This window comes from Borostomias antarcticus (genome assembly GCF_949987555.1).
Source record: "Borostomias antarcticus genome assembly, chromosome: 17".
NCBI classification, from domain to species: domain Eukaryota; kingdom Metazoa; phylum Chordata; class Actinopteri; order Stomiiformes; family Stomiidae; genus Borostomias; species Borostomias antarcticus.
In genome coordinates this window covers 13,511,922-13,584,010 of record NC_140250.1, presented here as the reverse complement: position 1 = coordinate 13,584,010, position 72,089 = coordinate 13,511,922, and the positions used below count along the sequence as shown (strand labels likewise).

Below are 72,089 nucleotides of genomic sequence, written 5' to 3'. Positions count from 1 at the left end.
ACCGCAGGGGCCTCGGAGTGATGGGGCAACCAGTCGCCCCGAGGTAACAGAGCATAGAGGTCGGGAGGGGTTAGGGTTTGACCATGGCCTGGAGTTGTGTGGGAGAACTTGGGGTGGTTGAACACCAGGCGAGCAGCAGCTTTCTGGACAAGTTCCAGGGGTTTAATGGCTGATGCCAGGGCCCCAGCAAGGAGGGAGTTGCAGTAGTCCTGGCAGGAGATGACCAGGGCCTGGATGAGCACCTGCGCCGTTTCGTTATTGAGGAAAGGGTGAATCCTCCTGATGTTGTAGAGCATGAATCTGCAGGAGCGTGTGACGGATGTGATATGTGCGGAGAACAACAGTTGGTCATCCAGGGTCACACCCTGATTCCGCGCAGTCCGAGTCGCCGTTATCACTGTGTCTTCAATGGTAATGGTCAGGTCCTGGTGCGGGCAGCCCTTCCCCGGGAGGAACAGCAGCTCAGTCTTGTCCAGGTTGAACTTGAGGTGGTGTATCGCCATCCACTCCGAGATCAATCAATCAATCAAAGCTTTATTTGTATAGCGCATTTCATACCCAGAGGCAACACAATGCGCTTTACAGAGAACAAGGGAGGTGGGCATACGACCCACTCTCTACATATTCCAGAGGGAAGCAAAAAAACAGTAATCACCCGGGGGCCAGATAAGTGAGCTGTAAAAATTCTTCCCTGACCCCTCTCAACAAGGCGATCGAGCAAGCTCCAGGAGTATGTTTGTCTACCGGCTAAGAACATATATAAAGCAATACATTGCATTAAATTACATTTCAGAGTGAGAGAAGCTAAAAGCATCATAGGAGAGAGAATATTCTACGGACATGCTACATCATCCACAGAAGACACAGGTGTATCTATCGGACTTCGGGAGGTCTGCTGGTGACAGTGGGGCATCCACTGGACCTGGTTAGAAGATAGGAGGGAGAGAGAGAGGCACTAGGGAGAGGGAAGGCAGAGGGAAGGCAGAGAAGGGTTAGTAGCACATAGAGCCATACAGACCACACAGATATTGAAACAGGCAACCTGGGGCAAGCTCCTGGAATATATTTGTCTAATGGCTAAGAACATTTAAAGAACAATAAATAACATTAAATTAAATTTTCGGAGCAAGAAAGGCTAAGAGCATCAGGTCCAGGCCTAAGCCGGATGTGGACTGATGTGTGTCTGTGTGTACGTGTGTGTACTAAATACTACGATATCCACAGCTCCGCAGCTGACACTGGACCTGGTTAGAGGATAGGAGGGAGAGAGAGAGGCACTAGGGGAGACAGAAAACGGTTAGTAGCACACTGAGTCATTGAAGCAACACAACAGTCAGAACAAGCCTGTTTCAGGATAACCAGCTTCTGTACACTACTTGATATACATACATTGCATAGCAGGATAAATACCAATGTATACATAGGATTCACAGGTAGGTTTGAGGCTGCCTTTCTGTGTCTCAAGGTCCTAGCTAGTGATTGTAGGCTAGGTCGAAAAGGTACGTCTTGAGGTCTCGCTTGAAGACCTCCGTTGTTTCGGCCCTTCTTAGGCACTCCGGTAGGGTGTTCCAGAGGTTGGGGGCATAGAAACTAAAAGCTGCCTCTCCATGTTTCTTGGTCCTGGCTTTTGGAACTGTTAAAAGTTCAGGGACTGAGGATCTAAGTGGTCTGTTTGGCATGTACTTAACAAGCATGTCTGAAATATATTATGGTGAGTGACTGTGGAGAGATTAATAGACTAGTAATAGTATTTTAAAGTCTATTCTAGAGTTGACTGGTAACCAGTGTAGTGATTTTAACGCTGGTGTGATGTGTGCCCTTCGTCTAGTCTTAGTGAGGACTCGTGCTGCAGCATTCTGTATTATTTGTAGCTTAGAGATTGCTTTCTTTGGTAGGCCTGATAGTAGAGCATTGCAGTAGTCCAGCCTGCTTGTGATAAAAGCATGCATTAATCTTTCGGTGTCAGCCTGAGAGAGAAAGGGTTGCACCTTGGCAATGTTCCTTAGGTGGTAAAAGGATGTCTTTGTAATATTCTTGATGTGGTTTTCGAAAATAAGATCTGAGTCAAGTATGACACCTAGGTTTTTAGCCAGGCAATTGGTGTCAATTTCCAGAGTTTTTAAGTGTGCAGCTAGTTTCTCTCTTTCAGCTTTTTCTCCAATGATCAGTACTTCTGTTTTGTCCTGGTTTAGTTGGAGGAAATTATGTGACATCCATACATTTATATCTGTAATACACTTGACAAAGCAGTCAACCAAGCTGTAGTTACTGGGTGTTACGGAAATATAGAGTTGAGTATCATCTGCGTAGCTATGGTAGCTAATATTGTGCCTCCTGATGACACTGCCAAGGGGCAGCATGTACAGGCTGAAGAGTAGAGGTCCTAGGATCGATCCTTGGGGCACCCCACAGGTCATAGGGATCTTTCCTGAGCTATATTCACCGAGGGCAACGAAGAAATCACGACCGGTTAGATAGGTCTTAAGCCAATTTAAGACTGGACCAGAGAGGCCAACCCACTTTTCCAGTCTTTCGATGAGGATTGCATGATCTATAGTATCAAAGGCTGCACTCAGGTCCAGGAGGACGAGAACAGAAAGCTCTTTGGAGTCGGCATTAATTCTGAGGTAATTTACAACTTTGACTAATGCCGTCTCTGTGCTATGGTGGGCACGGAAGCCGGACTGGAAAAAGTCAAGGGTACAACTTGTAGCTAGGAAATCATTAATCTGTTTGAAAACAATTTTTTCCAGAATTTTACTCAAAAAGGGAAGGTTGGAGATTGGTCTAAAATTGCTAAAAACTGAAGTGTCTAAGTTGTTTTTCTTCAGTACGGGTCTCACCAGAGCAGTTTTAAGTATTGGTGGGAAGACACCTGTAGATAGGGAGTCATTAACAATGGATAAAATGTCATAGGATACAGAATCAAAAATAGTTTTGAAAAAATCGGTGGGGATGGGATCCAGCAGGCATGTGGAGGTTTTGAGTTTGGATACTACTTTTCTCAACATTTCTGTGTCCATCAGTGTAAACAGGCTCATATGTCCATTACATGGAGGGAGAGGATCTGTGAACGGGATGCATGGACTTTCCTGAGTGATATTCCTCCTAATATTCATAATCTTATCTCTGAAGTAAGCTGCAAATTCCTCACATTTGGAGGTAGAGAGCAGGTTATCAGGTGTTTTTACGGCAGGGTTTATTAGGCTATCAATTGTTGAGAAGAGCACTCTTGAGTTATTTCGGTTGATAGATATCAATTTTGAGAAGTGATCTTTCCTTGCATTTCTTATTGCTTTATTAAAAGCAGAGAGATGTTCTTTGAGAATATCATGGTGGACCTGTAGCTTGGTTTTTCGCCATATACGCTCAGAACTTCTGCAGGTTCTCTTTAGTTGATATGTTTCCTCATTTCGCCATGGGGCTTTATTATTGGTTGTGATCCTTTTCAGTTTAATATGTGCTACAGAATCCAAGGCTGCCCTTACTCTGGTGTTAAAGGTGGTTGCCAGGTCTTCAATAGTTCCTAAGGGCCCCACTTCTGATGTGAGCCAAGCACCCAGCTATGCAGGCCTCCACTTGTGTGTCAAAAGGGGGAAATGACAGGACCAGTTGGGTGTTATCGGCATAGCAGTGATAAGAGAAGCCATGTGAGCGAATTACAGAACCCACAGATGTAGTGTAGAAGGAAAAAAGAAGAGGACCCGACATCCAACATTGACCCTCTCCATGTCACCTGGTAGGAGTGGCCCGTCAGGTACAGTAGGATGCAAACAGGGAACATGCAGAGCCAGTGACACCTTTCTACTCAAGGGTGGAGAGGAGGATCTGGTGGTCTACCGTATCAAATGTGCCGACAGGTCTAGGAGTATCAGGACGGAAGAGAGAGTTTGCTCTCGCGGCATGGAGTGACTAGGTCTCTGTCGAGTGACCAGCCTTGAACCCGGACTGGTGGGGGTCCAGGAGGTTGTTCTGGTGGAGATACGAAGATAGTTGCTTAAAGATAGCCTGCCTTCCTGTCTGTCTATAAGTCGATGTCAATAAAAATAAGGATTCATAATTTTAACTCCATTTCCCTGGTCTCATTATTATGTTGGAGATACTGCTTATATCTGTGGGTTCACTTTTAAACAAACACTTCTGAAGATATAAACCAGATACCAACACCTCTACGTCCTTTTTGATCTGATGATCATCTGTTGTGACCTTAATTGACTCAGCTTCATTCTTTTGGGCTAGGAGTGTCTCATGACATTTTTAGGTATGAGGGAATTGTAGGTATGAGGAACTGCAGTTGTTTTGTTCTCTGCATTATTACTAATCTAATGATCATAACTAACCTTAACTCCCCCCACTGTTGCTTGGACCAGTCGGTCTAGTTTGTTACATTCCTCATAAGGCTTCTGTTTTGGCTACTGTATTTCACATTACTCCTTATTCCAGAGCATTGAACATTGTTATTTGTAAATAAATATACATGGTTTTCCATTAAGTATGTTTTTAACATAGTGATAGTGCCTATTGTACAGTTATTGCAAGTGGGGTACTGCGGTGTGGAGGTACTGAGAAGATGTATTTTGATCCAGCATTGGGGCTCAAAATGTTAACAAAATAAGTTGACCCATATGTAAACTTTATGTAGGAATACAAAAACTGCATTTCCTCATGAAGTAATGAAAAGAATAGCTAGCACACTCCAATGTTGACTTTTATAAGATGACGCTTTGAACCTCTGCTTTTCATCAGGTCATCTTACAAGGGGGCAGGTTTGTTTATAGAGTGATTACTAGAGATATGCAGGGTTATTATACGAAAATATAAACTAGAGACATGTAAAAAGACAAAAATACCAATATTCTTCGGTCACCTTAGGTGGTACCAAAATCTGGATTGGCCCCTGGACAAGAACAGTATTAAGGAAAATCATGTCCATGCCTTCACATGGGGGCACTGGTATATGGTGTCACTTAGTATGGTGTACTTGCATGAGCTGCCTCCGGCTCTATGGCACTGGGAAATCTACAATAGCCCGGACCTTAGTTGCTTCCTCAGGTAGAAGGCTCCTAGCTACAAAGGTCTCAGCTGCAGCGGGCTCACCTTCTATTACTCTGGCAGCCTCAGTGTCCAGCAATGCTCCCCCTGCTGGCTAGAGGCCATCACCCCAGGTTCAACCATAGCCTCAGTGAAACCTAACACCTTCACTGAAACCACAGGACTCACAGAGACCTACCTGTCCATGGGGGGTCTGCTCTTCCTCATCCACTAGGATGGTTTCTGGAGGTATAAAGACACCATCATCCAGGGCCTCACCACTAGACAGGTCCTCTCTCCCTGTGTCACATGATTCTCTAATCCAGCGGTCCCAAACCGGGTTACCGGGCCATGACCCATTCGCTACCACGCCACACGGGAAAAAAAATAAAAAATAAATAAATATATATATATATATGTTTTACTTTAACAAAAGAAAAACATCAAGAAATGAAACAATAGCCTTTGTAGAGTAATTACATTGAACTTGGAGCAGTCTGTTGGTCATTTTCTCACCAAACTAATGTATCTGTCATACCCACAATAGTTTTTAGAGATTTTTAACATGTGTAAGGGGAAGACCGCTGGCCAAAGCCTTGAAGCTGCGAGAGCCGCTGTAGACATTTCTTTCTGGAAAAAAAAGTCACCACTGGCAGCACATTCCAATGACGAAGAATAGGTCGCAAAACCCCGTTTACCTCGGCGACACATTCAGCATGCTCAACAAATTCAATCTGTCACTTCAGGGGAGAATGACAACAGTATTTAAGTTGGCAGATAAAGTAGCTGTGTTCAAAGCTAAACTGGAACTGTGGGGATCATGGGCGTCGGAAGGGAAATGAAAGTGGGTGGGACACCAAAAGGGGGAGTCTGGGGGTCCTCCCCCATAAAATTTTTAAGCGAAGAGATGCCAATTCCTGTATTCTAGAGCATTTTTACAGGTGGTTCGATACTTTTGTCTAGCTATAACAAGATGAGAAATATAATGCTGTATATATATAGATATTTATTTATATTTCCTGCACAAATTTAACATATTAAATAGCATAGTATCCAGAGCCCTAGAGAGAAAGAGAGCTGGCAAGCTTTCATAATGCTGCCAACAAAAGTCTAATTTACCTGTGACTCTGTCTCTCCCTGTCTGTTCCTGAACTGGCGGTGTGTCACTTGTTGTCTGCTCTGCTGCCTTATGACATAATAACATTTCCATATTAGTGTTTCCACATTTTACATAATTTCACATTTATTGTGAACATTAACCAGTTATTCTTTTAGGTAGTATTTTATTCCATAATGTTCTTACTTTGCGTTTTGGTGCAGAAAAAAAAGTTATGTCAATTTTTCTTTTTTCTGCCATGATGGCTGGCTGGCTGGCTACGTGCACACACACACACACACACACACACACACACAGTTTGCAGGTTAGTTATTCTCCAAGTAATGTGAACATTAGAGCCAGGTATTAGCATTTGTCACAGTTTACACAACTATATTCTTATACCAGCAACAGCTAGGCTACAAGCTGTGTACAACCTGCATTTGCTTGACTGCAAACTGTGATCACTGAAACTTTAGGCTATGCTCTGCAGTCATATGAGTCTTTGTACTTTAATTCATAGAAAAACGTCTTATAATGACGAGTCGTCTTAGAGATTTACAAATGCAAACCAACAGATGGCGCCATAGGAGTGAGCCATAATAGGCTATGGGGCATTCATTTGTTGGCACAACGAGTCGGATGACACATGCAGCCGGGACACAGAGACCCACTCGGAAAACGTGCTTCCAACGATCTCACTCAGAAAGACCGGCTGAAAATGTAGCTACATTACAGTGCTGCTCAAAGTAAGGGAAAGATCCAGCGTTAACTCGGACCATGGCAGAGCTAGGCTACTGGTCACGTTATCCCTAGCCTACACAGCATTATCTGGCACTAACGTTAGCTAGCTAACAGTTAGCTATGAAGGTACACTCTAGCAATGCATAATGCTGCAGTAAATGTCAGACGATGTCGAACATCATGTCGAACAGTCTGCGCGCTGTGCGCATGCGTGCTGGAGCAAGTGGGGAAGCTTTATTTGTTTCTAAAGACGTTTCTAAAGATCATATTACAGAGGCATGTCAAAACCACAACAAGCCCTCGCTCTATGGAAGCACAACTAGCAATTCATAAAAATAGATTGCTGAAAACAACCGTTTCCCGGCAGAAAATACTTTTTTTTTTTCACTGAAAGAAGGCGCAAAAATCTAGCTTGCAGCCAACAAATTAGTACTGAACAAAACAAAATCACATTACATTATTTGGAACACGCCAAAACCTTACCACAAAAGTCAGTAACATATCATACAATGTGAAATGTCTAGATGGTACATCGCTGCCTAAAGCTGAACACACAAAATACCTGGGAGTATGGCTGGACCCTGAACTCACCTTCAAATATCACATCAGCCAGATTATCAAGAAAGTCAACTTTAGTTTAGGGACCCTGTATAGATCTAGGCATTGCTTTTCCTTCCCTGTCAGAAAAAAAATGGTTCTACAACTCATACTCCCAATACTTGATTATGCTGATGTTGTACGTATATCAGGCTGCTTCTTCTACTACTCTTTCACCTCTCAACGCAGTCTATAACAGAATATGTTGATTTGCTCTTTCATGTCCTTTCACTACCCATCCTTGCATAATGTATGAAACTCTCAATTGGCCCTCTCTAACGTTAAGAAGATAGTTACACTGGCTGCACTTTATTTTTAAATGTATTCACTTTCATTTTCCTCCATATTTAAAACAATGAATGATCCCATTTTCTTCCAGTCACCAACTCAGACACACTACACAGCTCTTTTTTCTGTTCCAAATGTTAAGAAATCAATAGCAAAGAAAGGCTTCATGTTTAAAGCTCCATCAGATTGGAATAACCTACCTGTTGATATCAGATCCATATAATTTCACCTGTTCAAAACTGCATTGTCATCATCTTGAGATTAACTGCACATGCATACATCCTTAATGAATTGATCTTACTTTCTGTTCTTACTGTCACCAACACTACCATTGTTCCTTTCTAATTGTTGTCCTCTTAGTTCTGAAGTAATCTCTTGTTTTGTGTGCGTTATTATGTACCTCTTGTGTGTATGCCTTAGTTTGTTGTTCTTGTCTGTTAGTTATTGTCTTATGTACTACTGTGGTCGTTGAGTGTTAAATGTTACATATTGTCACTGTTGTATTGTATGGACCGCCTCGAAAATGAGATGATACATCTCAAGGGGTTATTCCAAATAAAATTTCACACAATGCAAAGCGTCGGATGCAGTGGTGTAAAGCACGCCACCACTGGATTCTAGAACAGTGGAGATGTGTTTTCTGGAGTGACGAATCACGCTTCTCCATCTGGCAATCTGATGGACGAGTCTGGGTTTGGCAGTTGCCAGGAGAACGGTACTTGTCTGACTGCATTGTGCCAAATGTGAAGTTTGGTGGAGGGGGGATTATGGTGTGGGGTTGTTTTTCAGGAGCTGGGCTCCCCTTAGTTCCAGTGAAAGCAACCCTGAATGCTTCAGCATACCAAGTGATTCTGGACAATTCCATGCTCCCAACTTTGTGGGAACAGTTTGGGGATGGCCCCTTCCTGTTCCAACATTCCAACTGTTCCACCAGTGCACAAAGCAAGGTCCATAAAGACATGGATGAGTGAGTTTGGTGTGGAAGAACTTGACTGGCCTGATCTCAACCCGATAGAACACCTTTGGGATGAATTAGAGCGAGCCAGGCCTTCTCGTCGAACATCAGTGTCTGACCTCACAAATGCGCTTCTAGAAGAATGGTCAAAAATTCCCATAAGCACACTCCTAAACCTTCCCAGAAGAGTTGAAGCTGTTATAGCTGCAAAGGGTGGGCCGACGTCATATTAAACCCTATGGATTAAGAATGGGATGTCACTTAAGTTCATATGCATATAAAGGCAGATGAGCAAATACTTTTGGCAATATAGTGTATGTACCACAGGATCCAGGCTAAGAAAATGTAAAGAATTGTTTTCGTAATAGTGAATGAGAATCGGATATTATTTTGTTAGAAACATGCATAGAAAGATGTTAGTTTAAATGGCAAATAAGTACTGTAAAGTTGATATCTATCTACTGTAAATTTCATTTGACTCATTATATTGAAGAAAAATAGGTCTACAAATGACTACTGCCACTTGGCAAAAGCTGGGGAACAATAGTCTGTTAAGCGTGGGGGGGGGGGGGGGGTGGAGGGGGAGGAAAAAGGGTATTTTTAGGCCTCATCCCTACTAACACAATCAGGTTGCAGCAATGTTGCAGCAACGTGCAATTTAGACTTTTGTATGGTCCACTCAACGTCAAGTTAAACGTGCATGCAACACAAACGCGGTATCTGCACAAAAGTTGCTGCAACGTGCCCAACAGGTCCAACGTGCCCACAACGTGCCTGCAATGTGCACACAATGTTGTGATTTCCGTGATGATTTTGATGTATATTTCGCACGTTTTGTCGCCATTGTGGCAACGTGGACAGGAAGTAACGTTGTAGTCGTACCTGGCTGCAATATTACTTTGCTACGTTACTGCAACGTGGTCTACACTTCCATTGGCTACATTTATAATTTGCATTACAAAACAAATCAGCTCTTTGCACAAGCTCCACTACTTCCTGAAACTCTACAGGCATATTTCTTTACCGTCCTATACTATTGGTTAGCAATTGCGATGAATCCGGTGTGCAGCACACCTGATCAATCACTTCTATCCACTAGTATAGGACAGGAAAGAAATATGCCTGTAGAGTGTCAGGAAGTAGTGGAGCTTGTGCAAAGAGCCTATTAATGCCATAGTCAATGCAGCAAGCAAAATTATGGTACAAAAGTTATGACAACACCATTAACAGTTAAGAACAGGGGGGGGGGGGGGGCTGTGCTCAGATGGGCTGCGGGTGGCCGTCAGATGGGCTGGGGGGCAGCTAGGAAGGGAAGTCTTCCTCATCAGAATGCTGGGCTGTGCTTGGATGGGCTGTGCTCAGACGGACTTCTGCAGATACCTAAAGACACAATGAAATGGCTGTAAATACACAACGCACATACATGCACAAAAAAGTGGTACACAATCATTGGAACCATGCCGTGTCACTGGGTAGGAGAAACCAAAAAAAAAAGACATCACTTACCCTTCTGCATTTAGCAGGGGCATGTTTTAATGTCTCCTGCAGCTGGGCGGCCACCTCCGCCATCGCAGCCTTTGGCATCGAGACGATAACTGCACCTTTAAGTTATCAAGAAAGGTAATGGTTTCAATTCACATCGGTCATGGAACAAAGACGATGTATTAAAAAATATTACAAATATGAACCATTTCTTACGTGTTAGAACATTGAAGAGTGTCATACTCTTCAGTGGCTTCTTCCCCTTCTTCCCGTGCACACTGTAGGCGCTCCACACCGCATGTATGGCAACAGCTGACAGCACCCGCCGGACTAAAAGCAAAACTTTTTTTTTGTTGAAAAAGACAGGAGCAGTTTGGCAAAGAATCCTGCCTACTTCAACTGTGAACCATGCAAGCAGTGACGTCACGGGATAGCCCGATTGACTGTAATACAACATACAATTCACTGTCACGTTATTTAATGACGTTGCAGGCACCCCTGTTGCCAATGTTTCTGCAACGTTGCAGTAAAGTCTAATTAGGCTTAGGAGGGTAAAGTTATTTTCGACCATAGATGGACGTTGTCACAACATCGCCTGATGGTAACGTTGCAACTTACCAAGGTACAACCTATGTGCAACGTTGTTGCAACACACTGTGTTAGTAGGGATCCTCCATCACCAACTGTTGATTGTAGAAGATTTTTAACTGATCTAAAGTCAAAAAGGATTTGCCAAGATTCGCTCAAAGAGGTTAAGTCTGGTTTATTGAGAAAACGTACGAGCACAAGGACTTCAGAGGAGACGCACGTAAGTGGCATCCAGCAGAAGTGCTGCAGTCTGGTCTTGCGCGGCCTTATATTCAAAGCAATACACAGGTATGACGCTTCCAGGGATGTGATTGGCTAACCCATTGTACACGTCATATTAAATGGCAGGCATCATCAACAGTGGTCGAGAATACAGACATGTGACATGAGAAAAGGCGGTAATTCTTGCAGGGACAACGGGACAAAGGATGGTTATTCTAGGGCAGACGTGTCTAGGTGTATCAACCTCCTGGAGAGGTGATCCTGTCATAAATTTGATTAGCACAGCTATGTGAAAGGTTGAGGGAGGTGGTGAGGTGGTGAAACTACAATTTCTATGACATGATGTATATCATAAATTGTTTTTAAAATCTTATACTTCTATTTCTATAGATACAGTATTTATGTGACAGGTAGGGTGCTTATGCCCTACTTGTCACATTTATATGAAAGTCAAGTTGAAGTCCCAGTTCGAGTCCCATCATTGACAGAAATTTGTTTACACATTACCGATTATATTTTAATATACTGTATTAGTGATATATTAATAATCCTACAGTGAATATATACATTTGGACACTTTTCTCCATAAAACACAAAAAAACAAAAGGAGAAAAGCATACATTTTTGATGTGACCAAACTTGTATTTTCAATCAGCCATTATTAATTAAAACAGTATTAATATTAAAGGTATAATATGTAATATGTGGATAATTTTCCCCATCTAGTGTCTAAAGATAAGAACTGCAACAACACAACTTATTGGTTGCCAAAATGCCAGAGAATGCACTTTCAGTCATACTGTGATAAGATCTTCACTCCGAGAGGAACATACCATTACACTAATCAGTAATCACAATCAACTATTTCAGAGTGCCATGTAATAAGTTACGTTAGATGCTGTAGTGTGGAGATAACGTTAGGTCTGGCTATGCAGATTCCAAGAAAGATAACGATAGCTAGTTAGCTAGCTTACCGGTCTAGTAGAAAAGTAGCCATGTCACCATGCGACTTTATCCCCTGAAACTCCATAAACTCCTTCCAACGAGCAAAGGCTGGCCCGATATTTATCCGACTTTTGCTCCTTCTTCGGTCACTGAGCTTTTGACATTTGTATCGCACGGTTCGCCGGGGCTCAGGCGGAGAAGCAGGACGACGAAACTCGGCCATTTTACCAAACGTTTAGCTGAAAAGAGTGAGCAGAAGTGGACGGAAAAGCTGCCGTTTCATAGTCGCACACACACTTGATGCTAACCAACATCTATAATGCTGCTAATTCATGGAAGTTTAACGTTAGCTGGCTACTGCTAATCTCACAGTGGTGAAGCTAGAATAGTAGGCTACCTGGCAACCCAGCGCGCAGTACCAATGCTGTAATACTATTGGCTGGTATGATATCAACAGTGTCATTGTCTGGCCGTCAACATTTCATAATGTAATAATTTCAGACAAAATATCATTTTTTATGGAAAAGCAATACTTTTACTCTGCAGCCTTCGCAAAGCCCTATGGATGTATTATTTAAATGTTTATTTTAATCCACATATTACATATTATACCTTCAATATTAGTATTAATATTGAACATTGAACATCACAAACAGATGAAACAACTCTAGCGAGTGCCACTTGAAAGACATTTTCGGAGAGTAAAATACTTGTGGAGTACACTTCAGTATTGTACAGTATTGCACACAGAATCTTTTTTTTACATGGATATTTACTGTATACAGTAGTACTGTAGGTCTGTTTTGAAGTACACAATGAGTTTTGCAAATGGATGCTGTTGCAGTCGCGCATGAATGTATCTTCAAAATGAGGCTGGGTTTACAGTAACCTGACAAAAGCAAGAAGAGGGAGAAACATCATGGGCCACTAAGCTATTTTGAATGGCCCGGGCCAACGTGGTGGTAACATCACAATGTGTGCTGCAATCTCACAGAATGGGGTCCTCCACTGCCATGCCACTTACTGTAGGTATGTCCTTACAACACGGCTCTGAATGACTTGAGCTTGACCCTCACTTAAATCTGAACATACCTGTGTCATTTTTTTCAATCAGCCATTATAGACAGTAACACAAAACATAAGTTACACCAATATACAGAAATAAAGTCCAGTGTTCCTTCCTCTGGGGGGTAAAAGGGGAAGGCTGGAGATGGCTGGCTTATAGGTAACTCAATATGGAAAATATTTGAGTCTATAAGGTTACAAAGTGCACTATGTGCTATTTTTGTATTCATTCATTTTAAGTTAATTAGAACCCTAACCTATTTTCACACACCGGAGATTTTGGTTATTTTCAGTGTGTTGTGTGTGGTTCTATAACGTTACCGCCGAGCCAAGGTCTCATGCTAGAGGGAATAATTGTATTATTTTTACGTTTGCGCTGCAGTAGGCTTAACTATTATTTTGTTTTGCCAAACTTTTTGTTCATCAGTTAGGCAGGCCTCTTTAACTGTTATAGGCTGTCAAATAGGCCTATATGCTATGCTTTTTTCCCCAGGTGTGGGTCGGGATAGATTAATGGGTGTGTTTGAGCCGAGGGAGGGGGGAATCCAGTCTCATCATAGGCCAATGTTCTGCTGATAAGTGTTTCGTTTTAGAAAGTTTAAGAAGAAATGCTTTGTAAGAAATCCTTAACTTCGTTCGTGAATTCCATTGTTTTGCTGATGACAGATCTATCTGCCGATAAAAGGGAAAAGTAAGGATTCTATGTAGCCTTTGTTAAACTGCTTAGACTCTATAGAGATTCTCAAACGAGACAAAGTTTGACTGCTCAACTCTTCTGGCTCACACATCCATTTTTCTTATGGTCACTTCTTTTTTATTCTGGACACTGAACATGGTCACTGATTTTCCTTGGAGACTGAGATTGAGTCAATTTAAGTGGTTGAAAATATCAGCTAGGTTTCCCAATTTAGCCAACCACTTAAAGTCACTGACACGATTTTGACTGACAAGTTCAAACTTGGTGTCGAGGAAAAACACCCTCACCTCATCGCACAATTCAAAAAGTTGTGTCAGTGCCTTCCCCCTCAAGAGCCACCGGACTTCGGTGTGTAGCAGAAGTTGGTTATGATCCCTGCCCATTTTGTCACATAAAACGGAAAATAAATGTTATTGCAGTGGGTGGCTTTTGATGAAGTTGACTGCTCTGACTGCCCAGCCTATTCTCGCAAATATGAATATATATAACACACTTTCACACCGTGCATATAATACGCCATATCACAATTCTGCCTGGAATACATGCTGAAATCCGAGTTTGTGGTTCGTTGTTCAACTTGGAAGATGTGACAAAAGAGGGGTATAAATTTGTGAGCGCTTTTGGGGGCTGGTTAGGTGGGTCAAACAATTGTGGTGAGACAACACCGACAGCAAAACTGGCAAACAACACAATTCCACTAGCAAACAACACTACTAGCTAGCAAAGCTAGCGGACTAGCTCACAATCTTGCTGTTAGCTACCGTTAGCTACTGTTCTTATAGCTACTGTTTGCATTAGCTTGCTAGTGTCCTAGCATTAACTAGCATTATAAGACGAGCTAGCTAGGAAGTGCAAACAGAGCTAGCTAGCTATTCACAGTGTACACAAGCACCATCCACATCAACACAGGGGTTAGACGTGGACACAGGGATCAGGCTAATTTACGAAACTGGACCCAGGAGTGAAGCTACTCGAAGTGGGCATGCACGCATATCGCAATACCCCTGCCCCGGCGCATAGGTCAAATGCTCAATGTTCGCTGCCCGAGTGCCTCCACATGGTTTTGGCGTATGTATTACACACAGAATTGCAATTTGCTGTATGATATGCACAGTGTTAAAGCGTGTTATTTATACGCAGATGGGTGAGATCGGGTTGGAATGCCTCATCTAGAACAGTCCTGCGATCCGCAGGCATTTTCAAGGTAGCCAGCGCTTGGACAGATGCTACGAGTGGAGCCACAGCTTTCACACGGGTGTGTTGGCCCAGAATCACATGGGCCCCATCAGTGCTCAATCCCACACATTTGGACCAATCAATCCCGTTTGAAACTATAAACGCGTTCAGAATTTCAAAAATGGCCTCAGCAGTAGTACGCGTTGGTAAAGATTTGCAAAGCAGGAACTCTTCTTTTATCTCCCCATTATTTTCAGACCTTACATAGGCAAGCAGCTGAGACAGATTTGCGATGACTGTCGATTCATCCAACTGGAGGGCATAAAAACAACTTTCTCGAATGCTCATTATCAGCTGTTCTGACACTTTATCACTTTCTCTGCCATGTCGTCAATCCTGAGTTATCAGACAATTGCCGTTTGACTGAGTTATCAGACAATGAGATTAGGTTGATTGACTTGTGTGCCTTCTCTCCCAACATCACATCCACTATATCTTTTGTGGTGTGGAGAATTAAATTCTCACCAATTGTGTGCGGTTTACCAGTCTTTGCTATCAGTCAAGCGACCCAATAAGATGCTTTCACTGCTTTTGTGTTCTTAGTACCCATACATACATTATGTTTCAATAACTTTATTCTTGGCCTGATACTCCTTGACTTGTTCTAGCGGCTTGGACATATACTGTTGGTGTTTTGTCTCAAGGTGACGATGAAGTTGACATGGCTTCAGAAATTAATTTGATAAAACCTCAGAGCACACCATGCATAGTGGTAACGGTTCATCTTCTGTGCCTGTCCAAAAAAATCCAAATGCTAAATATTTAGAACTGTACTTTCTCTGAACTTTTCTTATTTGCTTGTCAGGCGGGACATCACTTATAGATGCAGATGTACCATCTTATTTTCTCTTTAGTGTGCCCGATGCTAGCCAACTATCCATTTTGATTAATCACCTCAAGTTCAACTCAAAAATGAATGGAAAACAGGTGCGTAGCACATCAATCGTTTTTTTCTGGCTAACTTGGGCGATCAATGGATGTAGGTCATGTGTAGGTCATAGCAGTTCCTATCTATCATTATCACACTGATGATGCATTTTGGTTTGGTTTTAAAGAAAAAATACACCATTTCTTTTACTTTTACATTTAAAACGTATTTGTAAAACCTTTTTTTTCTCTCAATAAAACCTTTTTTTTGCCCATGATTTGGCAGCCCACTTGCAATACCCTCGCGGCCCACCAGAGGGCCACAGCCCATAGGTTGGGAATATTACAGAGGATATTACAATTTGAATGGATTTACATTTTCTTAATCGCAAAGAAAGCAAGACTGAGATCCTGTAGTGGAGGGAGCGGGGGAGCCAAAGCAGCGCCCGCCCCGGGTCCACAATCCCACCTTGGGCTTCACCTTGGGAATAAAGTTTGTTTAGTGTGTCTTGAGTGTGGCAAAAAATAAAAAGTTAAAAGAAAATATTAAATATTGTTTTGTCATTGACACCCCTAGTAGCATACCCCCTTCATAGGGGCCCCGCCTATCTGAGACGCTCGTGAGCAGTGACCCTTTGAAAGCAGTGATGCCAATTTAGCGACTTTGTCGCTAGATTTAGCAACTTTTCAGACCCCCTGGCGACTTATTTCATGAAAAGCGACTAGCGAAAAATCTAGCTAATTAGCTCAGCTCACGAGTGACGATGAGAGAAAACTTTTTTGCTGCCTTCACGTCCTCTCTCCCTCGCTTGCCCACACACACATCACACGTGCTGGGATCCCTCCCGCAAAAAACAATCATATTGTCAGAAACGGCTAGTTTACCTAGATACTGGTGACGTTTGGTTAAGTTTTAATTAAGCCCTGTAGGCTATATTATTTTTCCGTTATTCTTTAGGTTTACAGACATAGGTTGTTTAAAAGAAAAAAGCTAATGTTATACGGCAACAAAAAACAAGTTTGTAAATAAGTAAATAGTTTGATTGTTTTTTCCATGCCCATCATCATCACATGGCTGATGTAGGCTACAAGGGTTGCACTGTAAAAAAAAAAAATGTTATACAGCAACAACAAAAAAACAAGTTTGTAAATATGTAAATAGTTTGTTTGTATTTTCACCCCCCGCGCCATCTAGCTACTTCTAGCGACTTCTGGGACAGTCAATAGCTACTTCCCTTACTGAAGAGTTGGCAACACTGTTTGAAAGTGCAGTTCAGTTCTGCTATGATCGGTTAGACTTGAGCAGTAGCTGTAGTAGACTAGCTAGTAGTAGCCCTATTCTGTGAATAAAATGTTAAGCAAAAAATACAAGTAAAGCGCACTGAAGCGTAAAGAGGAAAGGCAGAGGAAAAATCTGGGGGGCTTTCAACTACTCAACCCTCCAAGACTGCTGCTAGCATTAGGCAAGCAACCGAAGCAAGGGATGTTAGCAAGGACGAAGAGAATGCGGCAGCTAGCAACTTACAGGTTGCTGTGGAAAACAAGATGACAAGACACAGATGATGAAAATGTTGTCGATTAGCCAATGGATGAAAACATCATTGGTAAGTTGTTTCATATTCATTATGTTTACTCAGACTTTCTTGTCCACACCCGTCCTCTCTTGGGTCTCAGTCAATGAGCTTGTAGATAATTTCAATTCTAAAATTACACATTGACACCATTGTGCCCACTAAGGTGAAGGTGGACTCTGGTATGAAATGCCACGCTGGTCAGAATATTGACTGTTGATAGGCTAACAAACTGAACTTCTGTCTACCAGGGCCTGCAATGAATTTGCCTCATTCTTCACTGACAAAATTCAGAAAATTGGACAAGCAGTCAGTGCCTCCATATCAGGTACAGGATATGTGTTGTCCCAGTGTCCAGTTAAAATCAATACCATGACACAATTTTATCCGATCAACCATCAAACCCTGGAGGACATTACACAATATCTGAAATCCTCTTCCTGTTGCGTTGATATTCTGCCTACAGGCTTATTCAAAAATGTATCTAACTGCATGGCCTCTGATTTACTACAAATTGTAAACACATTTCTTCTTTCAGGTGTGTTCCCACAAACCCTGAAAACTGCAGTCGTCAATCCACTCTTAAAAAGAATAATCTAGACACCTCACAAATTAACAATTATAGGCCATACATATCAGACCTCCTGTTTTAAAGTAAAATCACTGAAAAAGCAGTTTTTCAACAGCTGAACAACTTTCTGGCACTAAATTGTTAACTAATTGTTTTGATGCCAGTCAGGATTTTGACCACAACACTGAGACTGCTCTTGTTTAGGGTTTCAATGACATCCATTTAAACACAGAATGACAGAATTTCAGTCTTACAGTAGTATTACTGGATCTCAGCGCTGCATTCGACACGGTTGACCACAACATATTACTAGGCTGACTGGGAAACTGGCTGGGAATTTCTGGCACAGTGCTAGATTGGTTTGAATCCTACTTGAAGGACAGAGACTACTTTGTGTCTATAGGCAATTACAAATCTGAGCTGACAAAAATGACCTGTGGAGTTCCCCAAGGCTCCATTCTGTGGCCTCTTCTGTTCAACATTTACATGCTCCCACTAGCTCAAATTATGGAAAACAAGAAAATATGTTACCATAGCTACGCAGACAACACACACATTTATATCACCAGGGGAATATAATCCCAAACACGCGCTGAGTAAGTGCATTGAACAAATCAACAGTTAGATGTGCCAGAACTTTCTTCATCTAAACAAAGATAAAACTGAAGTAATTGTCAGTGGAGCCAAAGAAGAACGATTAAAAGTCAGTGCTCAGCTTCAATCAGTAATGCTAAAAACCACAAATTAAGCCAGAAATCTTGGTCATGGACTCAGACCTGAATTTCAACAGTCACATTAAGACAGTTACAAAGTCAACCTACTATCACCTGAAGAATATATCAAGGATTAAAGATGTTTCTGCAGAATCTGGAAAAACTTGTCGCTGGCATGCGTTTATCTTCATTTAGTCTGACTCAACGGATGTAGGTTTTGGCAATAAACCTTGCCATTCGTTGTCACACTGCCCAATCAGTGGCGAGACTGGTGACGCAAATAAATCTGATTCGGGCCGAGAGATTCTCTCCGCACCAATCAGACTCGATCCAGACTATTTTGCAAGAGCATCGTCGCTGCATCCAGGGCTGGCTCCGCCCAAGACGACTGTGATTGGTTTAAAGAAAGACTGCGTTTTTTCCCCCCTATTGCAGAATGGTAATATGTCCAGCCAGACCTGTCTCCGGTGCTGGAACAGCGTAAACGAAGTGTGGAGATAGGTCTGGCTATGCGAGATTAATCTTCATTAGACTCGACTACTGTAACAGTTTGTTTACAGGTGTCTTTAAGAAATTGATCAGACAGCTGCGAACACTGCTGCTCGAGTCTCCACTAAGACTAAGAAAGTGGATCACATCACTCCAGTTCTGAGGTCTTTACACTGGCTTCCTCTCTGTCAAAGAATTTACTTTAAAATACTGCTGTTGGTTTATAAATCCCTGAATCGTTTAGCGCCAAAATATATTTCTGATCTGCTGCTACGTTATGAACCATCCAGACCTCGCAGGTCGTCTGGCACAGGCCTGCTTTCTGTCCCCAGAGTTAAAACCAAACATGGAGAAGCAGCGTTAAGTTTTTGTATGGCTTGTCATAGATGCTACTTATCTGGCTAACTTTTTCCAAAAATGTTGCTGCTTGTGTTGTAGACTGCAGTGTCTTATTGATTATTGTTATTGTGACACAAGTAGTACTGTGACACAGTAGTTTGTTGTTGTGTGTAGGTGTAGCTTGATTGTGTAGGCTATACGGCTGTGTGGCAAGACAACAACATAATTGAATGTTAAACTGTGTATTTGCTTGCTATCCATGTTTGCCCACTAGTTTAGTCTGCCATATTTTTCATCCTTTATCTGACTGAGGTTTGAGCAAATTATGGGTAAAATCCATGTTGCCGACCATGGTGCTGAAATAGCCTATAAGCAGTTGTGTTGCTTAAATATCAGCAGGCCACCATTTGTTGATAAATCCATGGCACTGTCCATGGTGCTGAAATAGAACACCTAATTGTAATCTGCATTTCTTCTTCTTCTTCTTCTCTGAGCCTTCATGGTGGCTGCGCCGAATCTCTGGAATAGTCTACCTACAATATATAAGAACTGCCCAGACCCTGGGAATTTTTAAGTAATTGTTAAAGACACACCTCTTCTCATTGGCATTCAATTCAACGTCATTTAAATTGTGCTGCTATTGTACATTGCTATATTTATTTTGGGTATTTTATCCTGTTCAGCTCTAGCCTATCCAACAACTATGGTTGTTTTAAATGTGCTATACAAATAGTTTGACTTGACCTATACCTCTAGGTCATGCGTGAAAAAGCTGAACTGTTCCATCAGGAGGAGCTCGCTCAACTCATACAGTGGTATGCACACTGGTTTTATGCTCCCAAGGTGCTTTAATAAAGTAGAACGTTTCGACCTGGTCTTCATCAGGTACATCAGAACACGTGAGAGGGTGGGGATATACATAGGGGAGCAAGTAGGTAGGTCCAATGTTGGACTGTTGTCAATTGGATAATTATTGGAGTTAATTGGAATATCGACTCCATGTCCATTTTTAAATCCCACCTGAAAACCCACAGGCATATTCACTGTGATTGTTGGTGTTCTGCTGCAAACAGAATTTTAAATTTTGTATCTTTTGTCTATTGTATATTTTCTTTTAATCCTGTACGGTGACCTTATTATTATTATTAATTAAGACATGCAATCAAATTGAATATCCCTGTGCCTCGCACCCTGCACGACACAACATTTAAAGGGGTAGTTCAGAATTTTGGACAGAGCCTTATTTACAACTTATCCATCCAGCTGATTCCATGCTGTCCCTCCTTCGGGCGTTCACGGCATGCTAATGCTAGCGCAGCTGAACCGAAAACTCCATAGTGCACCCTAATAAAATAAAATCATATATGAGAACAGTCTGTCAGGGGCTCATTTGAGTTTTTATACCATCATTTTTATAGTCCTAATAGCGTTGAACCCATTTGTTTGTTCGGATCTATATGGCTCTCTCTGTAAATAGGGAATCAGAGCGATACGTAGCTAGACTATTGTCTTCACAACAAGAAACAGAAGAGTGGACTATTCTCTTAGTATCATCAACACAAGTTGTGATGGCCATGTTTGAGAGCGATATGTCTGACTTTGATGAGGAGTTTAGTTTAGTTTATCTGGTGATACTTGTTTGAGTGTTTATAAGTGAGTTATTTTTTTTAATGCTAGCCATTTTGGTTCGATTGCGCTAGCATTAGCATGCCGTGAATGCCCGAACGAGGGACAGCATGGAATCAGCTGAAAATGTTCTCCACCAATCAACAACATTATTAAGTTAGGTTCTATGTCCAAAATTCTGAACTATCCCTTTTAACACATACAACAAACTTGAGCACCAGCCAGAGGCCATCAGTCCTAAGTCTTGACCAAGGTGGTCCATTGCCAGCTAAACGTATAGGTCTACATCACACAAACACACAAACCATATCACAATCAAAACATGGACCCAACAATGATTCAAACTGAACATAAACAGTCCCATTGCGCTATGCATAATTAGAGCGACCACCTCCTGCAGCCGCTATAGTAGATTTTAAAAACTTCTACCTCTGGACAGATCACAGCATTACCTCTGAATGCCTGTCTTGTATGTGAGGCCAATTAATGGCCATGTGTACCGAGTTGTCTTATTCGAGGGGAGAGGATTTAATTTGGCTACCAGTGTTTAATCAAATCTACATTTTCTTGGTCTCAACATTTTTTTTCTTCCACAAATTCTTATGGGCAAACCAAGACACTTTTGCATGCTGTGATAATCAAAACCTACAAAAAGGTCCAGCAGATCCCATTATGACTGTAGTTTAGAGTGCGCCTCAGTGTTCTGCTAGCAACATGCTCAACATCACATCCAACAGTGATTATTCATATCATTCTTCAAAGGTCCTTGAGAGGATTTCCACAGGAGGATTTTACGCACACTCCCGCATTAATTCAAGCTTGGTTAAGATTGGGCCATCTGGGCCCTTGTACTTCATGATTAATGCAAAGCGCAGTTGATTCATACAGTATTTGCTGTTGAAGTTCAATAAACAAGGATTTTAGAGTTAAATGACACATACAAATGCTGGGGATGAACTAATTTAGGATAGCTAATTTGTGTACTGCGTAATAAAGCCTGCTCCTAATTGCTCACTATAATCATCTTCCAAATACACAAATATGGGGATTTTGTGATTAACATTACAGCACCACTTCATGAGAGAAGTTGATCTGACAAATGTAAGATGTCTTCGGACATATGTATGTAAATAAGATTCTCTATTTGCTCCAAGTTAACTTATTACTGGTACTTAGCACTCAGTTTCTCATTTGGATGGATTAAGGAACAAAGGACTGTTTCCCTTTGAAAAGTGCTAGATTGGTCTCAACTGAATAATAGTGGTTAGACAACATTCACTATCAAACTGCTAGAACTCTTTTTCTCTCTATCTCTGTCTCTCTCTCTCTCTCAACATATATCTTTCTTACAAAGATAACATCTATCACTACTCACATGTTGAAGTATTTTTGTGTGTTGTAAGCCGACACACCAAGAAGAGGGAATCCTATTTGTCGCTCCTTCCCTCCCTCGCTGTTGTCGTTGTTGACCTGCAGTTCTATTGTTGCTACCACAAGAGGCAGTGGTCCCAGAACATCAACACAAAAAGACTCCACAGATTTCCCAGGTCAGCGGTGTGCGCTGCCTATCACCGCGAAGGTTGTGAGTTCAATACTTGGTGTGGACATACCAAGGTACCATGACATATTTTGTCACTGGACGTTATAGAAGTTATGTAACGAGCATGGGTCATATTTGTTAATTATAGACCCTTTTACAGCCTAGTCAGCACAAGTATGCGCGTGCATTCTTGAAACATTAGCAGAGGAAGACAGACGAAATCGCCATTATTAAGCGTACGGACTGGACTGAGGACATCATCAAAAATGCCCACGTTTGTGGTGCCCATTTTATAACAGGTAAGTTATTTTGACTACCTGGTTTCACTGGAATGTCTGGTTGAAATGTAGCCCTTCTCAGTCCCGTTGTTGCATTCCGCTCGCTCATGCCAGACAACAGTCCTTTGCTGGTCCATTCACTTTGCCGTCAAAATAAATCGGTGTCGGCCTAGTAAGGAGAGGCGCTTCAAAATCCAGCATTTCATGTTTATCTGACACTTGTAAATATGAGCGCCTCTCTTAACTAGGCCGACACCGATTTATTTTGACGGCAAAGTGAATGGACCAGCAAAGGACTGTTGTCTGGCATGAGCGAGCGGAATGCGACAACGGGACTGAGAAGGGCTAGTTGAAATGTAGAGTAATATCTGAAGTAAACAGTAACCCATAACCTGGCTGCACGCTAAGATAAAGCTAAGTTCAGGAAATGAAGCCCAATAATAGCTAGCTAACATTAGCTAGTGCTAGCTAACACGCTAGCTAGTGTCAGCTACCTAACTCAAGGCCCAAGGAGTTGGAGATACTGTGCATGTTCTCTCAAATTGCTTTAGCTAAGGTTAGCTACTACAAGCTAGCTAGTCCTTGTCACCAACACTTGCCTCACAATGTACAGTACGTAGCTAACTATTCACACAGCAAGCAACGTCAGCTGACTGGGACTGTCGTGAGTAGAATAACCAGTGTTGTGAGATACTGTACATTTAACAACTGGTCAGTTGATATGTTGCAAAGCAATCGAGCAGGACACTATCATTAGGGCTAGGTTAGGTAGCTAGCAAAGTCAGCTTGCCCAGCTGGTATGGTTATAGGCTCATTCCTATGGGATAGCTTAGTAGTTTGGGATTTAGCAATGGGTTGACTAATCACTAGATCAATATTTTCAGTTGGGGATAGGACTACAACACCAGCTGTGCTGTGGCACCAGGAATCTGCTCTGACCACTGTTTTTATTCACCACCATATCATGTTATTATGCAGTTTAAATGTACTGTATGTCTACGTGACACAAAAAAGGCTTTATATAAATGTTATTTTTGCACAATATTTTAATGCACTATTTTAATGCACTATCTCCCTTCTGTTCTGTTGCAGCTTTGATGCTGGGATGCCTGGTGTGGTTGAGGCCAGAGAACACCGTGATACAACACCAGTCAGGTGTCGGCTGCTGTGCAACGCTGATGTCCAGCCCCCCCAAAGATGGTCTTCAGGTGCAAGCCCCACCCAGACAGGACATGGCCAGACAGCAGTATCTGATCATGCATGGCTGTGACTGTGTCCATGATACAGGCAGTGCAATTACATAACATGTCAAGTATACTGTACAGTAGTATACAGTAGTGCAGAGTAAGTTCTCTATTGTATAGACTAGGTGTTCAATTGCTCAAGTGTTGTCAGGTGTTGATTCAAGTGATAGTGTACAGTAGTGCAGAGTCAGTTGTCTATTGTATAGACGAGGTGTTCAATTGCTCAAGTGTTGTCAGGTGTTGGTTTGAGTGTACAGTGGTGCAGTGGAGTCAGTTGTTTATAGTACTCTGGTTGTACTATACATAGGCCCTCACTCTAATTATAACAATGGCACACATGCCACCCCCTGGACCAACAAGTGAACACGTAACACCTTGCACCTTGTCTATACAATAGAAAACTGACTATGCACCATTGTACACTCGAACACTCGAACCAACACCTGACAACACTTGAGCAATTGAACACCTTGTCTATACAACAGACAACTGACTCTGTACTACTGTATACATGTGCATTACATGCCTCTCTTCTTTACAAAGATGGTCACAACCACAACATGTCCTGAGAGCTACTAAAGTAGCAACTTATGGCTACTTTTAATTTGCATGTCTGTATGTTTCATAAAGCATTTGGGAAAAGTTTCAATCAAGACTTGAGCATTACCTATTCTGTTGAGTACTATGTTTACAATTGTTCATTCATGATATTATTACAATTGACCTTTCAAGTCTGCCTACACTTATGTTACTTAGCTAAGAACCATTTTAATTACAATTTACTTCTAAGGGCAAATACTTTACTTTCATATCTTCATATCAATATAATATCAAGATCATAGTAGATGTCCAAATAACCCACTGTGTCCTGGGTCTACTTATTCACCACCTAAAGGGAAGTGCAAAACAGCAAGTCATGACCTTTATCCAGAAACAAAAGTTGAAACCATTGCAGCAAAATAGCTAACATTACAGGAATCATCAGTGTAACTGCTTTAGCCACTGACCACTACCATTAATGTTATGGAAGCTGCTGCTAGTTGTTGTGAGCCCATGAGCTTACTGGCTATCCCGCTCTCATTGTGCTGGATTAGCATTGGAAGCATTGGAACTGATGTGTCCAGGTGACAAGACCCATCTTTATTTATCAGACATTACCGTCCTACCAGTCCCGCACAGAAACAAGCCAGCCAACACACATAAGCCAGGCTTGACCTGGCCCGGTTTGTATTTGACAGTCTCTCAGGTTGAGGGCAGCTCCTACTGCAAACTGAGCCATAGTATAACTCCTCAACAGTGACCTCTACAGGGGTGACAGTCATTGACAGATAATATACATCTCACAGCACACAGAGATATCAAAATCTAACTAAATATCAAATATGTTTATTTTCACATCACTGTACACAAGTTTACCAGCGAGTGAAATCTTTGGGTATGTGAACCACCAACACACTTATAGCCAACACAGCATATTAAACAGATGCAATATACATACATTACACTATAGACATGTAGCAAACTATATACACAATACACATAAGTACACTATAGACAGATGGCATATATAACTATGCACACACTCGGGAGTTCAATAACCTGATGGCCTTAGGGAAAAATCTGTCCCACAACCAGTTGGTGTGTGTCCTGATGCTGCAATATAGTCTGCCTGATGGCAGCGATATGAAGAGTTTGTGGTTGGGGTGAGGGGGGTCTTTCCTCACACAGCGCCTGATGTAGATGTCCTGGTAGCTGTCCATGCAGCGCTGCACAGTAATCATACTAGTGACCCATCAAGTGGAACTGAATCATCCAGGCCAACGCCTTCACTGTGTCACGAGGGAGTTGTAGATCTGTCTCTAGCACCTGTCCAGTTGAAGAACATGTCTAACACCAATGCATAACCTGGCAGCATTATCAGGTATAGTTTGGTTTGCTGATGCAGCACTGTGACTCAGAAGAGAGGTTGTGTGCCTGTGCAGACAGACAGACAGACAGACAGACAGACAGACGGAACAAGAGAAGCAAACAGGTGCGGTGGTAGTTCCAGTTCTTTCTTTTTTCTTCTCGTTCTTTATTTATCTACTCTGTTGGGTAGAGTAAGATAACGAGCCGTGTATTTTATGGAGATGGAGAGAAGAGGAATATAGGCGTCTGCCAAGTCACACAGGACAGAGCCAGGATCAGGGAGGAGGAATGAATGATGCTGAGATAAGGGGCAAATGAGAGAGGGCAGACCAAACAGGAAAACCAAGGAAGGAGTGAATGTGGGGCGTCGCCGCTCTAAAAACATTCAGAATGTTGGTGGACGCTCATGTTGCATTCGATGTGTTGTGCCGTGTTTTCTTGAGCGCGTGTTGTGTTGTGAGGCGTTGAGCTGTGCTGTGCTGTGCTACAATGTGTTGCGCTTTTGTGTGGTGAATGCAGGCCTGCATAACTAGCCTTGAACCCCCCCCCCCCCCCCAACCAATCCATTGTAGTTGGGATATGCCAAGTTGTAAGCTATGTAAATAGTGAGATATGCATGCTTGAACCAGACTAGCCAAGCACAACCATCTCGGAGACCATACAAAATCAGTTACTGATTCAGACCAGGGACCTAGATCCACACAACATTGTGTAATTTCCCTTTTCTTCCGCCTGGATGAAGAGAACACAGGACATGTTGTGCCCTTTCCCCCCCCCCTCTTTTTTTTCCTGAGTTCTCTTTTATGTATTCAAATTCTGTTCAGCAGCATAAAATTGTCCCGAGAGGCTGTATTGTCCCCTCGCTTGTCCCCTGGGCTCCCCATCTCACAGCAACATCTCCTCTCCGCACACAATGTAAGACCCAGTAGATAGTCTCTCCCTCTCTTTCTCCTTCTGTCTTTCTCCCTCTCTCTCTGTTGCTCTCTCTCTCTCTCTCTCTCCGCTACTTCCTCCTTTTAAATAGTCAAACGCAATTTGAAGAAGATTAATTAAAATGCTTTTAAAGCTGCTGCTGATTGTGTGGATTCTCAAAGACTTTGTGCAAATTATTCCACCTCTTTTTTTCCCTGGTGCGCGAGGATGGACTGGAACAAACGCCCTGAATGGCCTTTCACCGCCTCTACCCTTTAGAATAATAAACATCTGCAGTATTATTATGTGCGGAAATAAAAGGATACATGCTTTCGCTCGCTCTTTCTCCCTCTCTCTGTCCCGTTGTATTCAGGGAACGCAGTATAGCGTTTTACACTGACGGCTGAGATGCAATTGCAGTGTTAGAAATGTACGAACAGTATACTTTCATAATAACACGGTCCACATGCTTCAAAAGGCACCTAGGTCTGCTCTGGTAAACTTGAATGGCTGATCTCTGGTGCATAAAGTAAGCATAAGGCCAATGTCTAGCAATGAGCCTTTAATGCACAAAATAGAAAGCCCAAGGCGCCAGAGCTAATACATTTACTTGGGGCAGGAGAGAATGACCAAAAAACATACACACACACACACACACACACACACACACACAAAGCATGATGTAGAATGCGAGCACCACTGAAACAGCAGGCCCATATAAACAGCTAGACTACTGTACTGTACATACTGTAATACAAAACTACCATTCTGGGTGATTCTGGGTAAGCATTTAATATAACAGCATTTATATAACAAATCAATTCACTTTTTACTGTAAAGCCAAAGCAAGTGTTGAATATGGACTTGATAAAATACTGATACTGCTATATTACCTAAAGTAGCATTTTATCACACAGTATGTCATTTGGCATGATACAAATAGGCTCAATAGCGTGCCTGTCTCCTTCAGACACACACAAGTCTGCCGCCTTGTGATCTGCTCCACACAAGCACGAGACGCAGTGGAACCACAGATATGTGAAGCACAGAGAGAGAGATAATTCCCTGTGCTCCTTCAATAGATAACGCTCCTCCTTCACGTCCTTTATTCTTTCAAAAAGAATGCATCAGAGGGCCCAAATATTAATTCTGGTGGTCGTACTGCGTAGCTACGAGAGTGGCATACTAGGAGGGCGCTGTCCAATGATTAAGGGAAGACATGAAGGCATTTCTTGTGGCGCTTTGAACTTTTTCCGCAGAGTTCCGAATACCCTCTCAATTTATTCCCCCCGCACCACAGGAGGTTTTAAAAGACAACATTAAGGGGAACTTGGTATAACAGGTAGACAGTGGGATTAGCGGAAATCTAAACACTGGGAAGCCTCCTCGGCCTCCCAGCTCTCTGCTCTCGGCTGGCAAGTGGAGGGAAAATGATTTTCTGCACTTTCCCTCTTTGCCCCCATCGTGGATCTCCTTTAAAGAAATGCCAATAGATCTGATTGCCTAATGCTCGGTTCCCTCCCCTCTATCCCTCCATCCCTCCCTGCTGGTGAAGATGCACGTGTGGCAGAACCACTTCAAGGAATGACATTGGCAGAGGAAGTGCTGACTGGCATCACTGTTTGTCTTTTGATGTGGGAGATCAAATCGACGTGCAAGGCGTTTCTGAGAGCGATGCGCCGACACATTAGCATCGGCCCAAAGGTGCCCGTCTGCCCTCAATCATTAGCGCTCACGTCCAACTCTCCAAATACTCAGGATGTACTCAGCGCTGCGGCGAGGGTGTGGAACTAAGGAGTGGGTGTGCGAATAGGACTTGGTACGCAAACAGGAACAAATTGTTCTTTATTTTGTTCAAAAACTGACTGACATTGACATCACTGACACTGTTTTGACCCTTAAGGCCTTCATTTGGCTTGTCTGAGGAGGAGAAGGAGATATATCAGGGTATAGAATCAGAGCACAGAGGGAATGAGTAAGCCTGTCATAATGGGAATGCCACCTAAGCAGGACTAAGACACCATCTGACACTGACATTTGTTAACATGTATGAGCTATTTGTCTGTCAAGCGCTTGTGAGCAGTGGTGCCTTCGGTTGGAAAATGTCACTAGGAGCCTTCATGACAACTTGAGTCGGATGGATTAAAGGCTCCTGCACGCTGAGGAAGGTTGTATCAGGTCAGGCAGGCAGGCAGTAATAAAGTAGTCCCTCAAACTGTTTGTTAAGTGTTTGCTATTTCAAGCCAACATGTAATGCCATCCTCAACCTAATCAGCTCCGTCTTTACAGTCATGTGGGTTAAATGACTCATCCAGAATGAAGGGGATATCAGATGGTGGGGGGATGGTTGTCCCTTCAAATTCTGAGTTTGAAGGGACAGGAAGGGCAGTTCTTTTCTGCCACATTTGAATTCACACTGCTTGGCTGTAACTTCATGCTAATGATCAAAGTTGAGGAGGGGAAATCTCCTGAGTGCAAGTTATGAAGATGAGATGAGGAGAGAGAGGGGGGGGGCAGCTTTGCTACTCTGCTTTGAACACTTTTACACTTTCCAACAAGCTTTGTTTTTTAATTGGCTGAAATTAATCTTAGGGATGTAGATGGTTGATTTGCATTCATTAAAACCCAACGAAAAGAAGTCATGCTTAATTCCAATCAAATTTGGTTAATTATGCATGACGAGAGATTCCCAAATGAGCAGTGGATTTTTGTTAGACCCTTTTTTTTGTTTCCTATAGCAAATAAAATGTAATGAAGCTGTCTTTCTGGGTTTTAGTGAACTAGTGTATTGCCTGTTCCAACAACTTCACAGTCAACATGGGCTTCCTTGGGCCCGGAGCAATACACAGCGTATTTCAACTTCGTTCAATGCCCGGTTCTCGAGAAAATCAAAATACAGTCAGAGATACTGAAGAATAATTATTTATTTGTCATACAGCATGCACAAGTGCACTTGACTCAAACACACATGCATGTATATAGTAATGGGCGACACAGGGAACACACACACATGCATCAGGGTCACCGATTAAATGCTTTTCCTGCTCTTAACCCATCCCATCATCCTTCCCCCAAGGGCAGCTGGGAGCAGACAGGTGTTGGAGGAGGTTTGTAAGGGACGGACAGCGTTAGCGATCTGTTCTTCTGCATGTTTTCGAATTGGGTTTGTTATGGGGGTAACCCTTGCGAACAGGGGGAGAACATGTACTGTAAACTCCACACAGAAAGGCCCGGGAGATACCCCACTGGGTACCTGACAACCCTGAGGAGAATTCGCCCCCCCCCCCCCCCAGCTTCCTAAGCAGGAATCGAACCCAGGACCTTCTTGCTGTGAGGTGACTTTGCACTGTGCCACTGTGCCGCTAAAGAGACTCTTTCTATTAAAGTATGATAACACATTAGCCTAGATTAGTTAATGTTAGCTGGTTAGATAAATGATAAGTGATGATGACTGCCATCCAGTGTGGCAAGTAGGGATGGGAATTTTGACTAATTTTAAGGTCGAGTAACCCAACCTGATCATAACTGACTAACCGACTAGTCTAAAAATAGGATGGCTCATAAAACCACCCTATACCCCATGGCTAAAAGCACATTTTCAGAAGTTTGGAAGACAAAGAAAGAACATTTTAAGGGTATTCCAAATAACATGCACCAGTTGATAGTAGGGATGCACCGATCCAATATTTAGAGTGGGCATCGGCCCCGGTATTGAATAAATAACTAGATCGGATATCAGTGGCAATGGGTCCGATCCATAGGAACCAATCTATTCTATCCATTTCTATGCCGTGCACAGCATGTGACGTCATGCGCAAGCAACGTGCTCATCCTGCGCGGTTAACAGCTATGCATGGAGCAAACATGGAGCGAGCCAAAGGATAACCCATTCAGATATTTTTCATGCTTACTATACCGACAAGTTCGACAGCTACTTGCAATATTTGCAAATAGTTCCAAATCTGAGGGGTGGTGATAATACTTTGAGTTACAACACAAGTAACACGAGTTACTGTAACTTAATCAAGCATCTCAAGCTCTGGTATTCATTCATTCAATCATAGGCTACAATTCACATTTCCCTCAGTCCAGTGTCTAGTTCACCAAACTAGCCTACCTTTCAAACCATTTGTTTATGTTTGCAAACATTTGGTGCGAAAACAAACGTTTGCTGAAAAAAGTTTAAAATAGTTTCCAAAGAACTTTTGCGAGTGAAAGTGAAAGTCTCGAGTTGCATGCCCTGCTCGAGTTGGTTACACTAGACAGTGGTGGAGTATTTCCAAAAGCAAATGCACCTATTTGGCAATATTTGAGATTTAAAGCTCAATGAGATAACTTTTTTATAGTTCAATATTCACCTTTACTTGCTATTTGTTTATGAATTGGCCTTAGCAAGACCCCAAAAATCGTTTTCGTGACATGAGTGCATGAGACCCTGTGAATTTATTATTTTAGAATTTCGGAGTACTGGAGGGAAATCTTGTGGTGGGAGCGGAAGTGACGTTTTGCGTGTCACAATATCAGGAAGACAACAAACACTTTGCCCTTTCGCAAATGTATCTACATGCACATAAAAGAAAGAAGACCGGTATTTACCTGCATTGAAGCTATCCCTCCAGAAAGTCAATTGAAGTAGCTACAAGTTTTGCGTGTCACAATATCAGGAAGACAACAAACACTTTGCCCTTTCGCAAATTTATCTACATGCACATAAAAGAAAGAAGACCGGTATTTACCTGCATTGAAGCCATCCCTCCAGAAAGTCAATAGGCTCTGTGCACCAGCTCCACTACTTCCTGAAAGTCACTTGGCATCTTTATTTCCTGTCCTATATGATTGGATTAAGTGATTAATCAGGTGTGAGGAAGACCCAGCGCACACCTGATTAATCACTTAATCCAATCATATTGGACAGGAAATAAAGAAGCCAAGTGACTTTCAGGAAGTAGTGGAGCTGGTGCACAGAGCCTATTGAAGTAGCTACAATCTTCCAATCCAGTCTGCTCCACGCACATTTGTTATCATTTATTTTTCCCATCATTACAGTGAGTAACTGGGGAATTGTGGGAAATGTGGTTCTTAAAACGCAGTGCCGATTTTATCACGACCAGAGGGGCCGAGATATCTCATGTAGCTTTAAACCCAAAACTAATAGGGGAGCTAATAGCATTAAGGAGGCAATCTGTAAACTAGAGCCATTTCTCCTCCTCCTTACTCTTGTCGTGTCACAGTGAAATATGACACTGTTGCTCTCTACTGAGGCTGAGACCCACTCTGTTGCAGGTGCGGAGTGAGTGACAGGAGAGCAGAGCAGACAGGTGGTCTCATCCCAAGCTTATATTTTACTAATTATATTTTACAATTAACTTTTTATTTGATTAAAGTGGGTGCTGATATGAGAATATGAATATATAGAGGATTATTTCATACTTGGCCTACATCCAATATACAGTAGCCATATGTTGTGTAAAATTGATGTGTAAAATTATGTTTTGGCTCCTCGTCAACAAGATACAAGATATCCTAATAATAAAAACAGTTCAATGCAGTACAGTAGCAATACAGTAAGAATATGGTGTGTGTAAAATGTATAAAGTGTATGTTAATGATAATAATTAATTAAGTTAATGATAAATAAAAATTCAAGAAAAAAGACCGCTGGTATCGGTATTGGCAGATATCCAAATTCTGGTATCGGAATCGGGTCGGAACTGAAAAAAGTGGATTGGTGCATCTCTAGTCAATAGGCATTTAAATAACAGAAGAAACATTTTAAAAACATAATTAGGCTAAATAATTTATTGAACAGCACTGCTGTGAAATGGATTGAGTTGTTTTATCAAGTGAAACAGATTAAGTAGCATTACTAACCATATTAGGTTACACAGGGAGAAAAATAACAGTTGGGCTATTTCAAAAAATAATAATAATAGAAATATAAGAATTGTGAAACTGTCAATATTACTGCTTTATTGTAGCTAAACAAAAAATGATAAGAGCTGTGCATCCTGCATGACATGTACGCATACGTTTTACTCAGATCACACGTCTGTATCACGTGATCACGAGGAGATTCACTCTCACAGCCAGAGCTGCAGTGGCGTCAACAGCCAGCAGATATCACCCTGCACACATGTGGCCAATATATCTATTATAAGTAAACCAGTTAGTATTTTATTTGCTGACTAGCAGGTCTCCCATTGGGTACTCGACTAGTCGGTTAATTGTGCACATCCCTAGTGGCAAACTGCTGATATAACTTTCGTGCCGCATGCTACTTCTGCCAGCTGTGTGTTCCTGTTGGCAGATATTTCATGTGCAAGTAAATATGATAGCTAATGGCTCACTATTGGCATCACCAGCAACCTGGCCTAGCTAGCCAAACCAATCTACTGCCACATTAACCCATGTCTAGCTAGTGCCTAGCTAGCTAGTAGTAGCAGGCTAGCTAGCAAGCAGCAAGCTAGCCTTGGCTATAGCTAACTGATTTTTGTATCGTTAGCTAACATTAGTAGTCAAGGGTTCTCACTCTAAATCCCGTTTCACACTTCATAAAAAAAAAAGAAGAAAAAACTGACCGGAGACTTAGCTAGCTCTGTTTCTTCCCCATTTATTTATCCACGATTGTTGCTTGCTGATATGACTGGGTTCAGGACATAAGGAAAATAGGTTTACTTCTTCATGATTTTGGCTGTCACTCTGACTGTGGCTTTCTTCAGGGGGTTTCTGTGCTTTGCTGCCGGTGTTGTTCAGCCACCTCAGCAATTTGATGACTGCAGGGTTTCCACGCCTTCGGTGTAGTGGCCGTTGGGCGCATATTCGAGTATGACTTTTGTGTGTGTGTGTGTGTACTGTATGTGTGTGTGCGTGTTTGCGCATGGGTGGCATTCTTTGTGATTACGTCATTAAAATAGTGTTCCCCCACAAAAAAATCCCCCTCTCCACCACTGTGCGCTTGAGTGATGCATAGAGCTCGTGCTGGTACCACCTCTTCTGGCTGCACTTCCTAGTGCCCATTCAACACATGCCTGTTCAGAACTGGACGATTAATTGCAGCTTTCTCGAGAACCGCTCATCGAAACAACTTCACACTCGACACTGCACTACCTTGGATCCTTAGCAATACACTTGCCAAATGTCAATTTCATACAGTGCCTGGATCTTGAGAAATTTGAAATACAGACTAAAACAGACAGACACACAGACAAAGACTCCTGCCTTTATAGTTAGATGCTGAGGAGCACGAGTGGAGCACCTTCAGCTTAGACTGAAAACAATATTACAGCTAAAGTAATTATACGAATCTGCATTTTTCATTGTTAATTGTGGATGTCAGTGTCATTAATTTTAATTTACGGCAGGCAATAAAATTAAGAATACTTTGTGCTGATGTTTTAAATCATGCCTGTGCAGGGGACGCATGATGCAACTTAAATCTGAAGCAGATATTGATTGTGGGTGGATGGTTTTTTCTATGAATCTTAAACAGGCAGATGCTGAGAATCTGCTTGTGACTTCACTTTTATCAGTTAACTCCAGGAGCAGACACCACCAGTGCTACAATGAAACATCAGCTTGCGCGCACACACACACACACACACACACACACACACACACACACACACACACACACACACAGAGAGCAGTACATTGCTACTGTATAACAACTCTATGATGTGAGAGAGCTGATAAAAACTGTGATAAAGACCTTCTGGTGATGTTTATTCAAATGCAATGGAATACAGATAAAGTTAATTCCTAGAGCCTCTCTTCAGTATACAGTGCCTCATAATGCAGTAAAGTGTACAGTAGAACTGCAATGTTATGCAAATACTGCCATGTACTGTAACATCATGAAAGAAGGTTGAAATGGCCTAGCTGTGCTGTGCTGTTTCCATAACACACACACACACACACACACACACACACACCTGACCTGAGAAAAGGTTGAATATAACCACTGATCTTATACACATATGCTGCCTGGGAACACATACATTTGATCTCCTGCTTATTTTGAAGTGATGCCAGAGACATTTATTCCGTCATGATTATCACATACCTGTAGCCAGCAATACGTTTAAAGCTTACTTTCAGTGATTGTTAAGGAGAGGAGTTTGAGGAGTTGTCCGTCTCACGTACGTGTTTGTGTGGGAGGACATTGGGTTTCTGCTCCAACTCTTGATTTATAGCTTCATTTGGACGGTGGTTGGGCTGGACACATCCTCTTGCTGCTGGGAGCTTTAGAGCATTGTAGTTGGAAAACAAAGGAAGAGTTAAATTGATCTTTCTGGACACACAAAATCAATGGACAGTTATTTCCTGTTCTGTGGCATGTTAGTCCAACTGACTTGCTCAATCCTTGAACTTTCCCCGTCGCCGCGGTGTAGCGATGGAAAAGCTCTCTGAGGTGCAGGGGAAACTTCAGATGATGTCATTGTGGATGCTTTGGCTTCTGGAAGAGTCTGTGTTTTCAGTTTTGGCTGGTCCAGGGCAGGGCATTGGTAACTCAAATGAACAACCTGTCAGCGATACATCTACCAATGCTTACACAAATGTAACATTGACTTACAAACTATTATTTAGGAGCTTGAAAACCTCATGTATAAACAATGTATTATCAGGAAGCAAATTGAATGACTGCAGCATAATAGTAGCCTATTACTTGTCCCTCTACCTTAAATCACTCAGGTAATTTTCATGTAAGAAATCAGTTGTACTTCTCACACAGTGGTTATTCTCATTGTTTTTACACCCCATACTTGGCTGATCCTCAGGAGGACGTGCCTGTACCTGTTGTGCAACACATTCTGGTACTTCCACAAGGTGATTGTGTTTCCATGGGTAAAAGGCCCTGTGCTGGCCGTTACATTGTTTTTGCACGGCTGGCTGGGAGCCAGAGTCTCCTTTATGACACATCGGAGCTGGTTCACTATCAGCTCGGCTCTCCTCTTCCTGTTCAGTTTTCCTGTCGGTGACTGAGACAAGTCACTCTAATGCAACAATGATGCTGATTTCACTCTGCTTATCAGAGCAAGTAAGTGCTTAAGCAGCTGCTTGTACTTTGATCCAATTTGCTTCCTGAATGTGTGCTTCCTCATGCAGAGTAAACAGGTCTGAGCATGCTGTCATTAGTTCAAAGCCAAACCAAATAGTTCACATGATTATTTGCTGTTTGTTTTTTGTACTCCACTGTACAACCCGTTAACTGAGGACAGAGACATGACAGGTCACGTCAACTGATGACATATTTCAAATATCAATTTTGTATTTCATAGCGGTCGGTCTGTGGGCAATATTCTATATACAATAGTGAATATTGCTCTGCCGGTTGGATACCAAACTCATAAGGATAAAAGTGCAACCTTTAACATTACTGTGTGCTTGTCTCCTCCCCCAAGGACGCCCAAGATAAAAGATGATCGTGGAGAAAATGGAGAGCGCTGATTTAATAAACATCCTCCAAATGATCCCGGTGACCTGCGCCGCGGCAGTCAGTCTGGTCTCCCCCCGCAGGTTCAAGAATCAAGTGAGACATGATTCATTTGAGTGACTGAGGTGGTTGAGTTTGATGGATCATTCATAAAAGCATCGTTGCTAATCTTCGGCTCCTCTTTTTTAGGTTATTCACAGATCAGTGAGTTTTCCGGCTAATCCCGGACCCGTCGTTCCTGTGCTCTGTGTACATGGTATTCATCATACGCTGACAGCCGCCGTCCTTCTGACAACAAATAACCTTCAGAGAGTGGAGGCAGGCGAGCAGTAGGTGCGCAGTTATTTTGGATACATTTCACAGTGGAGCAGAGACAGAGAGAGAGGGAGAGAGGTGCTCAGAGAGGGAGATGTATGGTGTCCTTGTTGGGGCGCGGAAAGATGGACCCCTCTCAGTTTCCCAGCATAATCATTCTGAGCCTCAGCCATGCCTTCGACAACTCAATCAGACAGCCCTCTACCTGTAAAGTGGCTGGGTTGATTTGATTGCCATTTTTATTGGATCCCGGTTACATAAATCAAACCAATGGGGGCGGCTGTACAGACGTGACCACTCGTCATTTGCTAGTAGCCTTGGAAACATTGTTTCGGGGGCCGCCCGCCTGTCACTAGAGGTAAATCAGGGGTCTGAAGTTTCTCTCCTCCAACACTAGAGCATGGAGTTAAATCATCTTGAAAATTGATGTCACTATGCCAAAGTGTTTTCACCCATCGCTGGGATAGAGTCCCATGCACTGGTGACAATGTCAGCACTTCTACCCTTCTCATAAAAAAGGCCTATTGACCGGTTATGACACATCAAAGTTCTTTATTTGACCTTTCTCTTCTTTCTTATGAAAGTAAGATAGATTCTTGGCTTTGATATGAATATTTTATATGAATATTGGAAATATATTGTATCACAACAAACTAGACTCTTACATTTGTGCTACATCTGCAACACCATGCTCCGAATTGAGATACATTATTCAAGGTAGGATATAAGGGTAATTGCTTTCTTTGACTTTGTAGCCTCTAAGCACTTGTAATATGTATCTTGTTTAAAAAAATTTTTTTTAAAACAAACAAACAAAAAAAACATTATTTTAGCAATAAGGTGAAGAAAATGAATTTCTTTATTTTTAAACTCAGATAACCAACATGCATTGCATGACAGGTGAACATGCCCCTGGGCATGTGATTAACTAACATGAGCGAGTGAGAGAATCTCGATGCACATGTAGATAGTCCTAAGAAAAGTGTGAAAAATAAAACTTAAGGTGATCAGAAGGGGGCTGGACCCTGCCATCATTAGAATTAATTGTTGTTGCTGAGCTTATAGATACAGTGCGAAGTTGCATAGTGTAAGACTAGTAATATGTGTAGATGCCACTAAGTTCAACTAAGGAGTTGGGAGAAAAAATATTACAAAGATATTATTGGAAATGAGCACCATAGCCAGCATTTATTTATCCTTTACTGTACTGTACGTAGGGTTGGGCATCGAGAACCGGGACCAAATTGGAACCGGTTCTAAAATTCCGATTCCAAAGGAATCGTTTATATATTTTAATTTCGATTCTGCTTATCGGTTCCTAAACAAATTTCACTTGCGCTAATTTCAGTTTCCGTGTTGGTGGCTTGCGCGTTTGCCTTTGGTTTGCAGTCCGCCAGAAAAACCAACGAAGAAGAAGTAGTTTCCGTCTTTGCGATTTGAATGTAGAGCCGTTCTCAGAGGAATGATGAGTCGGCCCAGTGCAACACCTGTGAGAAGTTTATTTCGTGCAAGTGAGGATGCACAACTAATCTGATGAAACACCTGCGCTTGCATGGCATAAAAATCCACAAATGTAGCATCTTTGATGCGTTGCGCCGGTCTCCCTCCGTCTCTCCCGCCTCGTCCTCAGTCAACCCTAACGAGCCAACAGCCAGCACCTCGTCGTCGCGATCGGGTACGTGAAAATTAAATAGCACTAACGTTTGTCTTATTGTCAACAGCGAGACAGCAAACAAATTATACTAGACCGAACTGGCCAAATGCAAATACTGTAATGTATTATTTCGTAGATGAACGTCTGCAGATTGCTAGTAGCCAGCCTGGCATAACTGCTGCTAGTGCTAATCCACGACGTGACACGCCATTCACCTGGGCGGCAAAGGGAAAGATGCCAGTGGAGAAAGTTGAAGAGTGCCACAGAAAGGTGACAGCTTATGTGGTAAAACGGCTGCACCCCTTCTCAGATGTCGAGGCACCGACATTTAGGTAAGCAAACATAAGAATAGAGCTAAACTAGCTAGCTAAGATAGCTAGGCTAGCTCTTACTCTAGCTAGCTAGCTACTCACCACCCTGACCTAGAGTAACAGTAACGTTATGTTTGTTTTTGTGTTTGCCTGGAGGGAGAGGTGAGGGAGGGAGGAGGGATGCAGGGAGAGGAGAGGGATGGATGAGAGTAGAGGATGGTGGGATGGAGGGGGAGGAGGAGAGGGGAGGGAGGAGGGATGGAGGGAGAGGAAAGGAGAGGATGGAGGGATGCAGGGAGAGGAGAGGAGGACAGGGAGGAAGGATGAAGGTAGAGGAGAGGATGGAGAGGGATGAAGGGAGAGGAGAGGGAGGGGGTGTGGAGGTTTTGAAAAGATTCTCCCATTCTGGGAGATGCAGGTTGTCTCAAGGGATTGGCAGGATTGGAGAGGGGAGTTGTGGGTAGAGAGAAGGGTCGCACACACACACACACACACAGCTGACGCATCCCTATTCACTCTTTCACACACAGATTGACTGTCACACACACCAAATTAAACTATGTGAATTCACAGGTTCAACTGTATGAAATGAATTTTGAAGGACTTGTTTTTAAAAGATTATTACAAATAAATGTTTCTTCTGTGAAATAAGCGTGCAGCCTGTTTTGACCCCACCCATCAAAGAATCGGAATCGAGAATCGTTAAGAACCGGAATCGAAAAGAAGAATCGGAATCGGAATCAGAATCGTTAAAATCCAAACGATGCCCAACCCTAACTGTACGTACTGATAAAAATCACAAGACTTGTGCACTCAACAGCAATCAACCCCTTTTGGTTAGAATTAAACCCTCTTGGTCTGTCTGTAAAGTCTCTTTGAAAAGTTTGAGAACTCAAGAGTTCCATAAAAAATAAAAATAATAAGTATATCCGGGTAGAGTTCTCTTCTCTTTGGAAAATTAATGTAGAGATCTCCAAAAAGAACTTACCTGACTGTCTGTCTATTGTCCTTCTTCAACCGGAGAAGTGGCAAAGTTGGTTGGCAGCTGGAAGGGCAATCTTTTCCTTCAGATTCAAAATCCTTTGCAGTTTCCTCTACAGACTGATCATCTTGACTTGTGTCCAGAGTTCCACCTCAGATATTCTCAGCTTCCACAATCTGATCCACAGGTAAGGACTGTACCTGATTTCTTTCCAGGATATCATCCATCTGAAATTCTTGAGATCGGAAGGATTAGGCCTCAGGATTAAGTATGGACACTTCCTGTCCTTCTCTCTCCAGCATCCAATTGTACTTCCTCTTCTGCTTGCTGCTCTTCTGGATCACCAGATTGTTTGTCCAAACTGAACTCCTCTTGTTCTCTTTCGTATGTCTGACCATTCTCTAGTTCAATGATGACTTTGTCCCTCAAAGGCTGGGATTGGGGAAAATAATAGTAAACATAATCACTCTAAACCATCTGCTCATATTCAGGACCATCATCCACTTCAGCAGCTGGGTTATACTGGGAAATATATTTGCGAGGCTTTCGCTGATGGAATACCTCTCCTTCAGCAGTGGATGGCAGGAGCTTAAGGCAAGCGCAAGTCTCGATGCAACACCCCCTCAGGCCCTTCTGTGTTCTCTGGCACAACAACATAAACTGGGTAGTCCTTGATCTGCTTCACAACAGTGTGGATGGTTTTACTCCAGTCGTCTGCAATTGTATGCTTACCGCAGATTCCAGTGTTTCTTACTAGGACATGGTCCTCAGCCTCCAAGACAGACTCTGACTTTATTCTGCTAAGCATTCTTAGTAGGGATGGGAATTTATAAGATTTTAGCAATTCCGATTCCATTTTCGATTCCTTATCGATTCTCATTGGGAAAAAAATAGTACAAACAGGTTTATTAACATAAATTTTATTTTATATGTACTACTTTGAACATGCCAATTACAGTGCTGTTTTTTAGGTGTATTCATCTTGAACTAAAAATAAAACTGACATAAACAAATCAGTATTTTTTCAGACCGAATACCAGCAGCCTGACTCTGAACGTCATCATCTAAATTACATGGATGGAAATGGAGATTATTCATATAGTGAAAGCTGGTTTACACAATTAAACAAATTGCACTAACACAATAGATAGGGACTCTGGAGGAGTTTACCTTCGACTACATTAACGTTAGCTGCGCTGCAAAACTTGACATTCCTGCAAAGTTATCGCATGCTGTGTGGCCAGATGTTTTTGCATATTTTGCGCATGCGCAGCAATGACAGGAATTGATAGCGGAATCGTTAAAGTCCCAGTTAACCAAAATCAGAGATTTGCTTGAAAACACATTCTATGTGTTAGTGATGCATTGCTGATAACATGTAAAAATGGGATGAACCATGTGTAGTACTGAATTGTGAAGTTAGACCAGTTTTGATTTCTGGATTTTCTGGGCGGGCTTAAAACGGTACTTGTTGACGTAGAGCGGTGTTCTTAGCATATCCCCGCCCTAACACTATATAAAGCTAGAACGGATTTGAATCTTCGGTTCTCCTGCTCAATCTCGAGTCTAGAATTAGCTAGTTTTAACCAGCAGTCTAGAATTAGCTAGTTTTTCTAAGTTAGCAATGCCTATGCATAAAACTAAACGAAAATGCATCCTTCCTGGATGCCAGCAGGAATGGGATGATAAGGTCTCCTTCTTTCAACTCCTGAGTAAAGCTGAAATGAGAAGCAAATGGTTAGTATTTTTGAAGAGCCATGGTGTTACAGAGGAGTCTGTCACCGCTAGCGCCCGCCTCTGCAGCAAACATTTCACTCCCGAAAGCTCCTGCAATTATAATATGAGGCTTTTGGGTTTCACGGACTCACGACTGGTCCTGGTGAATTCGGCGGAGCCAACCATCTCCCTCCCCGGCCTCCATTTTCCTCCTGTCGCATCAACCTTTGGTGCCGACACCGCTGCCTTGTGTGCTTATAGCTAATTAACGTTATAACGTTAGCTAGGTAACGTAAGCAATAGGAAAATACACTGCTACGTTAATATACAAAATATGTGTCTTGACATTTATGTGGTAATGTCAGCTATGATGAATTATATGTAATCTTAGGAGGAATTATAGCTAACATTAGCTATGTAGTTTGTTGCAGATGGGAGTGTGTATATAACCTTAGTCTAGCTAACATAGCTAGCAGCACCGACCAGGCGACCACCCACCAAATAACGTTACGGATGATATATTATGACTATAAGCGTTAACTATACAGAAACTGCCTGCCATATTTGTGGCACCTGATGTGCGTATGGGTTCACCGGTAATGGTTACAGTATATTTCTCCAGCGGGAGACCGGGAGGCGGGAGAGAGGGAGATGGTTAGGTAGACCAGCTGCAGCTGGAGAAAGACGCACCCTCTCCCAGTGAAGCGGTGCTCGGCGGCTACTGGCTGAACATTCCAGTTCTGTTGGATATGTTGCGGGAAAGTTGAAGCCGAGTGCTCGTTATTCTCAAACATAACATTGCCAACGAGAGTGGATGAGTCTGTCCCGATTATCAACTCCGGTAGTGTACGCTTCTTCGCGCTATCAGCGCTGTTCAAGCCAGTGACTAAAAGGTACATTTTAAACAACTTTTTCCATTGATCCCAAGGGACGACAGGATCGCCTGGGAGGGATAGGAATGGGTCCGGAGGTGGCAGGGAGAAGATAGGGACAGACTCATACATTCCTCGTTGCCTGTTTTTGTATTTTGCATCTAAGGGCAGTAACACTGGCGCGTTGGTATAGAGTAGCTACAGTTTTACCTGTGTTGTTTGTCAGGAGGTAGGTTAGGAGGAAGCATCTGTGCGTTTGACTCATTAGACAAGTGTAATTTCAACTCCTCTCTGTTTTCACAAAGCTGTGCCTTCCTACCACAAAAGAGACGGCGTGCCAGTGTGACAATATGCAGACCAGAGAACGGTACTATTTGACAGGTTCTTCCCTCCACACCCCCTCCCCACGCAATTGGGTGTGGCTTCGGTGCCTTCAGCAGACACGCCCCCACAGTCTCAGACCAGAGAATGCTGCTGATTTTTAACCGATTTTGAAGCCTTATTTTATATACTTAGCGACATTTTTAATCACTCAGATTTGGCTGGGTGGTTAATGACATGTTTCCCTGTGGTGTGTGAAGCTCATAACAAAAATTTGAACTGGGTTAACCTGGACTTTAAGGATTTTGGATAACGATTCCAAGGAATTGATTAACTGGGAACCGGTTCTCAACAAGAACCGGTTTTCGATTTCGATCCCTAATTCTTAGCACTACATTCTGTAGCAAGCCTGAAGCTTTCTCACAGGGTTTCTCTGAGTTTTCTCACAAAGTCAGAGAGACATTTCCCTCAGGGTTCAACCAAAAGGTGAGATCACGTGGTAGGCTTGGTTGTCTCCTGAACATCACCTGGTATAGGGAGAAACTGGTTGTGTCATTTTTGGTGCAATTATATGCATAAACCAAGGGCTGCACGAAATCCCTCCATCTCACCTTGTCTTCCTCCTCAATTGTTCCCAACTTCTCAAGAAGGGTCCTGTTAAACCTCTCTATGGGATTCACGCATGGATGATAAGGAGTTGTTCTTGTCTTCTTGATTCCAAGCAGTGACCCTAACTCTAACCCACAGTTCTGTAAAGGTAGTCCATACAGACTAGTTCCATGGGGCAGCTTGTCTTGATGTTTACCAGTGGAACACTTTGTTCAGCTCGAGCCTTCCTTCCTGTGCATCTCTCACAAGTATGGATCTTCTCAGTCACATCCATGGCCATACGAAGCCAGTAGAACCATGTGCGAACCGAATCCATGGACCGGTTGACACCCATGTCTCCAACAGAATCAGGGAGACCTTCATGTGCTGCTTCTCTGTGACTTCTGGGTAGAACAAGTTGGTAGGAAGGTCCTACCCTGGTGACACATCCTGTAGAGAACTCCGTCGTACAAGACCATACTGGACTTCTTGGTCTTCCCGCTGTCTAACTCAGTAAGACAGATGGCCTCCAGTGTTCAGGATGTTTATAACCCTACCAATGACTGGGTCATTTATCTGATCAAGGGCCCAGTCTTGCTGTGACATCAAGGAAGAGTACAGGATCCAGGGAGATCAGCATGGCAAAACACTACAGGAATTGCATTGACATTGATAGCGAGACATTGAACTGTGATGGGCAGGTCAATGTTCCCAGGCTCCATGTATTAAACTTGTGTGATTAGTTGTCTCTTGCCCACAGCTTTAATAGCTTCCTCTGGGAAATCGGGCACTTTCGGTAGCTGGAGAAACCGAACAATAAACTACTCAATACGATCATCCTCATTCCTGGAACGTAGGTCAGTATGGTCTTGAGGATGCAGGCGTCTTGGGAGACCGTCTGCATCTTGGTTGTTCTTTCCAGCCCTGTAGTAAATGCTGAAGTCAAAACTGTAACGAGCGGTCAACCAATGATGTGAATTTTTCTCCGTAGAGGTAGTGAAATAATTTGTCAGTGACAGCCTACTTAAGGGCTAGGAACTCAAGTTTGTGTGTGGGGTACCGTTTCTCACAGCCTAAGAGTCCTGTACTGGCATATGCTATGACTCACAGTTTACCTTCCTGTTCCTGGTACAGGGTTGCCCCCAAGTCCATGCAGGCTTGCATCAGTGTGCAACACATATGGCTGTTTTGGGTTTTCAAATCCATGGACTGGGGCAGTAGTGAGCTTGTGAACGAGCAATTGAAATGCCTCCTCACATACTGGGGTCCACTTGTCATCAAATGGCTTCCTTGGATCTACACGTGGGCCACTTAAGGGATTGCCACGCTGAGAGTTCGACCTTCTCTTTGGTGGAAGGTAGCCAACAGTTAAGTTGTTGAGGGGTTGTGTTATTTTGGAGTAAACTTGTAACCTCCTGTAATAGCCTGCAAATCCAAGGAAGGATTTGAGCTCCTTGATGTTCCTAGAATGTGGCCAGGTAGTCAGAGCAGCAATCTTTGCCGGGTCTGTTTCAATTCAATTTTCTGATACCATATGGCCTAGGTATTTGACAGAGGTTCTGAAAAACTGTAATTTCTCAGGAGACAGTTTTAACCTGAACTCCTTCAGCTTGTTGAGTACTCACATCAGTTGATCCTCATGTTCCTCCAGAGTACTGGAGGAAACTATGCAGTAATCAGGAAACGCCAAAGCCTCCTTGAGGTTCCTACTGCCTAAGACATTTCTCCATCACTCTCTGGAAGGTGCCGGGTGTATTTGTTACTTCTTGTTGAATTCCCAGAGTTCCATTGGCGATACAAAAGCAGTTTTATGCTTATCCTCTTCTTCCATCTCCACCTGGTAGTATCCAGACTTCGGATGCATGACAGATCCATTTGGAGCCTGTCAATGGGGTGAACGTTTCCTCAATATTTGGCAAGGCGTACGCATCTTTGATTGTCTGATTGTTTCGCTTTCAATAATCGAGGAACATAGCCTGATTGCTCCAGTCTTCTTTTTTACTACTACGATGAGAGATGCAAAGGAACTTTCAGCTTCACGGATGATATTTGCATCCTGAAGCTCTTTGAGATTAAGCCTCACAGCGTCATAATCAGACGGATAGATAGGGCTTGACCTCTGAATGGGGTAGAGTCTGACAGAGGGATACAATGCTTGACTGATGTGGTAAAGGTCAAGGTCAGTGAGAGTGAAAACCTCAGACATTGGGCTAAACTAAACTAAAGAGGGGACTCTGTGAGGTCAAAGGTGAGTAGGATTTTGGACATAGCACATAGTGTCACATGGTCCCTGGTTAGAGTAAGTTGGGATGCATCACACGCCTCAGCTCCTCAGTCCTCTGTCTCTGCAATGTATGTTTGGAGCACACCTGCATTTTGATTAGTCGGGAGACATATCTGGCACAGACTGCATGTGTAGAGTAGGTTTCACTCTAGAGCTTCCAAACTGATGCATCTCCTATCTTCCTCTGTTCTCAGAAGCAGCAATAGTTCAGAGAAGTCAGGAGGGGTATCAGCTTTGAGCTCTAGCTGCAGGGTCAGGATGAGGGAATAGTCCCAACATTCACGCTGGAACTGCTTCAGCAGCTGCTTTGGCATCAGCTCTCTTCACTCTGTTTCGCTGGACAGCCTTGCTGAAGAGTACTTGTCTTTGTAGAAGCTCTGAAGCTTTCTCACCCGAGTCCTGATGAATACTCAGGAACCTTGCAAAGATTTCTTCACCATCTTCAACAAGTCCGTAGGCAGAGTCCAGTACTTTCACAGATTCATGTGGGGATGAGTGTGAGTCAAGCTGTTTCACCATGTCTGAGTCAGGTGGCAGTAGACTTTCCAATATCTTCCATCACTGTACGCCTACTGGTGGGTCATCTTGGAACATGAGCACAACATGAAGACACCATGTCTCATAGTCTGCTTCACCAGGAGGTTTAGGCACCATTCCTGAGAAGGACAGTAACCATTTGGATCTATGGCTTGATACTGAAGACGCATCATTCTTTATTACATGCTCAACGATGATGTGTTGGATATCAGGCGGGCTCAGTATGTCATCACTCAAGGTTTTGAGAGCATGTGTTGGAGCTGGCTTCTTTGGTCTTTCTTTGTTGCTATCTGGATTTTGGGGGTAATGGAAGGTGAGGTAGGACCATCATTAACTAGTTTACTGCATGGTTTGCGGATTAGAGGGTTCTGCTATCATCAGAGTCTGTCATCTTCAGAGTCAGAACTGCTCTACTGCTCATATATATATATATATATATATATATATATAATGTTTGTATCATTTCTAAATAATATATTCCACCTATGGAAACTTGACATAATGCATTATTTTAACAACAACAACAATAATTATAATAATAATAATAATAATACAATGTTAAATAATAATGTTATTATTATTATTCTTATTATTATTATTATATGGAAAGTTTAGAGGAATTATTATTTAATCATTATAAATGAAAACCTGCATTAGTGGTCATGAAATGTTTTCAGATTGATGATGCCTTCACCTAAGAAATCAGACCTATTGCTCTCCCCTACATGAAGTACATGAGCTGCTGTTAAAATAAAAAAGTATCGGTATCGATATCGGGATACTGGACCTAGTATTGCTTGGTATCAGATCGAAACCAAATTTTGGAGTATCGCACAACCCTAACAGACGCTCTAGTTCTGATAAATGTGGGATAGTTTCTTCCCTTTCCCTTTTACACTGCTAGCGCCATCTACTGGGGACTGTGTGAGCATGATACCTTTCTAGGGCAGCTAAAATGATGGGGGTTACATCAACAAAATCATGGCTAGCGGACATTTTCTTCATCTGGAGATGAAGGAATACAAATATTTTCAGTTCATTATAAGACTGGCGGGCCATAAAGCTAGTTACTTTACATAGCTAGCTAGAGATAATGACCCCCACCCTGTCATTTCACACCTAGTTTTGCTTAATGTGTTTATGGCGTGTTCTATAGGTTACTACTCTTATTTTCGCAACTCTTCAAAGGTCTGTTGTGTAATGGAGAGCCGATATAACTGTACCCTATTTAACATTCTTGACAATATACCAATAATAATCAGATCATCAAATACAAATGAAGTTAATCAAGATTGCAAGCAATGTCAAAGTTTGTGACTCACCACACCACAAACCAAGCATGATCCCCAGCAGCTAAGACTCATGACAGTTTGCAATTAAATGAGCCCAAACAGTGTCACCTTAAAGGTGACTATGTCTGTGTGTGTGTGTGTGTGTGTGTGTGTGTGTGTGTGTGTGTGTGTGTGTGTGTGTGTGTGTGTGTGTTAGAGGTCTGCCCAGCCCAAGAATGTGGCATTCAGGCCGTACCCTAGCCGACAAGTTAAGCAATTACTTAGCCTGCTCCCGACTTAAGCCCAAAGCCAATATCACGATGTGATGACACATCACACACACACACTCACAGAAAAAGGATGGCAGCCACACTAAAGCTACAGTAATGTTAGCTAGCTAGCTATCAGGCAGCTAGCCCAGTTGTGTACTTTCAGTTGTGTTAGCCTATTTTCACGTCGCGCATGGGAACACCACGTCACGTGTGTCTGTATTAAAGAGCCCAAGACCGACCCAAACCCTAACTATGTATTAAAAAAATACATACTGAGCCCGGCCCTAATCTGTCCATGGTGTCGGGCCTCATCGGACTTGTAGGCCTGGTGTGTGTGTGTGTGTGTGGGTGCGTGTGCGTGTGTGTGTGTGTGTGTGTGTGTGTGTGAGCGAGAGAGAGAGAATAAGTAGCCATATTGTCGCGGAAAGTTGCGAGACTCAGGGGTGGGTCATAGCTGTCAATCATACCGAGCACCTGACCGAGTACCCCCCCCCCCCCCCCCACACACACACACACACACTATTTACAGATACAGAAGGTATCGAAGCATTCAAACCACACAACAAATCACTGAAGCTATTTTGTTTACATGGATTGTGTCCCGTCAAGGGAATCACCATCACCTACATCTTTGTATGGAGACGTAGTTTTTGAGCCCAATGTTGTTCTAGGGTGGAGTGCCTTTTTAAGTAGGGTTAGGGTTTCCAACATCCAGTAGGCTATGAATAGGAATGCAAAATTAATTAAGACCTTTGAAAATGTGATCACGCCAAGGCTATTTTGGTTCACTCGTGATGACAAGTTCATAACAGTTTTTTTTTTTTTTTTCTTTCTTCCTATGTTGCCTACAGGGGGTTTCAGGATCAATTTCATTCCGCATAAATATCACTTGATTTGTAAAACTAATTTGAAACAATAAAAAGCCATAAAAATGCACGGGGGCTCTATTGAGACGTCCCCTCTAGCCATGTGTCAAGACTGGAGACATTAATGACACACCAAGGAGAGAGAATTACCATCTAGGCTACGTCCGATCCAGTAAACTGGTAAACAAGCCAGCATTTAGGAGTAGGGATGATTTGAATCAACAAGGGTGAACAGATATGGATAGTCCATGCATTAGTGTTAATAGGAATAGATTATGGAGGGATTTTGCGGAGTGACCTTCAGTGCACTAATTGAAATAGTATTCCGAGTCAGCAGTGGAGTAATCAACTTAAACACAGAATCATAAATCATCATGAATAGCGCTGTCACAAGCAAACCATTAGCCTGTGTTTTTCCCCGGCAACCTCATGAAAATATCTGCCATACTGATCCATAGGTTAATAGGAACAGAAATGGCATTTAGACTCTGTTTGGATCAAATGTACTCTGAGCATGAAAGTAGAACTTGGCTAATTTGCAGGTAATGTGAATTGATGTAGTTAGGATTGGAGATACTGGAGGTGACGAGGAAGCAGCCGGAAGGGATGTCTGGGGAGGACTGTGTTAGGGCTAGAGGCTTGTGGGCAGCACAGGCAACATCCTAGGCTGTGTTACAGTTTGTATAATAACACCTAGTGCTAGAAATGTTTGTGCGTGTGTGTGTGTGTGTGTGTGTGTGTGTGTGTGTGTGTGTGTGTGTGTGTGTGTGTGTGTGTGTGTGTGACTAAGAGCAGCAGTATTTCATCCACCGGAGGCTTCTCTATGCTAGACAGGGGTTAGCCAATCATGTTGGGTTAGGGTGACCTCTGTCCTCAAGCATTAATTATAGCCGGCAATAAGGCAATAAATTGCTCGAGACCAGGGGACCTCAAAGCTAGCGAGACCTGTTCCCAGTGCCTACTGTTTGCATGCGGTTAATAAGCCTGGTGTGGATGTGTCTAGCTGCCTCTAAACCTATCCAAAGGTGTTCATTTTCAAGCACTACTGTTGTGTGTTGTGGTCATCAAGTACTGTATAAAGGTTCATTTAAGTGTCATTATCCCTTCTCTTTAATACATCCCAGTTAACTTAAATATTGATACAGGGCGCTTTGTCAAAGATTACAACATCTTTATTAAGATCAACAAGTGCTCTGGCAGTAAATAGCCTTTTAATTGCAAGCAAAGTGAATGAATTAGATACTAAACAGTTGGTTAGTGTCAATGAAATGTCTTTCACACAACGATACCCCGCAAACTTGTCAGAAGGGTTGATAAGAGGGCCGGTCCTGAATGCTTACACGGCATTAATCAAATAGCAGGTCTAATTAAAAGCGCTTTAAATAAAGCTTTTTTTTCTTCTAAATGTTGCTCAGGTATGGCAATAATTTTTGATCAGCCAAGCCTGGAAGACAAATAATTAGAAGTGCCACAGCGCCCTGATGAGTGATGTCAGCATCTCGGAGTGACCTTCCTTCTGCTAATTAATTCTCATCCCGGGGAAAAAAAGACCCTGTTGTTGCACATTATTAATTGAGTTCATGAAAAGATGCACCTGATTAATTTTTGTTGATAATACTTGTCATTCCAGCCCCTGTCTGTAATCATTTTATGCGTTTTCGCCTGAGTGTTGTTCAAAGTTGATCTTAGTGATCTTTTTTCCAGAGATGAATCTAGCCTGAGGGCAGAAAGCAGGTCTTCATTCCAGCCCAGACAGAAATCAGGTCTCCATTCTATCACACTTAAACACACCAAGTTCCTCTTTATCCACATGTTTGTCTTCCTTAAATGGGAGAGATGTGTTGACCGGCCTCTCTTACATTAGCCTACTTAAAGAGATAAATAGTTGTCACAATGAGTTGCCATGAAGGGTCATCATTGTTGTTGATCAAAAACGATTGTTTAAATATTCTTGCCTCAAACCACCCAGTCTGGTTTACCATACTTACACTTGCAATGTCAGGATAGGTTTGCTGCGGGCTATCGCACAAAGTGGGAATTGAAGATTGAAGGCGGGGGGGTCAACCGTTTGCACTAACTTGCTGAGCTAAAGGCTCAGACAGCGGAAGAAGCAGGTTTTCATGTGAAAATGGTTCACCATCCATTTCTGTTACATCCTGCGTATGTCATATCATTTGTAGTTCCATTGTATTTTGCATTTTAACTTGAACAGGAAACTATACGATAAATAATTTTTTATTATAGCAAAAAACACCTTCATAAACACCAAAGCCTGCTGTTCAGTGATAAGCTACAAATGTAGACTAGCGTCTGAAAATCCATTTAGAATTAATAATGCAAGAACCATTCCTGCTAATGAAAAAAGTGCCATTTATCTGAAGAGACTCACAGTCATCTGTGAAATGCAAGATGTCATTGAGCTGGCATAAACGTGGGTCTTAATGAACACGTTGACAATTCACCAGTATTGTCTTTGACAGTAGAAAATGGTGTGAATAGCTTTGCTTGTCATTGTTGTGAAACAATATTAATAGATCTATAATTATATTGGGCAAATTGTTCTTCCTTTGGTATTTGATATGCTCAGCACAATGTGAAGATAAACGAGGACTAACAAACTGCTCTTATAATTCAGCCTTTAATTTGCGAATCATTATACTGTATCTCTTCCAGAGAGAGGGATGCCCACAGCTAAAATACGCATCAGCTACAGTAGCCTACCTTTCACACAGGACACACAGACCTCCTGTGACCACAGACGTATTCACTCTCTCAAAGGGACACACATTCAGTATTGTGCTTTATCTTGCACAACTGTTTCCTGCAATATTACGCTTCGAAGTATTGAACTTTGGTGATGGTGTATTTGGGGAAACGATTGGGGTCCAAGTGATTTTAGCTACAGAAGGTTTGAGGAATAACCTTTCACGACAATATCCATGTGATATTTGACTTCTGAATGTGTTACATTGCTTTATATGCACAGCTACTGTAAGTTTTGCACAGTGGAATAGTTAAGCAGGAGGAGATGCATATGCAGAGGGGATGGAAATCTCTGGGAGCCGTTTGCTCCCATCAGTACAGCTGATGGAGTCATTAGGGATCCCAGGCAGTCAGGCCCAGGGGTCTCTCTTGTAAATGGCAGAGTAAGTGAACAGCCTTCACAGGGCCCGGCTGGCTCAGAGCTCTCAGCTGATCGAACAGTTTACACTTGTAGAAACAGATGACGAAAGGGAGGTGGGTGAAAAAGTGGGTAATTTATGTATAACAGTGGATAAGGTATACATATGTAGTAGGGGGTAATGTACTGTATACATGGATAGCGTTATTGAGTATGGTTCAGTTTCAGGGTTTCAGATTGGTTAAATCACCCCCCCCCCCACCCCCAAACCAAAAAACACCATGGGAAAGCATGTTTCAAAGTTTTGAAATGTCAGCGACGGCGCTCCATTTTTGCCTTGTTTGTGCTTTATTTCAGTATTACGATAGCAGAGTAGACGATCGATCTTTTCTGCCCCACAGTGGTGGAATGAACTCCCCACTGTCAGAACAGTGGAGTCACTGTCCATCTTTTGCCACAGCATGGAAACTCACTTCTTCAAGAGGTACCATTCCTCTTAGCACTTACTGTATTTTTATTTAGTTATTGCACTTTTACCATAGCAGTATGTTAGGCTCTTCGATGCTTGTATAGAAAGAGATGCACTTATGAGTTCTGGAGAAGAGAGTACTCTTGACCTACAGGATGTTGAATGCACTTGTAAGACATTCTAAAGTCGCTTTGGATAAAAGTGTTTGCTAAATGACTATAATGTAATGTAGAGTATTACGATAAACTATGTTCAAATTTGACCAGTTTTTCTCCAGAACATTTGGACCCTTTGTCTTGAAAGTGCAGAAATGTATCAGAATGGACACAAGGTACAGATCAGTGTGACATGTATTATAGAGCTGCATCAACCTCTCCAGCATTACATCAAATATTGGGGAGAATTAGGGTTGCAAATTCAAAGGAATTTCATTAATCGATAACTATTAACCTTAACAAACAATAGTCGATTAATTGATAAGAACGATTAATTGATAAGAACATCCCACGCTGGACTGCGATTTGCTCACTTAATTTTTGTGTCTTCTTCCGCCGTGTCGTTGAAATTTCCCAGCATCCCAATTAGCCTTCACTACAAGGCGTGGCGCCGTCATGTGCAGAGTCAGACCTTAAATCATGATTACATTTCGTTACGTTACAAATAACGTTTGTTTAAAAAAAAAATCCATTCCATTAACAAGCAATTAATTGAGTAACCAAATCGTACTTGAGTAAATTCTTATCGTCAATTAATCGATAGTCGATTAACTGTTAACATCCCTAGTGAGAATACAGAGCAGTGGCCCACTAAATTGTTACTTCTAGGTTGTACAAGTCTCCACCTCATTCAGTATTTTCTTTGTCCATTAGTAACATCTAAACTGATCACTCTTGGCAGGCTGAAGAAGGGAAAGTGCTGAAATCATCTAAATGAAGAGCTGAGGGATCTGTGGATTTTGCATATCACACCTCCTCTGTGGCTTTGTGAAGGGGGTGAGGGAGGTCAGCTCAATATGCATATCATTTGGTGGTGCATTTAAACTTTGGGTTTTAAGCTCCTTGATGAAAGACAGGGTCTGTCAAAAAGAGTAATCTTTTCTCTCACAGATTTGGTCCATTTGCTTGAGGCTAGAAGAGACGAGTCTCTTTGTTGGCTCTGCTAAACGATACTGCAACGACTGTACTTTTGAGACAATTAGAGTATGAACAGAGGTCAAAATTACATTATTCTTGGATAATATTTCATGTGAAATGACAAATTGCTTCATAAATGTCATTATGAAGCAATTTAACCACATATTTATCGCTTTAAAATCCAAACAATGAATCACAATATTTTTTTAATTTGGATTAGCAAAATAATCTTGTCTATCTTCATTCTGCCATGGTTGCGCAAACAAGTTAAGGACTTCTGCATATAAGAGAGAAACTAATCTGCCGAGCCAGCAGTCTGTGCTGAGCCGGCGGACTGTCAAAGCCAGGAGTGGCGTTCATTCATTCATCTGCTAACCTGTGCAAGGTGGGCCTCTTGATGTCCTCCTCCTTTGCTGGGTAGCATATGTCCACCGCAGCTGTGCCACCTTGAATAGGCTGTGATTGTGAGCTAGCTACAGTAACGACATTCCTGGGAGCCCGGCCAACTCAGAGTGAGCTGTCCTCCTCATCTTCATGCAGGCTTCCAATCTTCCAACATTCCAGCACATTTGCATGAGTCTATTTCTCAAGACCTGGCTGTTCGCTCTGGCTGTATCAGAGATAACAAGGGCCTACTACTGTCAATGTCTCCCATTAGGAATGCCGAAGAGACTATTATTTCTCCATACAAAGAACATCTTTCAAATGGGACTGTCACAATACTTTAGTTTTAAAATCAATTGTGACTGATGACCCTATTTGAAAATGAAAGGTCTAGGGTTTCTATAGCCCCAATGGTAAGTAGCCTACTGTAACTTATGCTTGACATGAAGATATGGAGGCCGAATTCCAGCTCAGCCTGGTGCATGGCGCACATTTACTGGATGTGCTAGTCTTCTACATGTTATTCAAGAAGGGACAGTAAACATCCCTTCACAAACTGCTTCATATTCTAAACGACCTTCATGCACTCACATCCATCATGTTACTCTAGATCCAGTCAGCTGCACACTAGCTACCTCGCTCAGAGTGACATTGAGAGTTTTTAACAATGGCGGCCCCTTCGCCACATTTCCATTGGGTTCAGTAAACGTATGCCCCCCATAAAGCAGACAATACAGGCCATTAAAAATGATTTAGGTTCTGTCGTCCAGCACCACCCTCTGGTGAGAAACCTAGATAAATAATTGGGTTTCAAAAGGACAGCAGCCTGAAATACGTGTTCTATAATAGTCCTCTTTGGCCGGGTTAAGAGTACTTGCCAAAGACCAAAATTAAATGTGTAAAGTTACCGGACAAATTGCTTATTTTTATCTTCTTGCAGATTTTTGAAGCATTTTAGTGGCCTTCACCTTTTCTGTCCAAAGTGTATGTTGATCCACTTAACGCATCCCTCCATCCTGTCATCAGATACATTGAATCACATCACCTGCAATTGTTATCACGCTCTCTCTCTGTCTCTCTCTCTCTCTCTCTCTCTCCCTCTCTCTCTCTCTCTCTCTCTTTGTCTCTCCCCCCCCCTCTCTCTCTCTCTCTCTCTCTCTCTCTGGGAAAACAACTGCTGTAAATCTAATCTAAATCAACATTACAAGGTTGCACTGAAATGGAAATCTCATCTGATGTCCGATCATAAACAAACAATAGACATCTGCAGCATTTCTCCATCCTATCAGTGACCTCTATCCTGGGGGGAGAACAAGGGTAACACCAGGCCTTGGAATAGGATAGTGTTCCCAAAATAACAATTCTGAGTCCCCCCCTCTAAACACAAACACAATCAAAGCCTTGCCGCTTTTTTCCCTCATTGTTTAATTTTCGGGTGGCTATCTTAGATATCTATGTGGCTGTTCTTATCTGTGACCTTCAGCTTGTTGCTTTTATCGCCACCTCCCCCCTCCCCCCCACCCCCCCCAACACAGTGACCTTCAGAGGGGTGTCATTACTTCCTGACCCATTTGACGATCCCCTCATGTGGAATGTGCATATGCCGAATCACAGCAGATCCGCACAGCATGGGGCGAGGTGAAGTACTTACAGAAATATGACTTGACACGCTTTATCAAATGGGGAAAGATGAAGACGAAACAGCTGCTGGTGCTGTCGTAAGCAATCTGGCCGTGATTGAATAAAAGTGTCAGGAAAAGGGCTGCTTGATGGTCTTTTGTTCTCCCCCATCCAGCTTGATGTTAGTTTGAGCTGTCAGGAGGGAATCACAGCTGGGTGATTTATCAATACTTGGAGTGACCTTGCAGCCACACTAGCTTTCTGTGTGTGTGGGGGGGGGGGTGGAGAGAGACCAAGAGAGAGAAAGAGAGAGAGAGTGTGTGTGTGTGTTTGTTTGCGGGCAGGCGTGTGTGTGTGTGTGTGGCGCAGAGCTCCCTTGGATTAAAGCCGGCTAAAATTGACTATTTTCTTAAACATTTGGCACATACACAATCTGACACAAGCTTGGCTTGACCATTCCTTTTTTCCTTAAGATACACTAACTAGATTATTCAGCCAACATGACGGAACATTCCTTTGAATACAAAACATGAATGCACTCCAAAATACCACAGGAAAGAATATTTTAAAACAGTTATTTTGGGAAAAACTATCACTACAAAAGGATTTATCTTGATGTACTTGTAGTCCTGTCCACCAAAATCTTCTAATGCACAAATGTAACTATTTCTGAGAAATGCTTGGACACACCTCTTCTCATTAAAGTCAACCAACTGTTTTTTGCTGCAGCCATTGACTGTATCTGTTGTGATTAAGCAGATGTTATATTGCAGTCTGCAACCATCTTTACAGCCATAAACCCATCTGTGGAATAGCTTTTTATGCAAATTTACCAAGAATCTGCATATATAAAGTTCTAATTAATACCTCTCTGCAAACCCCAGGTATCTTTGATTCTAAATTGCTCTTAATTGTGTAAAAGCAGGTAAAAGGTACAAATCACTGGTGATCATGTAACATGAGAGCATTTTCCCCCACAGACCCAAGATTAGAAAAACAAACTGAAAAAAAAAGTTAATGTTTGTTTTCAAAAACGGTTCTTTCTGGGCTTTTTTTCTGTAGACCATACACGTTCATAACAGTAAACATATTGTATGTGTTAAACCAATCTTGTTAAAGTCAGGTTGGGAACACCCAATAGCTGACACATTTCACTTTTTTCCTACCTGAATACCGATTTCCAGTAATTATCTGTATCTTTCCTGAGAAGGGGAAAAAACTCTTTATAGTAGGTAAACATTTATGTAGACTTGCAGTGAGGTGTGATTTTACAGCTCATTGTTGGTTACAGGGGAAATAACTTTTTTTATTTTTTTAAAGCTGCTGCTTCTGCTGTTTGATTGGGAACTAGTGAAGAGTAAAGTTTCTCCAGGAACATTATGCTGCTTTATAGATCCCTTAGTTGTAGGGGCGCCGGGGGAAGCTTGTTAATTTCCCCAGGTTTCTTTACAGCTTGTGTAGAACATGTGGCTCCAGGAGCCGTCTGTGGACTCCGGTGATTGGCAGCTTGGTGTTTCAAGGGAGGCTGAGTTCTTTAATCATGAAGGTGCCCCCTTTGTTTAGATGGATCCCCTCCCAGAGCAACAGACAATACAAGACCTCATCCTGTGAATTTCATTTGATCTGTTATGATCTATTTCCTTTTGAATTTAATTTAAATCATCAGTGACACAATACTTCTAATCAGATCAGTAGATTAGTATAGGAACATGACTGATGTATTTTTCATACTAAAATGCTATAACATAACAGTACAGACATAGTCAAGGCTTTTCCTAATATTTACCTGTGACTAATATCCTGGAAATTGTAATATCCTAAATTAAGAGCAAGAAATTGTAATATCCTAAATTAAGAGCAAGAAGCAACTAGATTAGATGGTATATTTCTAAACTGTAAGCACCTTAAACTAAAACACTGCGGGGTATGGGGATGGGCCTTATGGAGGTACCTCCAGTGCCGCTCATCACGGTCTGTAATCCTTTGAATCTGAGTTTGTTTCACTTAGTGATGTGACATTTAAGAGTTCAGAGAAACCACACACACACACACACACACTATAAAGTCATTTTACACTGAACTCGAGTAAGAGGGCAAGCAGAAAGGAATAGAGAGGAGCATTGTCAGATGATTAGAGGTCTACAGTGGAGGAATCTGAACTATGGACATGGAGGAGGGGCTACTGGGAGGTCAAGCCATAATGAAAAATGCACTCTAGATCGCCTGGCGACTGGGGAGAGGGTGGGGGGGCTGGAAACTGGAGGAAGAGGAAGCCTGGAGTCTGAAGGAGGAGGGGGAGAAAGAGGAGGAGGAAGCCCTATAGGACTTTCCAGTTGTGAAACTGTTCTGGCAGTGTCACCAACTAAGATTTCCTATATGCTGTACGGATCGGTTTGAATCTATTCAAATTCCTCTTCACAGGACTAATGCAAAAACAGGTACAAAACTAGCTAAGTATCAGGAACCTAATGTCCTATTGAGGTGGTCACTAGGTGGCGTGGCAGCATCACTTTATAAACTAGCCTACAATAAAACATGGCAACGCTGTAAGTATTTCACTGAGATGTTTCCAGTGTCTTGGATACAGTGCATCAGTTGGGTGGACATATGAAAAAATATGATGCTGGATTATAGAGTGGATGCTTCCAGGTAAAACAGTGTGGGAACCATTGTGTTATTTACCTGACAGGCCTTTTCCCACACAGCGTGCCAAACATAAGCAGGTTAAAATCTATCTCTCATCGGCTAGATTTTCCAAATTTTACCATAATGAATTTAGCAGGGATGTCTTCTCTACTATATATACCCCATCAGGCCTGCCATCTAGCAGATTCAATTACATCTCCCTGCATTAAAGCTTTGACGCTGTGTTCGGACAGCATAAGCTATGCATCCATTTGCAAAATTCCATATAACGGAATTAAAAAACGGACACCTATGGAAAACAGCTGCGATTTAGCACTTCTGCTCAGCCACTCCCAACAAAGTGCTGACTAATGCATTTCTAATCATTTGTGTGATCAATGTTATCTGAGATCAAATTAATCAACCCTACTGCAAGACACAGATCACCTTGAACAATATGGAGGAAGAAAGCTTGAGAAATCAAGGATGTTAAGATGGAGGTAAATTGAAATTCCGAACAAGTCCATTCTGATAAAGCACACCTGCATCGTTGACTGTGTTGTCATGCCATCGTTCTTGTTTGGTGAATCCGTAGCATGGCAGCGGAGTTCTCCCTCAGCTGTGCTCTCACATCTGTGCCTGGCCATCTCGCCGCTCAATAGCTGCTTGATTATTCCAAATATGAGGGAATATTCAAACAAGGCTGATAATGCATTCTTCCATACGATTCTCCAGAGCTCGGACAGCTGTTCGCCAGCTTTCAACGCCATGTTCAGAGGGAAACTGCTCTCAATTAATAGGCCCCATGAAAGTCGATGAGAAAACTGACAAATTATATGCAGTGCAGATACAGATCCAACTTGTCCTACACTGTACGGAATATGTTTAGGAGTGCTGACATAAGGGGTTTTAACAGATGCTAAAATTCAGAATAAATGGATCTTGACATACAACAGTTGAATAATCACCTGGGCAGGAAACAGTGGATGTGTCAGTGTCAGCCATAGTGTCACCAATAGTTTTCTTTTCCAACCAGAAATGTCCAGTAATGCAATTCAAACGGAAAAGATTACACACACACAGGGCAATTTGGAGCATTGGTTGAACAAAGCGATACAACTTTATTAACAAGACAGATTCTGCTGTATCAGACGGGACAAATTGCATGGAACCAATGTGTCTTTGTTCTGCTCAACCTGGCTACGAAGTGATCTGAGAATCCAGTGTCATGTTGTTCATTCCGATGCCTCGTACTGTTTCGGCCGTCTGATGTGTACTTTCATTTGGGCTTTTTTTCCCCCCTCTCTCTGGAACAAGAGGAAGGTTGTGCGTCCCAGGGCACACCTGTAAGGTGCATGCCCCAGACAGGCTTACCTCAGTGGGCCCTCCCTCTTCTCCTCCCTAGGCAATTACTCCTCCTTTAGATAGAGAACTGTCTACTTCAAACAGAGGACATTCTTCACGCAGCTTAGAGTTCAAATTATGTTTTATTATTTTGGCCCCGGAGGATGAACTGGACTCTATTTGCGGGCCTTTGTGGTGAAATCCAAGACAGTTTAAATGGCCGAGGTATGTTTGGAGTCGGAGGTAATACTTGGGTCCCTTTATGAAAGGGCAGCGGAGAGGATCAGATTAGAACCTGAACAGCCAGAGCCTTTCAGCAGCGCGGAGATATCGTCTCCGTCCCCTCGTCCATGCCTGTGCTGAGGGTAAATTAAATGCCTGTAATAAATGGTTTGGTCTCGGCGACGTTGAATGGCTGAGTTATCAAACAAGCAACTGGGAGAAAAAGAAAGACGCGGTGCAGGATCAGAGAGAGGGGGAAACGGAGGCGGAACCGCGTCAGCGCATTAGCAACATTACAAACTGAGTTGTTTTCACTTAAAGCTCAATTAAAATGGTAGCTCCAGAAACAATTATATTGATGAATGCTTTTTGAGTTACTGTAATTAAATTATTCCATTTAATTAACAAATTATATTGAATTTCTCCCTTGAGAATGGCATTAGCCTCATCTGCTGCTTTACAAACATGAGTGGAACAACTCTGTGAAGTGGAAGTGAATTACTAAAGCCAAATTAAATGGTGTCAGATCAGATCAATACTGAACACAGGCAATCAGACTGTGATTACATTTAAACACAGGGAACCAGATTGAGATTACAAATTAACACAGGGAACCAGACTGAGATTACAAATTAACACAGGGAACCAGACTGAGATTACAAATTAACACAGGGAACCAGACTGAGATTACAAATTAACACAGAGAACCAGACTGAGATTACAGTTAAATACAGGCAGACAGATTTGAGATTACAGTTAAACAAGGGAAACAAACTGAGAATACAGTTAAACACAAGCAAACACACTGAGATTGCAATTAAACACAGGTAGCCAGACTAAGGTTACAGTGAAAAACTATCAACCAGACTAAGATTACAGTTACACACAACAAACCAAACTAAGATTACTGTTAAACACACCCAACCAGAGATTACAGTTAAACTAACCAACCAGACTGATATTACAGTTAAATACAGCCAACCAGACTGATATTAAACACTTCCTGTAGATTAAAGTTACACATAGCCTAGTCTTGCGAAACCCGACAACGAGAGATCTCCACCTTCCGAAAGTCTGGAGATTTCTATGTTGAAATAGTCACTAGAGCGCTGGTGAGAACGGCCAGCTACAAGACTATGCCAACCTCTTTGGATTGGTTCAAATGTGAACAAACCTACACCCTAAAGATGATGGATTGGTTCTGCAGTGCAGTTTTGTTTTTAACTCTCTTGGATTGGTTTTGCAATGCAAGATTTTAAACTTTTAAATTGTGTCCACCCACTTTAAGGGATGGAATCTGAATGAATGTCTTCAATCGTTAGTTAACTGAAGTGTTTCGAGACTGACTCATGAGTCTACACACAGCCAACCAGACTGAGATTACAGTTAAACACAGCCAACTGAGATTACAGTTAAACACAGCCTGAGATTACAGTAACACGCAGCCAACCAGACTGAGATTACAGTTACACACAGCCAACCAGAGTGAGATTACAGTTAAACATAGCCGACTAAACTGGGATTACAGTTAAACACAGCTATCCACGCTGAGATTACAGTTGAGCACAGCCAAATAGACTGAGATTACAGTTAAATACAGACAACCAGACTGAGATTACAGTTAAACACAGCCAACCAAACTAAGATAACAGTTAAACACAACCAACCAGACTGATATTACATTTTACACAGTGTGATTATTACAGTTAAACACTGATATTAAAGCCACACAGCCTAGTGTCACAAAACCCAACAATCTGAGATCTCTGCCCTCCAAACGTCTGGAGATAAATAGTCACTAGAATGCCGGTGAGAATGGCCGGTAACAAGACTATGCCAACTGCTTTGGATTGCTTCATATATGAACAAACCTACACCCTAAAGATTTTGGATTGGTTCTGCAATGCAGCTTTTTAAACTCTCAAATTGTGTCCACCCACTTTAAGCGATGGAATCTGAATGAGTCCTCAATCTTTTGTTGACTGAAGCTTTTCGAGACTGACACATGAGTCTACACACAGCCAACCACAATGCGATTACAGTTAAACACAGCCAACTAAACTGAGATTACAGTTAAACAGCCAACCACACTGAGATTATAGTTAAACATGTAACCAACTAGTCTGAGATTGCAGTTAAACACAGTTAACCACATTGATATTACAGTTAAACACAGTCAACCATACTGATATTACAGTTACACACATTCAACTAAATAGAGATTACTGTTAAATACACTGCAGTCAGCTGCATATGTTGCTGATATTAGTTAAACCGAGCAAACCACACTGATATTCCAGTTAAACACAGCCAACCACATTTATATTAATTACAGTTACACAACCAACCACAATTAAATTACAGTTAAACAGTCAACCACACTGAAATTACAGTTTAACAGCCAACCACACTGATTTTACAGTTAGAAACAGCCAACTACTGTACCTGTAAATTGAGATATTTCAGCCAGCTCTTAGAGGACATATAGGGTAAACGGCACATTTAATCCTGAAGTCAACTGAAGGATACATCATATAATTAAGAGAGATTTAAAAAAAAGAAAAAAAAGAAAAAGAATGAATTAGATACACATTATAGACAGCAAACAAACTGATAAACACTGCATACAATACAACTAGTTTACATATTTTTTGATCCACGGCTGAATTTTAAAAATAATTAAATGGAAACTTTACCTGAGAAAACATAACTACAGGATAGAACCTCAAACAGAATTTTGTTTGTGTTTGAGGACAAACAACAGTCTTTTAATTCAGAAGCAGAAAAATACACCAATATGGCTCCTCTACAGTTAACCACTGCCCTCTGGTGGGTGTGCCGGCACCTGCCACAGAAATCTCTAAATATAGACATATCTGGCATCTATTTCTGCTGCTAATGTTAGTAAATTGGTGGTTGGAAACGTTAGACTGCTTTTAACAGGCAAAGAGATTCATTTGATAAGGTTGATAGACGTTCTGCACATGCCCATGCATTCAAATACTCACAATTCGTCACAAGAAATTATATTCAACTCTGGACAGACTGATTTCACTGCTTCAAAGCCGCCTGACCCTCATCCATCTGAATGGGAACATCTTGATATGGTGGCGACATCACGCAGCCCTAATTGTCTCATGTCCATGGTTGGGGACTGCCCATATTAGTCCATGTGGATGGGCAGTTGTGGGTTGTGATGCTGCAAGCACATACCCAGCATTCCCTCTGATCTGCTGTGCAGTTGTTGGGCATGATCAGAGGTTTTAATACCAGGGGATATGGATGGACGCGGCTGGCCGGCTTGGCTCACATTCGCCAAAGAGGAAGCACGAGGGCCAAGAACGACAGTTGCTTGCCTTAGCTGACGAGATGTACCGGGATTTAAATTGCACTGTGAAAGGTCAGCCCCCTGGCAGTCAATCAGTTAACTCCTAATGAGAGCCTCGCCATTCACACTGTACCAATACACTCAACGACTAATCCTAATCTACCAACCTAATCTAACAAGTGCATTGTGTTATTATGTAAATGGTCTTGCAGTAAACTAATGTCTCTGAGGGAATTGAAGGCTGGGTGTACAGTGTATTAACATAGTAATGAATCAATACGTAAACTACAATAGACCTGTACAATGATCTTCCTTCAAACATATACATGGTTTGAAAGACATTTAATTGATTCTGGTTTAGCCTAGTCTGTTTTATGAAATAGATAGGATTTTATGACACAGAATATGAATATCTCACCATGTATCAGAGAGCCTCAGTTAGGGTTTGAATGGTACTCATTGACAGCCTATAATCCTAAGAGGCATTATCCTGATCTGCAGAATTATACCTTTTCTTTACATAAAAAGGGTTTCATCTCAAAGTACAGTGCTATGATTGGCACACTGTTCAGTAGCTTGTAATTAATGCTCTCAAACAAGCACAGCACTGCTGGAACAAAAGAGAGAACAAAAATGGCCTCGAGAAAAATAAGGGAGTGGCACTTAAGGTCAGGTTTGAATCCACAAAAGTAAAGTTTATTTTGAGAGCATGTTTGCTGCTTGTTTGTGTGTGTGTGTGTGTGTGTGTGTGTGTGTGTGTGTGTGTGTGTGTGTGTGTGTGTGTGTGTGTGTATGTGTGTGTGTGTGTGTGTGTGTGTGTGTGTGTGTGTGTGTGCGTGCATGCTTGTATGTGTGTGTGTGGTGTATACAGTATGTGTGTGTGCTTTACAGTAATTAACTTGGTATTCACCACATCACATTTTCTTCCACGTGCTAACGCACTGGCATACCTGTTTCCTGTTTCAACAAGTTGCATTAATGCTACCATGACAGTGTGGCAATGCTGCCATGCACCTGTGTGGGAACAGAACCTGACATGCCAATCGTGTTGTCTTTACCGCAGGTGATGTATTGTACAAAGCCTCTGCCACCACTGAGCTCATTGAGCATCAGATGTAGGATTACTGCTTTGTTTTGATAGTTGAGACACATGCTAGTAGGGAAATCAAAATAACATAGATTAGCACACAAGACTCCAACATTAGGCTTGTTCAAAGTCACGGAAATAGTTAAGGGATGAAAAACAAAATACTGTTGTTTTTTTTTGGGGGGGGGGGGTGGTTTAAATGGAATGACCTAACTAATAACCTTAAGTCTGAATTAGAAGCGGACCATGGATCTCAGCACATTAAGGCGACCCCGTCGGGTAGTCTATCTGTCACAAAGTGTTTTTGAATGAAATGCTGAGCTATTTTAATCTAAACATCCCCTCAATGTCTCCCCCTGCCAGCATCTTAGCAGACTTCAACTACCGCCCCTGGAATGTTGGCAGAAAGTATGCCGGCCTGACGGACAGCTGCACCGCACCGGCGTTTTTAACATGCCAGACTGGGACCCCAACAGACCAGCACAGACTCCGAGGGACAGGGGATGATAGACACACTATGCTAAACGTGATCTGAACAACATGATTAAATGCTAGTACACGTGCTTATGTCCTGTGAGATGATGATAATGATATGTCTCACAAAAAATCCAATGACGGTTTGGAAAAATAAGAGTATTTTTTTTTACATGCCCTATTGGGGAGGGTCAGTTTGTTTGATGAAGTATGAATGTGAAAAGTCTGCGCTCTTGTTTGAAAAGGTTACACCCTCTATTCAAGAAGTGTTGGCCCCAGGCCCAAGCATCAATAGCTCTTCAGGCACTATAGGAGTTGTCTGGCCAGGCCTTGCTGTGTCACTAAAGAAGCAATGCTAGATCGAACATTCATTCATTCGCATTCGAGTAGGCTAATCTAGAGTCAACACTTAACTGTGCAAACATTCATATATGCGGCTAGGAATAGTATTTATGAGTCACTATGTTATTTTAAGAGCTTGTGAATAACTCAATGAATAATGGTCTCCTTCACTTGACAACTTAATCTGCTATAATCACCGCCTTTCCATGTGTTTTTGTCTGGTCTGGTGTTTCTTCACATTCAGTGTAAACAACGCATTAGGCCTATGCGATGCCTGTTTCTACAATAAAGAGCGCAGCTTGTGTATTTTTCTACATGTTCAGCCCCGCCCTGCCCTGTACAGACGCACTGATATCACGCAGTTGCGTAATTTGACAAGCCCAAGCGCAAAACAGAGAGAATGCCGCCTGACAGCTGCCTGGGTTGAGCAATTTGATGTTATGAGAAAATACGTATGCTGAATTTATTTCCCCCCAAAATCTCGGATATCTGGACACAACATCAGCGTTTATGGCCACTGACTTGTTGACGAAGAATGTTTGGGTTGCTCCGGGGCAGCACGCGCCGTCTCATCTTAAACTCGCACCACCACTCGCTGACGGCCCGAGAGGTGAAGACCATGGACAAGTGCTTTACAACACGAGGGATGCGATCACTGGAAGTTCTTCTTTCCAAGACTACAATCTGGTAGGCTTCAGTACTGTAATATTCGGCGAACTCACTGCATAGCTAGATATCGCGGATAGGGCATCACTGCTTCGCTGCCGCTACACACCCAGTTTTATAGAGCGCATTAAGAAGAGACTTATGTTAATAGGGGGTTCTAGATGCTGTAGCAGCACTAGCACGCTATGACATTTTCACTAACATTTCCTGGCAAACAACATTTTCACTAACAAATCCTGGCATATCCAGGACGTTTATGAATGATTTGAGCTGGGGTTTTCACGGTGAATTGGCGGACAGCGAGAGGAGAGGATGGCTTTCTGTCGTGTCTAGACAAGTGAAGCAAGATAAAACGTTGCACAGCGTCTCAGAACTTGGGGTCGGGATGCATAGCGCCTGAGCAGCTGGATGGTCTAATTTCAGCTCATAGATTCCCATAGCCTAGACGCGAGCACTTCAGAAGCGCGGCTGCTGTAGGGGGGGGGGGGTCTCTCATGTGGTAACCGAACACACTACAGCTTTCCTCAGGGCCCATTGCTCCCCGAGTTGATGCGCTCTGATGGTTCAGATTTTTTGTTGATTTCATGTAGGCTACTTAATAATGCTCCTGCGTCAGCTGATACAGCGAGAACGAAACAATGTTGCGCGATTCGGGTGACTAGTGGTTTTGCACCGGTCAGCGTTGTCTTTTTTGGGGAGGCGGAATGAACGTTTTTTACGGGAGAGGAGGGAATGTCGCGTTAGTCCACCGGAGAGTGCAGTGTACATGATAAATGTTTCTCTGCTGACTGTGGCATATGAATGCAGACACCTAGAGCTCAAGAGCTTCCACTTTTAACCGTATGAGCCATGCAAAATGTGATTCGATTACATATCTTGACAGTGCAGTGTATTCTTTCAAGAATACTGTTTTGAATCTTGTAATTAAATGAAATATAGGAGTTTCTATAATAGTATGGTTGATTAAGAGGCCTACTTGTGTATACAGTAGGCTACATGTCAAAATACTAACGAACCTGTTTCATCAAGTTCCAGGGTAAATCTGAGATGGACAACCTATCCAGCCATCCTCAGAGGGTAGCCGACTCCAAGAGGCTGTGCAGGGACAATTGTTCACTCCTGGAGCCGTCTTTCACCGAGGACCTGGGCTCCCCTTACAGCATCAACATGAGCCTGCTCCTGCCTGAGGTCAGCTACCTGCACCCCGGCCTCTGCAGGCCTCTGAGACCCATCAAGTCCGAGCCTCTCTCCCACTCCCTCCTCCACCCCAGTTGCCAGGGCAACGGCGGGCCGCCGTCCATCCCAGAATACCCGGGCCTCTACGGCGCTTCGGTCGACCCGGGCGGAGCAGGCTTGTTCATCAAACAGGAAATGCCCTCTCTGGACTTCCAGGACGTCCCCTTGTTCCAGCTGTTGAACTCTGAGCTGGAGCAGCTCCTCCCTGGGCCACAGGGGAACTCAGAGCTCCACGGTGGGGTCTCCATGCCCCCCTCCGGCCTCCCGTTCACCACCGGCCAGCCAAGCCCCGCACAGACTGCCCTTCGCCCCATGGGTGGCCCACACGGTGCCGGCTACCCTCTGACCCCCCAGTTCAGCCATCAGCAGCGGTCGCCCTACCTGCCTCCCTCCCCACCAAGCTCAGAACCCGGGAGTCCAGACAGGGGGAAAGAACTGGTCCAGAACCTTTCTCCACCCCCTTCCTACGCAGCCAGCATCGCTTCTAAGCTGACAGTTCAGAACCACAGCATCGGACCGGGCCAGAGCTCCTCCTCTGCCCTAGGAGCGGCCCAGAGCTCCAGTGCGGAACCGGTCCAAAGCTCTGGCCCTGGACAGGTCCAGGGTTGTAACCTGGCTTCGGCTCAGACGTCAGGCGTGGGCCCGGTTTCCCCCGGGCTGGTCCAGGCCGGTCCAGTCAGGTTCAACCGCAGGAGCAACCCAGACCTGGAGCGGAGGAGGATACACCACTGTGACGTCCCAGGTGAGAGCACACACTCACACACACACACACACACACACACACACACACACACACACACACACACAGACAATCAATCTCAATCTCACCTATGCTCTAAGAGAAATACCCACTTAATGTGAACATAGTGCACAGGAGACTCTGTTTTGCTGTTTAATTCATGCCTTTAACCAATAATAATACAGATTTACTGTGGTGATCAAAAATTATAACCACTAAAGGAGTTCAACCATACTGACGTAAGATATGATTCTATCGTATCACAAACATTTAAACAACACCCAACAAATACATGTCAAACGTACGTAACAAATATCCTGTTCATTTCCATCAGGCTGTAAGAAGGTCTACACAAAGTCCTCCCATTTAAAAGCCCATCTACGGACCCACACAGGTGAGAGTTTTGCTTTTCATAACGTTATAAAAGTCTGCTTCTGGACACACGTCTCTTATTTTGGGGCCAGTATGTTATGTTGCCAGGCAGAAGAATGCTCTTGGCATGCTGATGTGTCCTGCCTGCTGACGGACATGGCGGCTGTGTGGTACTTCTGTCAAACGCATTTGCTGTTTTAAAAATGGCAGAAAACAGGGCAGGTGAATCTCCATTCTGCTTTTATGGATTCAAAAACGATTCACTAGACTTATTGAAATCATAGAATTGAATGTGATTGATGTGACAGAATGTGTCAGAATGTGTCATAAATGTGTGATAAAAGTGTCTGAAGTAGTAAATAAAGCAACCCAACAATATGTTGAATAGTATTAAGGTAGTATTGCCTTAGTATTGTAGTAGGTACAGTATTGCCACATACTTGAAGGAACATGATGATGGTCACCCCTGTGTCTGCTGTAGTATCATCCCGGCTTGACTGCTGTGTTACAGGAGAGAAGCCGTACCAGTGCTCCTGGGAGGGGTGCGAGTGGCGCTTCGCCCGCTCCGACGAGCTGACCCGTCATTTCAGGAAACACACCGGGGCCAAGCCGTTCCAGTGTGGTGTGTGTAACCGCTGCTTCTCCAGGTCCGACCACCTCGCGCTACACATGAAGAGACACCAGAGCTAGAGCAGACCCCAGCTGAGACGCGCTATTGTTCTATTTTCATTTGACACCGATCCAGGTTCGTCTCACACACTGGTAAAGTGATAGCGTCATTCACGATGGACCTGTCACCTTTTTGGAGACAAGCATAGTACATTGGCACTTGGTGTACATAGTTTACTTCATCCATGTACGTAATTAAGAAGTCAGGAACTTCTAGGTATCTTACAAGATACGATAGTTGCAGGCGAATGCTTCCACAACCGTCACAGCAGTGTCCTCGTCTCTTAAGCGCTGCCAAATACAGACGGTCAGAAATACATCTGTCAAAAGATCAACTGATGTCGCAAGCATCGCACAGCAATTCTCTCCTCCAAATTAGCTTTTATTTCCTAATTTGGTGATGTGAAAACAAATGAACGACAGCATTTTAACTCAATGTTTCAGTAAAGGGAAGGAGCTGTGTGCACACCCAGCCTGTACTTGAGGCCAGGTGCAAGATATAAATTATGACTCTTAATGATGATGTTTACCACACATTTTAGTGGATGTTTGTCTCCAGTCCAAGTGTTTGACCTGTGATGGGATCACTTTACCAGTGAATTGAGATCATGTCATGTGGTGCTCACCCATACAGCCACATTGCTGAATGTTAGAATGATTTGACTGACCATTCTTTCTGGGATTCGACCACTATTCTCCTTAGTGGAAATATTTGTTATAGTGCTGGCCCACAAAAGGAATACTGCTCTAATTGTTGTATTGTAAAAAGGTTAAATGTTTACTTTTTGAAAGTTTTTACATAGATTTTCTCCATGTATCCCAACACAAATTAGAGAAATACTGAGAGGCCATGCCATAGTCTCATGTTTGAATGAGAGCACAAAGCTAGTTTTCTGACAAAGATTAAATGAGCCAATTCTAGGATTACACATGGTTTATGTCTAGCATGATATCTGCATATTCTACAGTGAATGACAAGTACATCTGAGACTACTGTACTTTTATAATATATGCTGTAATGTCATGTAAAAGGGAATACTAAGTGCTATTTCTTTCCTTTATATTGTTTCCTATAATTTGATATTAAGAAATAATTTATTACACATTTGTTTTTACTCCTTTTCAAAAGTGCCTTTTGATGTTTTGGTGATGAATGGAAGTCTAAGTTGCTCTGTAGGTTAGAATCTGGTGCACTGTAGACATGACAAGACTGCTGCCTTTTTCTGGCTTCTAAGATTGTTACTGTCATAACAAGGAAACTCTTTGTACGAGCATTCAAGCAAGTAGAATTTAATGAGACTTAATTGGACAATAAGAATAAAAAGAGAATCAGATTAGCATAATTAATTTGAGATGTAAATATTTTGCATATTTCAGATTCCAGGACTAAGGGTACTAAGATACGTTGATTGCTCTTCATAAAACTGTAAAGAACAGGTTTTGACACTGTAGATGTTTGACTACACATGGTCTTTATGTTGTTAATGTTACTGTATTTACTGTATTTTTAGTGAAGAGTTAGTATTAAAGTATAACTACAATGTTGCTACTTACACTGTACTCATGGCCTGTGTTAGGGTTACTGAGTTAGTGTAAAACTTTACAACTGGAACTTAGTAATATCCCACAGGAACACTGTAACATACTTATGTTTGTAAGTAGTGTTTTGGAGATGTTAGTGGTAATCGATGAGACTGCGGGCTGTATATCCACACTGTACCCAGACATCTGCCTGATGGAGGAACAGAGACAAATGTCAAATAAAATGTGTGTTTAAAATGGTTGAACAGGTTTGAATGATTTGCATATTAAACTCTTACGAGTGGATTGATTGAAAGTTCCTCTACCACTGCAACAAAATTTTTTTACGAGCTCTGGCAAACTGAATTAACTGATGGGTGAGAAAAGAACTACTAATACACGCACACCTTTCATGTACACACAACATTCCTCTCAAGATGTTTGCTGTTTCTTGGGGAACATGAACTGTTGTATTTAAAATGTCATTGCTGTTGAGCTGTGCCAACACAAATATTTTAAAGTGCATTTAATACACCACAGACAGTCACACCTGCATAAACACCGTCATTCAACATGTCTCTGGTGATTATATCCATTTAAATTGCTCTTCACCGACATGTCATGTGAGGTTAAGACATGTTCATTGCTCTTCCTGAAACTATAAGGAACAGGTTTTGACACAGATTTGACTACAAAGTACAACTTGAACTTAGTAAACCATTTGATTCTTATCCCAGTGACACTCTCAGTATACCCCATGGAGATAAGACTTGATTTCTAGAAAATTCTCACTGTATTTCAGGAACCAACATATTCCTCTGGAGTATTCATCCAGTCAAAGTTTTGAGAATTATAATCTATCAAGACGCAGATGTTCATGGACATGTGCTACTACAGGAAGAATCATCCTTTATAGGCTTGTGAAGCTCCTACAGTAGTTTGCAAGTGTGGATGCGTGTTACACAGTAGTAGCTCTGTGTTGTTGTTCCCTGTGAGGGCAGCAGGCCTGATGTACTCTGTTTTGATTGCCCTGGAAAAGTGTCAGCAGACTGAATGCAGTGAGTCACAGATGGCAGAGAGGTGCCAGGGTATGCCCACTGCACCAAGCAGGGAAGCAGTTTCAGCATGTTACAAGATGAGTGCAAGCAGCTAGTAGTGGATGTTACCAGGATGATCACTTCTAATGTGGATTTGAAAGCATTGGGAAGACATGGGCTCTGAGCCGACAGCATGTGTCATGCATCTCCAGGACATGTCTTTAGTGCTCCACCGTCACTGACGACTAGCTAGGGACACCAGGGGCCAGGGGCAGTGCCCAGGATGCATCTGTCACATTCTGGTTTCTTGCAGTAATCATTTTGATATATATATATCAAGGTTTATATATACATATCAAAATGATATGGGTCTCCAATCCAGTTTATATATATATATTTATATATATATATGTATATATATATATATATACTGTATATATAAGCTGTATTGGAGACCCGCCAGTGCCTTGTCAAAAGCAAATAGAAAACCATAGAAAGTAGTAGTAGTAGTAGTAGAAAATGCCGACGCTTCAAACTTTCAAAAAGGCAAAAAGTGGAGGAGGTCTCCTCATTCACGCCTTTTTATTTGGGCTATTTTGCCAACGTCTTTGAGAACTTTCCTTGTCTTTGGAATCCAACACATGTTGTTTGCAGTGATCATATTCCCTCTGATATCTGGGCACAACTGTAGGCTATAGACTCTATGTGACTCCACTTTACTAAGCTTAGCTTTCTGAATGCCAGTGAATGTGAGCATGGTGCTCAGATGCCCCGAGTGAAACCAGAACCACATTCCACTCACATCACAGTGACCCACACATGCATGAGACTGATTAGAACTGTGTTACATACAAAATGCAACTTTATTGACCTTCATGCCTCCATTCATATCAATATACATGTATGTGTTTGAACTTGGTTTCATTTCACAGCTCCATCCATATGAAAAATACAGAAGAAAAAAAAGTAATAGAAGCACTGACAGAATATGTAGAGCTACCAGAGAAGAGAAAGAAAGAGGAAAAATAAAAAAAGAAAGAATGAAAGAAAAGGAGAAGAAAAATTGTTCTTTCTGTCAACCTTTTGAAAACAAAATTGGGACTCTGAATTCCATGAGCAGAATCTCCCTTTGAAGCCTTGCTGAGCAATATCATCATTTTACAGTAAGAGTGAAAAGCTCAGAATATATTTACAATACACTCACTATACATAAATACAGGAACGACAATTACTGTACGTAATAGCAGTAAACTGGAAACAAAGGCATTGGATTC

At 42.4% G+C, this 72,089-nt stretch overlaps 1 protein-coding gene across 1 annotated transcript; it reads left to right on the top strand.

Moving 5' to 3' along the window:
• Positions 1-65,085: 65,085 nt before the first annotated feature.
• On the top strand, positions 65,086-68,278 carry klf5b (Kruppel like factor 5b; the record flags this gene model as incomplete). The annotated part of the gene is made up of 4 exons (XM_084452003.1): positions 65,086-65,262; positions 66,277-67,219; positions 67,551-67,610; positions 68,100-68,278. 4 exons carry the CDS (start codon positions 65,086-65,088, stop codon positions 68,276-68,278), a joined length of 1,359 nt encoding a protein of 452 aa, XP_084308129.1.
• Positions 68,279-72,089: the final 3,811 nt, after the last annotated feature.